The sequence below is a fragment of the Silene latifolia genome, chromosome X (genome assembly GCF_048544455.1).
Source record: "Silene latifolia isolate original U9 population chromosome X, ASM4854445v1, whole genome shotgun sequence".
In the NCBI taxonomy this organism is placed as follows: Eukaryota; Viridiplantae; Streptophyta; class Magnoliopsida; order Caryophyllales; family Caryophyllaceae; genus Silene; species Silene latifolia.
In genome coordinates this window covers 62,088,838-62,160,926 of record NC_133537.1, presented here as the reverse complement: position 1 = coordinate 62,160,926, position 72,089 = coordinate 62,088,838, and the positions used below count along the sequence as shown (strand labels likewise).

The window sequence follows — 72,089 nt, the reverse complement described above, 5'->3', positions numbered from 1 at the left end:
TAGACACGAGGCGGAATTGGAATGGTGGACTGAAGTTTTCGAAAATAGAAATTTTCAAAAAGATTCATTTGCCGCTTAAACGGACGGCTTCCGAAGATAGAAATCTCCGCAAGTCGATCAGTTGAAAGGGTTGTCTTAATTTTATTTGCAAAAGACGGTTTGATTTTGAATCGGCTCGGAAAACAGTGCATTGTTTCCCAAGACGGTTTTTGAAATTCGAAATTGTATGTTTTGAAAATCGAGTTTGAAATGTTTGAAGAGGTCTCGGGGTCGGTGTATGGTCCTCGGGATCTCGAAAGTGTCTCGAGAAAAGGGTGTGTGCTTTTCTCGGGTTTTGAAAGAGCCATTGTCGGCGCGAAACGGGTTAAAATCCGTGTCTAGACGCGGCGATTATAACGGCGTGAAAAGGTGTTTTGAAATGGTTATACAAAACAGGGTTTGAAAATCGTCATTACGACGGCCTAGAAAGGCGTGTTGAAATGGTTATACAAAACCGGGTTTGAAAATCGTCATTACGACGACCTAGAAAGGCGTGTTGAAATGGTTATACAAAACCGGGTTTGAAAATCGTCATTACGACGGCCTAGAAAGGCGTGCAACGGTCGGCGAAAGACCGAGGTTTGAAATGGACATTATAACGGCGCGAAAAGGGTGATTTTGAAAATGACACGGAAGGACTTATGATCAAGTAGCACATAAGCACTCACAGTTTCATTATATTATGCATTATGCTGACACGGGTTTTGGCTTAAAAGGGTGGGTTACACACCAAGCAATCAAATCCCGATTTGCGAGAGGGATACCAATCCAAACAAAATATGTAAGGAGGGTGCCCTAGCCTCGTGCTCGAAAGTGATGAAAGCTCTTTGACGAAACAGAAATATGTAACGTCAATGGTATGCTTGACTCAATCGGGATTCAAAACGTGGGGATGAGAAAACTCACGCCGACGAGACGAGCCAATTGGTCGAAAATGGTTAGGTTGTGGGCTCGGACAAGGAACCCGACCGTGACCGTAATATCAATTAATGCATTCCAACCAAGACCTCGTTCGAGTCTCACCATCTAGGGATCACAAAGACGTAAGTGTCCTAGTTATCCACAGTGGAGTCGCCAATCTGTGGACACGGCCCACCTGCGAGCCCACTTCGATCTGTGGACCCACAACGGTCTTTTTGAAAGCCACGCTCGGCGGCGTAAAAAAGCTTTCGACCGGATCGGTTTAGATCGGTCGGTTTCGTCTCGGTAAGGGTCTTGAAACGATTAGAGATGTTCGGAGTCGCCACCAAGCATTTGTGGGATGCCTAGAACCCGTTCGAAATCCACTTTATACCTCGGTCAAATCGAAGCACAAAGCAGCGTTTGACATAGGTACTAAAGATAAGGAAATCGTCCCTCTTTAGCATCCTATCTCTAGAATAACTCTTGTACGCCCTAGATAAGGTCGTCCACTATCCAAAGTTTCTGAGTAAGAGGTGAAGATACGTATTGGGAAGCCCTTTAATCAGACACCCAATCCCGCCCGCTTTTAGAGGCCTCTACTGATCTATCTTGGTTGGTTGAATGCAAAAGTTGATAAAACGGTTTAAATGCATGAATGCGCATCCAATGATTTAAACCTAACATGTGAGAGCTTTCTAAGTCGGTTGATTTAATCCAAGTATCAAGTATAAGATGTCGAGTTGGATTAATGATTGATTTGCATGCAAGACGGAAATTAAACATCCATTTACCGTATTAGGTTTAGGGTGCATAACATGATCCATTTGTCTTAGTAAGGCATTTTACAAATATGGTTTTGAATAGTCATCTGATCCGTGCTATATCCGGGTTAACCGGAGTCGGGATCGTCCTAGACTAATGCTGGAAGGGAACAGGCCCTATACCAGACGGCTATATGAGGCGCGAGCCAGCCGGCGGTGTAAGGGGCCTCTCTCTGGTTTTGAAAATGAGAAATGGAGAACCAGTTTAGGCGCGGGTTAGGACACGGTTTATGTGCCATGTTCTGACCTTTTAGAAAACGTTATAAAACGTATTGAAAATGGGTATTTGAACCCGGTTTGATTTGAAGGGGTCGTTTAGACCGCATTTGTTGATTTGAAGAACTAGACTCGAATAATCATCATTATTTTGATAATATTCGGTGTCGGGTTCGATTTGCCAAACTTTACATGAATAGTTTTGAAAATGATTATGGACTAATTGTCTTAAGTCCATTTGAATGTAATTAGTCGATACTCATCATCGTACCCGGGTTAAAATCCGGCATGGTATGTAGAACCAAGGATGACTTTGTGTTGGGGACTAATATGTTTGTTTGAAAATGTAAAGAAATGAAATAAAAGGCTTTAAAATACCTTTTAAATGTCATTAACCAAATATTATCACCGAAACACGGATTTAACCATCATGGTACGAGGAACCAAGGGTGAAAAATGTTTTATGGTTAAAACAAGTGAAATAAAATAAAAAGGGTTCGAAAATACTTGAAATGGTGAAAACCGATTACAAATATGAAGATGGATTAAAGGGAAATGACGAGAACAAACACGGTTGATCTCTGGTCTGAGCACCCCATTTAGGCGCGGGCCAGTTGGCGACCTAAGGGGCTTCGCCTCGGACCAAAAATCAGTTTTGGCTCGTTTATTCCATGTTTTGGTTCATGTTATGCATGTTTTAGCATGTTATAGTCATGAAACAAATGAAAACATAATAAAAGAGGATTTTTACACCCTCATGCTTACATGTTTGGAACATCCCAGCTATCCCATGTAACTCGACTCATACCTGCTCAACAACTGCTCACCATCCCCGAATGGATCACCACAGTTTTTAAAACAATAAACGGGGTCTGTACTAATCACACAATTTATATAATCCAACAATACAACAAACAACACAACTCAATCGTCACAGATATACTCCAAACTCCATTCCCAACTCCACAATACTGACTACACACTAAAGTGTGTAGCCCTGCCAGAGTGCCCATCGCAACAGGTCACTCCACGCCGCCAGTGGGGGACCGCAGCCGTTCCCACCTAATCCCCGCTCATCTCCGTTGAGCGATAAACCCAAATTCCTTAATGTGCACATCCCTTCTGTGGCGGGTTCCACAGAAGGCGAATAATGGGCGTGAAGCCACTCCCTCAAGTGACTCCACTCCGCCAGGGACGCGCCCCGAAGAACACAGACAGATACAAACAATCACAACTACTAAACAGCAATCAACACCAACAACCGTCACAATACTCGTATGATAACAATCAACAATCGCAAATCACCACCACATATTATGGGACTAATACTGAGTAGGGAAACCCTACCGAAAGCAACACATCGACGATCTCAACAAATTGTTATCAAAAGGCCTCTTCTACGAATCCTCCTCCTAACATACAATCATACAATTACTACCAAGCAAGAAATACAACAAAACCCCCAAATCCCCAAATTAGTGTTTAACTAACTTTAACGAAATACCATAAAAACAGTACATAGATCTTACCCTCGACGCAAGGATTACAAAGGTATAAAGAAAGACGAATTCCGACCTTCCAAGCTCCGGGATTTGCCAATAATGCGATTGATGCGAAGAACGTAGATTGTTTTCTCTTTTGAAAGTAATTAGGTTTGTAAAGTGTATTAAGAAAGTGACGGAAGAGTTTATATATTAAATCGCATTATTAACAAAACCCGACAAATCATCCCCCAGAAACCTACTACTCGATCGAGTAGCTGACATACTCGATCGAGTGCCGCCTACTCGATCGAGTATCGAGGTTACTCGATCGAGTACCCAACAGGTCAGAAACTGTTTTAAATCGCAAAACACCCTTACTCGACAGAGTAAGGCACACTCGATAGAGTACCCAGTGGCTCATAAAACCGTAGTATTACAGTCTGGGCTGATGCATTGCCACTGACCAGAGCTTAGTCGTCACGATCAATAAAATACATTAATATATCCAACTAGCAAGTGGTTAAGTTGGAGTCGATTCATGAGCGGTGTGCTTTGGGTTCTAAGTCCATCTATGTGAATTTATGCAAGTGTCACAATTATTAGTTTGGGTTTTAAACTAAGCTAATGAAATTAAACAACAAAAACGAAGATGTAAACAATTGATTAAAAGTAGTAGGGTGTCATGGGTTCATATGAGTGATCAAAGGTCTCTACACATGTAAGTCTAAATTGAGTCAAGGTTATAGTTGGACTATGGGCCGAGGATCTCGATCTTACGGTCCTAGCTAGGTTGAGTCGGGTTAGCTCTCGCGTACACCCGTTCTACCCATCAACATAGTTCATGGTCTAGCAACTCCCAAGGCTCTCGATCTTATAGAAGTGTTAAATAGATAGAGAATCATACAAGTTTGTCAAACAAGCATTTCATCAAACACTTAATACGGAGTATGCACTAGTTGAAACCACAACAATTAATCCATTATAAGAGTCATTAAGCATGGATCTACCCTTTAATCATTCCCCTAATCTCCCACTAATCCTAACTAAAAGACTACTCACTAATCATTATGACAACTATGCCAACAACAAACAAAGAATCTAAACTATGCATGATGATATAAAGCAATAACAATGATTAAAGGGAAATAGAAGTATACCAACTTAATATGTAAAGAAGAACATGAACAAAGGTGGATGCTTGCATAAAGATGAAAGCTTGTCACTTAGTCTTCAAATACATATCCAAGAGATCCAAATGTGAACTATTGAATAGTGAATTTAAAGAACAATTATTGAAAGAATAACATAAATTGGGGAAGGATTAAGTTACTCCTAATCTAGAAAGAGATCTAAACTAAGGAGGCTTAAACTACTCTAAGGAGGCTTAGATGTCAGATGATTACAAAGTAGGGAGTAGTTATAGGGGTTACAAGATTAGGGTTAAGTGTAGCTAAGAAGAAATGCGGAATGACGGACTATAGTTGAACTCGAGCGAGTTTAGCTTGTCTTGGACGAGTTCAGAGCATATGCAACAACTCTTCCTTGAATCTTAGGCGAGTTGTTCTTTGTCTCGGGCGAGTTGAGCTCTACTCGGGCTTCAGTTGTAAAAATTGACATCATTTGCTCATCCTAACAGCGAACCCAGTGACTCAAAAGCCTAGATCACTTGATTTTTCGACGCCGTTCCATCTATCATAGTTTCAGAGCCTAAGCAACACTTCTTAGTATGGCTTTTTAGATATTTCCTCTTGTAATGGCTCCCTTCTCATCATCGTTGCCCCATAACTCGTGTGGGTTAGCATCCAAATCATCTCAAATCTTGTTTTATTCATCTAAGGGTCCTTCGTGATATAAACATTGAAGAAATTAAAAATTGGTAAATAATTAAAACACAACTTGAACAACAGTAACAAGACAGAAACGAGATTTAAGGAATTAAGGGTTTGTATTTGGTGTATTTAACTTGAAATCAACAACAAGAAATAAAGCGAATAATTGCAGTAACAAATTAACGATCTTGTGATTTGTTTGTTGAATTTAACATGAGAAACAACAACAAAAACAGCACGAGAGCCTCGAAATGACAGAAGGATATTTAGCCTCGAAATCCTCCTGCAATTTTAGTTAATAACAAAAGGGTTCAGAGCCCAAAGCTCGATCGCGAATGACTTGAAGTATGTTCTCAAATCAAAGGAATTGGTGAACAAAAGTTGATCGGTGTTCTGTGTTGATATTTCAATGTGAATGAGAAACAAAATAGCAATAATAATATGCCCTATAGAGGCTTATAAACCAGCTAGCCCTAGTATCTCTAATGAGATATTATTCTTACTAAATAATACTAAATAATATAAAGATAAATAAACTCCCTAAAACTAAAATAAGGAAATAACGGAATTAGGAAATAACAGAATACAGAAATAAATAATAGCCCTTAACCAACAACTCTTCAACACGACTAAGTCAGCTCCTTACGTGTAACTCAATTTACATCGGTGCTCAAGACTCTGACTCCTTGGACTTGGAAATGCGAGCCCAAGTAAGCAATCATTTGAGAATTAGAAGCAACCAGCTCTTATTCATTCGTTGGCCCAATCATGACCTCCTCGAAATGCTCAAGCGCATCACTTGGCCTTGGCCTCCTCTTCATGCTTGATTGTTAGAATCGTCAATTTAGCTTCTAAATGTTCCTTAAATGCGTGACTTCTGCCACTTTTCCTTTCCTCTAAATGGCATAAAATCTTATAGAATAACCAATAAGAAGCTAAAGACTAGGGCAGAGCACGGATCGAATATCCGATCCAAAGTGCTAGTTCGGATCGGCTATCCATATTAGAAATTCCTGAAGTCAGATATCCATATCCAAATCAAATGTTTCGGATATCCAATGTTTGGATATCTAAATAATCGGATCGGATGTGGATATCCATATTTTGTAATTTACTTTAAAATTAAGTTTGAAACATGATCATATTCATCGTTTTACATGATGATTTTCTTTAATATTTTTACTCCAATATTCTCGACATAAAACTTAAGTACCACTTATGTATTTCTCTAATATTTTAAACTTTAATTAAGTTGTTGTATCAGATAAAATTGTATTTTCTCAAAATTATACTAGAAAACTATTGTTCAGATCGGATCAGATATCCAAATGTTTTAATTCTAATATCCATATCCAAACCAAAGCCAAAAATTTCGGATCCGATATCGATCCAAACTTAACTTTCGAATCAAATATCCAAAATTCGGATCGGGTATCGTATCGGTTTGGATAATCGGATTTTTTGTTCAGCCCTACTAAAGACTATAGAATTTATCTTAATTAGCACAAATAGCATGCAAAATGGGTTCAGTTAAGGGGTTATAGTGCATAAACAATGACCACATCAGCCACCATGCTTCGGGCGGTATCTGGCTTCTGAGTTGGATTAGACGTTCCAGTTGTTATGTCGGGCATCATTGTGAATGGGTCGGGCTAGCACAATAGTGGCCACGCGATGGTTGGACGCAGCTGATCATAATATCCGCCAGCTTCCTGGGCCGGATCCGGTTTCTTGAGGGTTGAATGTTTAGTCTACTACCTTCATCGGCCTTTGGATTCTAGCTCAGCATGGTTCGCTGGTGGGAAAGAATCCGCTCTCTTGGAAGAGACCCATAGCAATTTCGTATTCATCGGTTTTCCCAGAGAGTCTTGTGTTGCTGTGTTTGTGGTTTCCTGTGGCGGCTACGTTGTCTAGGTTGAGGCGCCTTCGGCTCCCTACGGGAGACCTAGAGCATTTGTCATTGATCTGGGGTCTCCGTGGAGACTCCATGTTTCTGCGTCTATGATTTGGTTGACGTAGACCTGTTTTTGCCTTTCATTATGTTTCGAGTTGTAACTTATCTAGTTACATTCTGAGTCGTTTGTAATCTTTCTCATTACGTTTTGAGTCGTTTGTAATATTTTTGGATCTTTGCGCCATTGTACTCCCAACATCTTTATAAATTTTTCCTTTATCAGAAATGATAATGTTTGCTTTGATCTCCAAACCAATCCGTAATAAATGCCACGTTTGCCATGCTTTTCCCTATAAATTGAGATTTTTCTTCTGCAATCTTCGCACCCATTATATTTCTTTCTTCACATTTCGTTTATCCAATCCTCTTATTTAGGCAAGTATGGTTAGTGAAGAAGTCCGGGGAAGTGGTGGCAGTTTCCTTTCAGAGCATGGCTCTAGGCCTTCTAGGTTACCTGCCCCAGCCGTATTCCTTTAGCGGATCAACTTTCTCGGTCTCCTCGCTTCATCTTTCTGCAAATGATAGATCGACGTCAACACGTAATTAGCGGGTTGATCGAATTAAGGGCCACTGATGAAGCAACATATGGCCGCGTTCTTGGTAGAGTTAGGGAGCTAGGCTTTGAGGACGGTACATTTGATCCCCAGCGTGTCTTGGATAGAGTTAGCACGGAACTGGGCGTAAGGAATGATCTTCTCGATCCTCGACTATTTTTCGACAGGGTTAGGAATTCAATGGACCGCGTGGTTGGTCATTCCGAGAGCGTATGCTTCTTTCGCAGGCATAAACTTTCTGAGTCGTCGGTTTCCTAGGCCCCTCCTTGGAATACTCGTGGTGAGAGGTCTTCTTTTCATCAACGACATCCTCAAGGTGCTTCTAATACCAGTGTTGCCCCTAAGGCGAGGATGAGCTTCTCGGTTTATCTCCAAGGCTTTTGTTTGGTCATTGTAATTTCTTCTTACTCGACCTTTTCTTCTTGTAACCGTTTAGGCCAAGCCTTAGTTGTAGGCCGAGCTCCTTATTATGTTTTTTTTCTTTATTTGTAATAATAAACGAGTTTTTCCTTTACTGCGATTCATTTTTCAATGTAATGGTTGACTGATGCGATGATTCTTGTTGTCTTTCAAGATGTTCAACATTAATTGCAAGTATCTGTTGATCTTCTCAAGGAACTATTAATGCGGACGCCACACTTAGATTTTGCAGTTATTATGATCTTTCTCCCCTCCCTCCTTGCCTATAAATAAGTTTATAAGCGAGGGGGGGTCTTCATTTTATCACACCTCATTTCTGGTAACAAATACACTCCCAGATATGTCTAACTCCCAAAATGTCGTTGTCCATGTTGATGCGTGCCGTTTACATGCATTTATTCTATCATTAGCCACACATTTCTATGCATATTATGTAGCGTTTAGCTATTTTTTCTCCCTTGTATTGGCTACTTTGGATTGTGTCGTATTCTATGCAGGATATGGGCCAAAGTACATACAAATAAGCCAAAACCCGTCGTTTAAACTTAAAATCTTGGCCTTGGTAGAAATGAGCTTGGAACCCATCTCCTCGGAATCCGTGATTGCGATAAGAAGTCTAGCTGAAGTAAAGGAAGTGCACCCATTGAAGAATAGTCGATCGATAGCTGTAACTAGTCGATCGACTAAAAGCGGAGATTTGAAGATTGATTTGCTGTTTTGGTCATCGCCTCGTGAGATATTGTTTCTTGTGACGAGTGAAATATTTTTTCTTGTGAGATATGAATGCGAAACATGGGTTTAGTGTAAGTTGTTCATTTGATGTGGATTTGAACTGTGTAGGTGGGTAAGTGTACGATGTCGTGAAGGAGAAAAAGTTATGCCATGAATGAGAATGTGATTGGTTTAAGTATTTGATTCAGGAGCATTAGAAGATAATGAGTTATTGATAAGTCGAGATTTCAAAGATGATTAAAGGGTTTAAGATTGATTCAAGACAAGCAAACGTGGTAATTTGGGAAGAAAGCAATCAGAACCGAAGGCAGATCAATGAACACTCAACATGACTGTTCAATACACTTCAACGTTGTCCACGTGTTTACTTGGCTTCCACTGTAGAGATGTCGAGACTTCTACCATAAGGAGTCATATCCTAGTTTAATCAGATTTAGGTAATAAGTACTTTGAGTATAAATAGGATTATCTTATTTTCCTAAGTCGAGTCAGTGTAATACTTTCCTAATTTATTTAGGAAATCTTAGTTTCCTAATTTTAAATAGAGTAGTTGTTATTTCCTAATTAGTTTTGGAAAGGTTATTATTATTTTTATGAGTCTTTAGTCTGCTATATTTGTATAAATGGGAGACCTTGTATTCAGTTTTAATCAATCAATGAGAGAGTTAATTCAAGTTTTATACTTGTGTATTCTTTATAATTTGTGAGTTATAAGTTCGATTATTTCGTTTGTGCGAGAGGGAGATAATACCCATTTATCCTTGCGAGATTGAGTATTAGTTGGTTCTTATTTCGAATTTCTTGTGAGGAAGGAGGGCTAGACACTTCATATCTTTTATTTTCTATTTTATTTGAAACAAAATACAACACAAAAACACGTTAATTCAGCTGCAATTTTACTTATCTTAAGCCAAACATAAAATCCACCTAGTTTTACATCAATTTGGCACCAGAGCTTGGTTAAAGTATACTTTTTAGTATATTTGTCTTGGGAATTTCATAATCACGGGTTTGAAGAAAACCTATCATGAATTGAAGGCATTAAAGGAATATCAACGCGAATTGTTATGGGAGGGACATAACAAGGAGAATTTACCATCTTTCATCCAAATACGAAAAGTGAGAACGTAGATATAATCAATCTTGTGAAACAAAGAAACAAGAGACAAATATTGAGTCCTTTAATGTCGTTCACGAAGAACAAGAAGTGAAACATGTAGAAGACATGGGGAAGATAATACTTGATCTTGTCAAAACGAGTAGTCTAGAAGACTGCGAGATACAAGACTTCAAGATTCAGAATGATGAACCAAAAGAAGAAGACAAGATTAACATCTATATAGCTGATCCATTAAGTGATTATGATCAAACAGAAGATGTAATTGATGATGAACTATTTTCTTTTGAGGATGAATCTCATATAGAAGATGTATCGTTATTTGGTCCTAAGTACCATCTATTTTTTGATGAAGAATTTGAAGAAGATTTTAATGAAGTTGATGCTGATGAGGAGACTTTGGATTCTAACAAGATCAAAGATCCAACGAATTTTTATATAGTTGATCCGCAGAAAGAGGAGCAAGGTATAACTCACAAAGAATTATCTTATCAATGGGATGCGGTTGTTATATCCGTTTCTAGCAAAGAAAATTCTCAAACACGGTTGTTATCTGAGAATAACTACAAATATCCGATTGAGTCTTATATAAATGAGAAGTTATATGGTGGTAGTACTGCTTTCTTGTTAAATTTAATTCTTATGGAAGCTAATAATAATATTGGTGGAGGGAATGTCGAACTTTCAAACTTAGTGCATGGAGGGTGGCGGGGTGGAAGGCACAATGAACAAAGGTTGAAAGGTCAATGGCACATGCACATGCAAGAAGGATTTTGTTTATAAAGCTTGCTACAATTGGAAATCAAACAAGATGGATTAACTAGAAATCTAAAACAAAGATGATGAGTTAAAAGATGATTCAACAATGTGTTCAAGATCATCTTTATTTTTTGTATTCAATTTTGCAAGTAGGTTACAGATATTTGTTTTTTATCCGGGTGGTTTCAAAGATCTCCAAATTTTGAGGGCAAATTTTTTTCAAAGAAAGGGAGAATGATGCAGGAGCATTAGGAGATAATGGGTTATTGATAAGTCGAGATTTCAAAGATGATTAAAGGGTTTAAGATTGATTCGAGACAAGCAAACATGGTAATTTGAGAACATATCAGTCAGAACCGAAGGCAGATCAATGAACATGCACCAAAACTGTTCAATATACTCGAGCATTGTTCACGTGTTTACTTGACATCGAAGGCAGAGATGTCGAGATTTATACAATAATAAGGAGTCATATCCTAGTTTAATTGTATTTAGGTAATAAATAGTTTGAGTCCAAACAGGATTATCTTATTTTCCTAAGTCGAGTCGGTGTAATACTTTCCTAGTTTATTTAGGAAAGCTTAATTTCCTAATTCAAAATAGAGTACTTGTTATTTCCTAATTAGTTTAGAAAATTTTATTATTTTTATGAGTCTTTAGTCGGCTATATTTGTATCAATAGGAGTCTTTGTATTCAATTTTTATCAATCAATGAGAGAGTTAATTTAAGTTTTATACGTGTGTGTTCTTTATAACTTGTGAGTTATAAGTTAGATTATTTTGTTCTTGCGAGAGGGAGATAATACCTATTCATCCTTGCGAGGTTGAGTGTTAGTTGGTTCTTGTTTTGAATTTCTTGCGAGGAAGGAGGGCTAGACACTTCATAACTTTTATTTTCCTTTTTATTTGATACAAAATACAACACAAAAACATGTTAATTCCGCTGCAATTTTACTTATCTTAAGCCAAACATAAAATCCACCTAGCTTTACATCAGTTTTGAATGATTTGCTAGAGATTAAATTGGGTTTGATTAAGCAGTGATGTAAGTATTGTGAATAAGGAATATTGAATGGAAACGGTTGTGTACGAGCATTTGTTGACAACTTAGAGTGGAGGAATCGAGAGGTAAGGAAAAGTAATATAACTGTTGGAGCCTGTGTCCTCCACAATTAGTGTGATAACATTTATAAATCTCTTATAGGTTCACAAGGGTATACTTAGTATTTTATCAGTTGATTAACGATTACTTAATAACGGTTGGCTTGCTAGAAAGTTTGACGTTATTATCATACTGATGGCGGTGATCAACTGGTCCCTAAAAGTCACACCTAAAGGATGTGTTTGAGAGATGTGATTATAGAAATGTAATCACATTGATGCCTTATATGACTAAAAGGTTAGTTCATGTATTTGACTAAACAGTTAGTCAATGTGTTGATGAGACGATTATTTAATACAATTAAATAATTTTAGCTGAGCCGAATTAACTGTCAATTCGTAAATTGAATATAATATGTTATATTTAATTGTTGTATATAATGTTAGCTTAAACGAATTAAGATGTTAATTCGTAATTAAACATAAACGGTTATATTTAATAAGCAAATTATAAATATGCGATATTTATAGTTAATGTATACATTATACAATATTGTCATAATAAATGTTGACGGGATGGTATTGATAAATCGACTGCAAGCTGTTATAAGTGGACTTATTAATACATGTCGATATATATGACAATTGATAAATAATACACATAATATACAATTAAACAACAACCAAAAATAAGAAGATTATATCCTCATTTTTGGTGGTTGGTGATTTCGGTCAAACCGAATAAGAGAAAAAAAAGAAAGAAAAATCTTCCTAATTTTTCTCCTCTATTTTTCGGTTATATGATGAGGATTTGGGGGATCATTCTCTCATTCCTTTTTGACCTAATATTCTCTCATCAAACAAAAACACAAAACCCTAAATTAATTAGTAAATTTGGGGATCTCATTCTAGCAATTTGAGGGGCATTTCTCGGAGCATCTTGGGTGCAACGATTAGGCGAATGACATTTTGATTTTGTTCTTAGGCCATTTTTGCTAGGACCAAAGGTTGTTTCTTAATCTCTACTATTTTGTTTATGCAATTTCATTTATGACTAGTATTCATAATCATAATTTCGTTATAATCCTTATAATCGTAAAGGAAGTATAACGAATTTCCTACAAGTGGTATCAGAGCCAAGGCCACGAAATTATTTTTGATGATTTTCATAATTGAATTCAAACAAAATTTAAAGAGAAAAAAAAATTCAATTCGGCAGAAATTTTTTTTTAGCCGTGAACTTTTTTTATTTTGCCGATTTGTTTTTTGTTTTTTTTGATGATTTGTTCCATTTTGATTTATCATATTATTTTTTTAATAGGTTAAGATGATAATATGATAATTTGTAGATGTTTTGATTTAATAAGAATTAAATTAAAATGTAAATGGAAATCGTCTTGTTTGATGATGTTAAATTTGTTTTTGCTATATAGTTTTTGGCATATGTGGTTTTAAATCGTTGTTTAGAATCATGTTTCATTAATTTATATGTTCATGATTATGCCAATCTTGTTCTTATAGCAACATTAAACAATTTGTTCATCTTATTTTTTTTTTGATATAAGGAGCTATTTTTTTTTTTTTTTTTTCAGCCGAGAGCTTTACAAGAAAAAAAAACTGAGTTTTTTTGTTTTTAGGGCATAATGCCGAAAAAGAAAAAAAAAAAACAGTTTTTGGGTTTATTTTGCCATTATGCCGAGAGTTGGAAAAAGAATTTTTTTTTCCTTGTTTTTCCTGTTTTGCCGAGACCAAAAAGAAAAAATAAGAGGATTTTTTTTTTTTTTTTTTTTGGTTTTTGTTTGTTTTGTTTTGGCCAATATTGATTATACATTAAATTAATAATGTATGATTAATTGTTGTGAAGAAGTTCACAATTTTTAGATACCTAATTATTTTAAAGAAGTTTAAAATGATGTTGGATTAATTCATATTACAAGATTAATATGTATTAAGATTAAAATTATTGTGAGTAATTGAGGAATTGTCACATAATTTGATCAATTAAATAGGTGGTTTGGATAAATTACTCTACATAATTAAGGAATTATGTCTTGAATGTTTAATTTATTAGTTGATGCTTTTTCATTTAGTTGAATGTTTTGTTGAATGGTTTTATTTACGTATTTTTGCAATCGGTTGTAATTTGTAATACCTAGTGTGGCCTTAGTTAATTATGTTTTCGTAATGATGGAAACATAATTTTAATGTAATTTGAGATCTCGTATCTCCGTTTGGTTTTCTTTTATATTATGGTTTTGAAATTAGAATGTAAATAGGTTTATTATGTAATTTTTAAATTGTAATTTTGAGAAGACTAAAGATGGAGATTGGATTGCTCACTCCCGCTACATGGACCAAGATGGAACATCAAGACAAGCTTCTCGGGTCCAAGGATGGATTCCAAAGTTGTATTTATGTTCTTTTTGGTAGATAGGCCACACTAGGACTTTATTTTGTTTTACGTTTTACCATTCTTATTGCTTTTCACTCACATGATAGTTAGTGCATCATATTCCACCTAAACCAAACCACCTACTAAAATGCATGAAAATTGACTCATATATATTGAATGTTAGTTTTCATAGACATACAAATGTCACACAATTATAAGCCATCATCTTAGTTTATTCATTCTCGCATGCTAGATATTAGTTCACTTAAAATGAATTAAATAAAGTTGATGGGATCTTCCTCTAAAACTGAAATTTAGATTAGTCTTAATAGGCCAAACATCTATGAATCCCTTCTTCGTCGGTAGGCATATAGGACCTTACTCTCCATATGACCCCATCTACGTTGGGTAAGTAGTTTGTGTTGACTTAGTTTACCTCAACATTATAATCCGAAGAGTCTCTCGTGATTATGATGGACTATAGATAGAATTTACAGAAATTTATCAACCAAGAATTCTAAAAGTAGAATTAGCCAAAAGGTTGGCTTATCAATTTACAGATAATTGAGTCGTGGGATCATTTATATAATTTTTGAGGGAGGTCAATTGTATAAATGCTTGAGTTTTCGCGTTATAACAGTATTGCATTAGACTTAAATCATAACGATGAGAATACTTATTATATTTTTCTTCTTTTCGCAGTGTAGAATACGTTTTATTTTGATAATACTGTTACTACAAATGGCTGAAAATAACGAAATCCCAATGCCAAGTGCCACACTTGGACGCGAGTCCTGGCTAAAAGCTTTTATGGACCACATGAATCAGTTCACACGTCTGAAAAATGACGGGTCCAACTTTGCGGACTGGGAGGCATCATTGCGGAATGCTGCCATTGCTGACGGTAAGCTAGAGTACTTAACTGAGCCAATACCGGTAAACCCAGGCCCCAATGCAGGAGTTAACGAGTCTCTTGCTTATAGTGACTTCGTCATGGAAGCGGGTGCGATAAAGAACGTACTCATTTTTGCAATGGAAACCAATTTGCAAAGACGGTTCATTGCCCAAGGTGCAAACAAGATTGTCACCACGCTCACTAACGAGTTCTCAAAAGCACCGAGAATCGTTACTTATGAGCATACCTGTCGCTTCTTTGATGCGAAACTCCAGAAGGGACAACCGGTAAGCCCACACATTCTTAACATGATTGAGAATGTCGAGAAATTGGAGGCACTTGATTGCAAAATCAGTGAGAGCATAGTGATTGACCGTAGGCTTCATTCACTTCATGATGGTTTTGCCCTCTTCAGGGCAAATTACTACATGAATGACATGAAGAAAAGTCCTCATGAGCTACACTCACTTCTCGTACAGACCGAGAAGGATATGAAATTGAGTGGGAGCATGAAGCAAGATGTTCTCATGATTTCCAACAAGAATAAGGGTAAGGGCAAAGCTCCCGGCAACCTAACTGTAGGAATGCCAAAGTTTAAGAAGCCGGAAAACGGTAAGAGTGGGCCTGGTGAGACTAGTGGCTCACAAGGCAAGACAAAGAGCAAGAGCGGTGACATTGAGTGCCACCATTGTCACAAGACTGGACATTAGAGGAGGAACTGTCCCGTGTACCGTGAGGACATAAAAGCAGGACGCGTCACTCCTGTTGGTATGTCATCTTATATTCATATAATTGAGATTAACCATGCAAGTTTCGGAACTTGGGTACTTGATACTGGTTGTGGTTCTCATCTGTGTAATCATTTGCAGGGCCTAAGAAACATCAAACCCCTCGCAAAGGGTGATGTGGACCTGAGAGTTGGGAATGGAGCACGAGTTGCTGCAGTCTCAATGGGAACATATGTAATCCAACTCCCTAGTGGTTTTGAGTTATATTTATATAACTGTTACTATGTACCCAGTTTATCTAAGAACATTATTTCTGTTTCCGTACTTGATAAAGATAGCTTTTCATTTTCAATAAAGGATAATAGCTGTATTTTCTCTTTTAATGAAATGGTTTATGGCAAAGCAGTTTCCATGAATGAAATTTACATCTTAGATCAGACCTCGGATATATTACACGTGAATAATAAGAAATTAAAGGTTGGTGACAAAGATCAAACCTATCTATGGCATTGTCGAATGGGACACATAAATGAAAAACGTGTAAAAAAACTCGTCGAGAATGGGACTATTCCCGCATTCGATTTTTCTACATTTGGCACGTGTGAATCATGTCTCATTGGCAAAATGACTCGAATTTCCTTCAAAGGTGTTGGAATACGCGCGAGTTACCTCTTAGGACTCATACATACTGATGTATGTGGACCTATGTCAATTACCGCTAGAGATGGCTATAGATATTTTATCACTTTCACGGACGATTTGAGTAGATACGGATATGTCTACTTAATGAAGCATAAAAGTGAATCCTTTGAGAAATTCAAGGAATACCAGAATAAGGTTTAGAACCAACTGGGAAGAAAGGTTAAAGCACTCCGTTCAGATTGGGGTGGCGAATATCTTTCAAATGAGTTTGATCAACACCTTAAAGACTGTGGAATCGTTTTACAGTTAACTCCACCTGGAACACCTCAATTAAATGATGTGTCCGAACGGAGAAATCGAACATTACTTGATATGGTTCGATCCATGATGAGTCACACGGTAGTACCCGATTCATTATGGGGTTTTGCTCTTTTGTCAGCTGCTCTTATGCTTAACCGAAGTCCGACTAAAGCTGTCGAAAAGACTCCATATGAAATGTGGAGGGGAACGGTCCCCAACTTGTCCTTTATTCGGGTTTGGGGCTGCGAGGCTTATGTCAAGTGGAGACACGAAGATAAGCTCGGCCCGCGATCGGTCAAGACATACTTTATTGGTTATCCAAAAGGAATGTTTGGTCATTACTTCTACTCGCCTACCGAACATCGAGTTTTTTTTGCGGCTAGTGCGACGTTCTTAGAGAAAGAATTTCTCGAGAACAAGTCAAGTAATAGAACCTTCGAGCTGTTGGAGATTCCAGAACCAACAACCAAGGAACAGATGGAGGAAGTTGTTCCTTCAACTGATGATACGGTTAATATTCCTCAAGAACCTAGGAGGTCGGGTAGAGTCTCTAATCCTCCAGACATATACATTGGTATGGTCGAGGAGAATGACGTTTTGCTCCTAGAGAGTAATGAACCCGCTACCTATAAAGGTGCCATGACCTGTTCCGACTCAAAGCTATGGCTTGAAACCATGCAATCCGAGATGGACTTTATGTATGAGAATAACGTATGGGATCTTGTTGATTTACCTAATAAGGTAAAAACTCTACAGTGCAAATGGCTTTACAAAATAAAGCGTTCTGTAGACGGGCAACCAGATTGTTCGAAGAGGCGCAACAACTGCTGCGTCTTTTCTCCAGCTTGTTCGTCCTCAGCTGAAATTAGGAAACAACGAATAGTATAAATAGAGACCTCGGTTCAGCTTCTATTCTCACAATTCTTTCTTCCTTAACTTCGTCTATTATATAAAACCTCCTATATCTTCTCAAAATTTCCAAAGAAAATGGATGCCTTTGAAAATCGCATTAAGGAGTGGACGAATGAATTTACAAATGTGGAGAAACACGACATGGGTGCTTTCAATTTAGGATCCATCATAAGTTTGAAGCTAGTGAAGGTAATTAACCCCTTTTTGGATGCTTGTCTTGAATATTGGGATCCGAATTTTCATGTATTTGCCTTTCCGGGAGGCGAAATTTGTCCCTTTCCTGAAGAAATTGCTGCGGTTGGAGGATGGGATGCAGAAAGTGTTCCGGCTATACCTCTTAGCTCTCAAGGATATAAAAACAAATTCAGGGACTTGTTGGGATTGACCAAGGCTGAGGTAGACCGTCTTGTGACCTCAAATGGTGTCCGTATGTTCGAATTTGTTGATCGATTCATAAACAGGGATGACCCTACTATTTCTTATGTGGTGAGGCGCCGAACTTATGGATTTTGCCTTCTTTATTGCTACATCTTGCGAGGGCATGTGGACAAATAGATAAGGGGTGACCCGGGATTTGTAGGCATAGTGGAGCAAATGGAACTGCGCAGGAGCACTGCATGCTTAGTTCTAGGAGAGACCGTTCTAGGATTGGACAATAGGAAGGCGAACCACGAGCATCCTTATCTTGGGAGTCTTATTATCTTACAGTAAGAACTCGTTTCCTTGTCTTATTCGGCCGTTATTTTTTTCCGGCCGGTTTCTGATACTCACTCCCGTTCCCTTTGTTTCGTAGATCTGGCTGATGGAAAGGCTGGGGTTGATCGTGCCTCTAGTTGACGTGACAGGATATCGCTCCCGATCAATTGCGATGAGAATGAGGCTATATATGGTGGACTTCATTCGAGTATGCGATTATTGGGAAAATAAACTGAAGAGTGAAGGTAGGCCCTTAATCAAGTGGATAGTGCCATGGTGGCATCTTAGGTTAGTGACTGGAGTATCATCCTTGGATCCGACACGGTCAATTCGCGTTTCCGGTTTGGAATTCATGGTCCATACCTTTCCGGAGAGATTGATGAGGCAAGTGGGCTTAAGACAGAAAATTCCGAAGCTAGACACCGTCCCTCAAACTGCCTTGGCGCATACTTCGGAGTCTAGTCGAGAGTGGGCTATTCGTTGGGCCTAAAGGAACATGTGGTTCATACCTGTCCTGGTTGGCTCGTTATGGGTATCTGACTCATATCTGCAGTGGAGGAAAGATAACACCCACGAGGAGCGTGAAAAACTAAGGAAGCGCGAGCCCGTAGACTATAAGATCTGTGAAGTGGCGAAGGAGAACCAAAAATACTTAACTGAGGAGGAAGAAGAAGCCGGATATCGGGTCGTCCGTCTGTTGAAGAAACCAAAGAATGCTCCTGTCGAGAAGATGTTGGTGGATCAAAATTGGAATGCTAGACCACGAGAACGGCCATTAGTGATTAGATCGGAAATAACGCAAGAGCGTCGCTCGTGGTCGAGACAAGAAATATGACAAGGGTGACAAAGGCAAGGAGAAAATGGAAGAGTAGCCTTAGTCATTTTTAAATAGTATTATTTATTATTATTTTGAGTTATAATAAACGGCGGGGTTTTTAGAATCCTAGCCTAGCATTTTAATTTTCAGCATTTTAAAATTAGGGTTTTTCTACATGGTAACCCTATGTTTTTTCAAATTCTACATGGTAACCCTACTTTTCAGAGAACACACATGGTAACCCTCAACTCTATTAATACGCATTGCCGTGACCCTTAACGTTTTTTCCGTCGGTTTTGTCCGTTAAGTATGTGACGTGGCCAATTTAATTTTGAAATTTTCTACAAGGTAACCCAATATTTTTTAAAATTTTACAAGTTAACCCTACTTTTTCTACAAATCACGTGTGCATAAAAATATAATCCCTTAATCTCACTTTTTTTCACAATTTTACTCGATTACTCCCAAATTGTCATATCCACCTTTATTACCCTTTAATTAACCGAGTTTTTAAAGAAAAATCTAATAAGAACTTTGTTTGATATCAAAAAAATCCCAATAAGATATTCTAAATTCCTAGTAAAAGTACTCTAGTCCGAATATTATAATAATCAATCCCAAATTTAATTCATAGAGTTAATCTAATTAATAAACTTTTGTTTTCAACACCTCATCAAATACGACAAAATTGAAAATGTTTTAAACACAATAATAACTAACTTCAATTATTCGAGAAATTGACACAATAAATTGACACAATAAAGTTGGGTAAAATTAAGGAGTAGAGACTCATTTGTAAACATTGGACTTAATAGTAGATTTCTCTATTAATTATTGAACCAGGTTTTTGGAAATTTATGGTAATGATACTTTAAAGAGATGATATTAAGAGTTGACATTTTTTGGAGTAATCGAGTGAAAAATTTACTAAGAATGATAAATTTATGAACTAAGGGAGTATTTTTAAGAGTGTTTCTCTTGTAAAAAAAATGGATAGGGTTATTGTGTAAGATTTAAAAAAACAGAGGGTTACCTTGTAGAAAATCTCAAAATTCAATTGCCACGTCAAATACTTAACGGACAAAATTGACGGAAAAAAGTTAAGGGTCACGGCAATGCGTATTAACAAAGTTGAAGGTTACCATGTATGTATTTGGCGTATTACTATTATAATGAGTAATAGATTTATTAGTTAAGAAACTGTCATAAATTTCTTTATTTATTCTTATCGAATTTTAAATGCAACATACAAATGTCCTTCTATTCACATTTTGAAATGACGGGTTGTATCCTGTGAAAGATTGCCTACGTATTCATTAGAAAAAAATGATATCAAACCCTGTACGTAGTTCGAAAAAATGTAAAAGAATAAATGTTCGAAGCAAGAGCTTGTAATGAACTTAGAAAAATAAGCATGCTCTTTACTTACTCCTAAGAAAGTGCAATTCAATTTATTTGATGATATGCGGATGTCAAAAATGTCAAAACGCAAGAGCGAAATGTCATAAGCTTTCTAGCGGGATAAGGCCGGCTTTATTTCGTGTCGCAAGAGCGGCACGTGTGTTACGCGAGGCAAGTTTTATCCTATTTCTAAGGGTAGTACCGTTTCAATTGGTCTAGGTTAGTCGGATTGGAAAACTCATTCCCGTCTAGGTCTGTGATCTTAACTCACCCCCTGAAAGTATGGACTTGACCAAGAATGGTCCTGCCCAATTGGGTTTAAATTTTCCTCGAGGATCGACAGGTAAGAGAGCTCTGACTGACTTGAGTACTAAATCCCCTTCCTTGATATTCCTGGGCTTGACCCATTTATTAAAGGCTCATTTGATACGCGCCTGGTATGTCTGCATATTATGTAATGCGCGTAGCCTATGTTCGTCCAAGAGGACGAGTTCGTCATACCTATCTCTATTCCATTCAGCCTCTGGAATTTGTCTTTCGAGTAGAATGCATAGAGATGGTATCTCTAGCTCTACTGGTTGTACAGCTTCTATGCCGTAAGTTAAATAGAAAGAACTAGCCCCAGTAGGCGTCCTAACTGACGTGCGATTTCCCCACAAGGCAAAGGGTATTTTGCTAGGCCAATCGCGATAACTGTCGATCATTTTCTTGAGGATTTTAACGACATTTTTGTTAGCTGCCTCTACCGCGCCATTAGTTTGAGGTCTATATGGCGAGGAATGGTGGCTAGCAATTATGCAGTTTCGGCTTGGAAATGTGATGCATTGTCATTGATAATCTCATGTGGGCAACCATATCGACTGACGAGATTGGTTTGTATGAACGTTGCCACAAGTTTAGCTGTAAGGCTACTGTAAGATGCTGCCTTGACCCATTTAGTAAAATAGTCGATAGCTACTAAGATGAAACAATGGCCTCCTGTTCCAGCTGGAGTGATTTTCCCGATGATGTCTATTCCCCAAGCAGAAAATGGCCAAAGAGATGTCATGGTATATAGCATTGAGGGAGGAATATGTTGCACATTCTCGAAGATCTGGCAGTTATGACAATGTAAGTACCACTCATATATAAACAAGTAGCTATTCAGCAATTGCATAATCTGACATGGTTCTTATAAGAACCGTTGTAATTATATTATTAATATCTTCCAATTTCCATTTATTTTTAGAGGTGTTTATATACTAACATGGTGCTTATGAGAACTGTTGTCATTATATTATTAATACTCCTTATCTTTCAATTTCCATTTATTATTAGAGTTGTTTATATTATTAATACTCCTTATCTTTCAATTCCCATTTCCATTTATTATGTTTATTTTGATTGTTTAATTTTTGATTGAATATTTATATGTTATTGTAATTAATGTAACCTAAATCATTATTATTGTTTCATTCATTTATCTATTCGCAAGTTATTTAAAATCTATGTTAATAAGCATTTTGGTCGGACTCACTTGGAGATTTAGTTTTCGGTTACTTGTCGTTAAGAGCAACTAGACCAATACAATATTTATAACTTCACAAACAACTCTACTATTAGTAAAGAGGCAAGTAAAGGTCGGATCCCAAGGGACGGGTATTGATGTAGGATTTTCGATTGCAAGTAGCGGTGTCTAGGGGTGTCACGATTTGGGGTTGAGATGAGAAGATCACTAAACTAAATAGCAATAAAAGTAAACAAGCAAGATAATTAAAATGAGATGTAAACAATTGGTTAAAAGCACTAGGGTGACATGGGGTCATAGGGAATTCATGGGAATTGATCATACAAACATATTCTCAAATTATAAGCAAGAAATTATTGTTGTGATGGATCGAGTTGGTTTATATCTTACAATCCTAGGAAGGTTTAGGTCCCGGAGCCGAATCGATTAGATTGTACAACACCTACAAGTCGACTTAATCCTCCCTACTCAACTATATGCATGGTCTCATGAGACTCGAGTTGGTTTATGTCTTACAAGTCTCATTGAAAAGGTAAGTGATAAGTAAAAAATGCAAGGATTTATAGGCTCGCATTTCATCAAACATAACATGAGCATAAGTTGAGATCACAACAAGCAAGCAAATAAACTATGAAAACATATTAAATTAAGCATGAATCATTCCCCATGTTGGTTTCCCCTAATTACCCATTAACCCTAGTTAAGGAAACTACTCACTCATTATCAACTTTAACATGTTAACAAGGTTGTCAATCATATTAACAAAGCAAAACATGATGAATAAATGAAGATGATTAACAATAATTAAAAAGGGATTAAGAGAATTATACCTACTAATGATTCCAAAATAAAGCAAAGAATAATAGAAGTACTTGATGATTGATTGGAAGGTTGTGAATCTCCCAATAATAACTCAAATAATCTTCAATTACCCAAAATAAAAGATGAACAAAAGAGAAATTAAGGAAATGAGATTTGTATTAATATTTGATTAGAAGTTGATTACAAGATTAAGAAGATATTAGAATGATATAAACTACACTAAGGATTGATAAGAAGAACATGATTCATCTAATTAGACTAATGGGGTACTTATAGTGGGGATTAGGTACACAAATTAGGGTTTACTAAGGGCTTAAATGACGATTAAGTCCTTGAGGAATCGCTCCTCTCAGAAAACATGTGAGTCTCCTTTTTGCCGGTCTTTTATAAATATGCGCATCTTTCATGGAGGGAAGAAAAGGTCGTGTGGGCCTGTAAGGGAATCCGGGCGTCCAAGGTGTCGGGGCGGGCGGATTTCTGTGTCTCTGGACGGGCGTCTTGATGGCTGGACGAGCGGATTGTGGCATGGTTGGACGGGCGTCTTGATGGCAAAGACGCTCGGATTCCTTCAGTCTTGGACAGGCGTCTTGCCTAGTTGGACGGGCGGATTGTGTTCCAGCCTTCTTTTCTTCTTTTCTTCTTCTAATAATCCTCCGGGATTTAGTGGGGGATGCAAGGATTTCTTCATCATTGCCCATCTACAATAATGTGTACAAAGGCCTTCTAGTTTTGTCTTCTCTTTGATGCTTGGTCATTAGATTCGATCAAGTTAGCTCTATTTTCCCATGAAAATACAAGGTTTGCACTCCTCTCCACCAAGGAAACAAAACCTTAAAGAATATGCAAAACAAAGGACTAAAGATAGTAAATGACCCAAATATGCACTAAAAAGCATAGGAACGAGGCAAATTCGGGGACTAAATATGCTCAAATAATGGTCACATCAAATATCCCCAAACCGAACGTTTGCTCGTCCCGAGTAAAGAGGTGACAAAAACTAGGACCGTTATTTAAACAAACCTAATAGCATAGCCGATATGAGACAATTAGCGGGTCTCACTCCGCCCCTTCAACTCACAACAAGACAACCATGAGGTAGGATGCCTTCTTGCAAGGCAAGGTGGGTCTTGCCAAAATGGCGACACATCCAATCATTAAAGCACACAAAATCAAGTAATGGATGCATCTACAAAAGAATAGCCATTTTCCTCATCTAAGTGGCGGAAATTATCTAAAGGGGAAGCAATTCAAGGGTACACACTCCTTCATAGATGCAATTTCTTCAAACTACTAAGCCTAGAAGGATACCAATAAATCACCTCCAAGTTGTGTCAAGCTAGGGTACCTTTGTCCTCAATCGTTAAATGCTCTTGTCAAGAATAGGCTCCCTATGGTGTTAGAAACACTGGAGGATCGCGGAATTCCCTCTCTTGCCTAGACAAGAAGAAGGGCCGTCCCCTCTCTACCATGCACAAAAGTGGATACGATGGATAAAGGGATCGAAAGTATTTGAGTTTCATTTTGGGTGTTTGCTTTGTTGTTGTTTTTCCCCCCAATTTCTTGTGGCATATAACATTTGAGAAAAATTTCTTGCCATTTCTTTTGATGTTTGGCATTTCAATACTTGACAACTTTTCAACTTTTCTTTGCATTTTTCTTTTGAACATTTTCAAAGGCACACTAATTAGTAACGAGGGTGCCTTATATTTGAAGCATAGGAGTTTTCACTTTTGTTACTCCTCTTTTCTTTTGATGCATTTTGCAAACTTTTTATTTTCTTTTCTTTTCTTGAACTCAAATTTGAACAATTTCTTTTTGTGCCCATTCCCTTTGATGATAAAATGTATGGTAGAACATGGATGAATGATGGTTGCATGGTTTCAAGGGTCACCTTGGAATAAACGGTAGCCAAGGAGTTATCACACCACAAGGTACTCTTGACTAGGCCTTAATCCATGGGTCAAAGGATACTAGCATGACACATCCTAGGGTGTTTTACAAGTATTCTAACAAGCAAAGTCTTAAGAAGAAAAAATATCTGCTAGGGCCTATATACACTTGTCAACCTTCCCAAGTTGACGGTTTCACAAAATCTTTCTAACATGCAACTATATGCCATGATGCAACTAACATTTATACAACCTAATGCATATGCTTCTACCAACTAGTATGCCAAATAATCTAAATGCAAGTCCTAAATTCACATTGTTTATACCGCATCAATCAAAATAAAGCCACATAGTCATTAACATAAAGAGGAAAAAGGATATTGGAAAGATCATACCATGCGGTCTTCAATATCCTCATGTCTCGGATGTGGCGTAGTCGATCAATGTGAACAAGGATGAACAAACACAATATATACAAAACAATATATACAAGACTACACTACAAAAAAAAATGAACATGTTTTTGATTTTTTTCAATTTTTCAATTTTTTTGGATTTTTCGGAAATTTCAATTTTTTTGGATTTTTGAATAAAAGTCAAGTTAGAATTTCCCATCCCCACACTAGTATGGGCATTATCTTCAATGGCCCATACGATAGGAAATTATGCAAGCATGATGCATGATTTCTAAACTAAATGCAAGCTATACTAAGCTACACTACATGATGCATGGGTTTTTGTTATGGAGGAGAGCGTAATTTAGATTACCTCCCGATGTGTATGCATGGAATTCCCCAAAACAAAATAGACATTATTTCTAACGTCTTGAATTTTGGGGTAGTTCATGCACATAGAATGCAATGCATGAAACTACAAATTGTCATTTTGGATTTTACATGTTGGGAACAATAAAAAGAACACCTTAATGAAGCCAAGGTGTTAGTCCTCCATGTTGCTAGGACTCCTCAATCAAATGATCAAAATACAATAAAGAAAACAAAAGAAGTAGACAAACCATAAGAGGGGTGAAAGAATGTAGGAGCCTCCAATGTTTACTAATCCTCCATCATATCATCATTATCATCATCTTCCTCCATAGAAGTGGAATCATCTCCACTCCCACTTTCACTTCCTTGCTCTTCCTCACTTTCTTCTTCTTCCTCTTCTTGAGCTTCTTCTTCTTGAACATTCTCTTGAACCTCTTCTTGTTCTTCACCTTCTTCATCAACACCCTCGTCAACATTCTCCTCTCCACCCGGTCTTCTACCACTAGAGGTGCTAGGAAAGAAAACTTCCCTATCCGCCCAACTTGGCAAAGGACATGATGGATCAAGAAGTCCTTGCCTAGCTAGATGTAGGAGGGGCGGATATTGGGCCTTGTAAGCATCCACTCTATCATTGTAAGCTTGCTTGTGCATTTCCTTCATGAGTAGAGTCAAGTAATCATTTCCTATCTCGACATCCTTGGGTTTGAACCCGTGATACTCAAATGGGTAGGGTGGTGTGACAATGGAGGAGAAGGGCTCGTCAATCTTGCCTCTTTGTTGTTGAATAATGTACTCGGTCTCCTCGGAGAGTGGAAGAAGGTAGTTTGGTCGGTGAACACTTAATCGACAAATCTTTGAAGGCAAAGTGAAGGATCTAGCTTCATTGGTCAACCACCCATATTTGGTGTCAAGAGGAGCATGCTTGACCCACTTAAACTTGTGAATCATGGTGTCCATATCAATGAGATGACCTCCTTTAACCGCCACATAAGTTTTGTCTTTGTTGAAATTTGGGTTAAAGTACTTGGCCAAAAAGGTAACTAGTCCTTCGTTCACAATAAAAGTGGTGCCCTCTTTACCACAATCGACATTAAGCTATCGTTCAACCAAAAGTCTTAGAGCATTGTATGGCTTAGTATATTCCCTTCCTATATTCAAGGCCGACTCAAGAAGAACAAAATCGAGCTTGGTAAGATGATTAGTGCTATTTCTTGCTATCAAAGTATTCCCAATGACCTTATGCCACACTCTAATGCCCGGATGGTGGACTAATAGAGCACGACAATCATGAAAGCGCACAAATTTCTTTCCGGAAATTGCCTCCCAAAGAGGACCGGGGTCATACTTTTCGGGGATCTTTTCATAGTACGGGGTATAACTAAGGCCTAAAATCTTACTCAATTCACCAAAAGTGATGCGTCTATTGACATTTGCAAGAAGAAACTCGATGTGGGTTCTAGTTTCCACCCTTGTAACATTCAAGGAACTCAAAAATTCCAATGTGAGGGAGGGGTATGTCAATTCTTTCATGGTAAACAATTTACCCAATCCCATAGCCTCAAAGAAGGTTTTTGTTTATTCAAGAACACCCAACTTTGTCAAAGCATCTTCACAAATAAATTTTGTAGGCATAATGGTCTTCTTAGCAAAGAGAACAAATTTATCCCTATGAGAGTCGGAAGTGAAAATTACCTCCGGATAATTAGATAATTGCTCAATGAGCGGAGTTGTTGATGTTGTAGCTTCCATAGGGGGACCTTGTTGAACCTCCAATCTTGCCTCATGAACTACCAATGCCTTTGACAATTGTTTTGCTTGAAGAGTTTGTTGCCTTTTTGAAAGTGTCTTCTTTGGGGGTGCCTTGTTGCCTCCTTTAGATCTTGCCATTGTTGATTACACTAAAGAGAGATTGAAATCTTCAATTTTTAGTTATGCCCAAATCGATTTAAGATGAAAGAATGTTGCTTTGTATCTTAAAAATCGACTCAAAGGTTGAAGATTTTGGTGTTTGAATCAATTGTTGTTGCAAAAGGAGTGATTAATTTTTGTTGTGAGGAAGTTTGGATTTGATTTTGTTGAATTTGGTTGAGGAAATTTGGTTTTGTTGATGTAGAGGATGACGGTTTTTGGGGTTTTTGGGTTTTGGGTAATGTTTGAATGTAGAAGAAATGAAAATGAATGAGGGAATAAGGGTTTAAAAGACCCGTTAATTTTGAAATAGCAGCAGGGGACGAGCGGATTCAGAACTAGGACGCTCGAATTCTGCACGTTTTGCTTCAGAAAATGACGCTACAGGACGAGCGTCTTTCAAGAAAGACGAGCGGATTCTTCAATGTGAGACGAGCGGATTCTTTGGAAGATGCTCGGATTCTGTTATAGGGTGATTCCTTAAAATTCAACAGCAGAAAGACGAGCGTCTTTGCTGTAAAACGAGCGTCTTGTATCAGACGAGCGGATTCTTAATTGGGACGCTCGGATTCTGCGACAGACCATTTTCTTGAATTCCACAGCTCTGCCAGATGGGCGTGTGGTGATATTGGACGCTCGGATTCCTCAGGACGAGCGGATTCTTTCATGAGACGCTCGGATTCCTCCTTGTCCACACGGATTCAGGTCCATCAGTGGGTACTGCATAACCCGTAACATTTTCATTCTTCAATTCTCGTGTTCTTCATTGTAGGGGCACTACAAAGGCATGATTAGCCAAGGTAATTGCTATCCCCACACTAAGTCAAAGCACTAAACATCAATAAAATCATAAGTCCCTCCCTCACTTCTCTAAAAAATGATGAATATCTTGATTAAGGCACAAAAATATAAATCCAAAAATGACAAAGATGCAATGTAAAAATTGAAATGCAAGTTAGGGAGTTAGAATATTTACAAATGGTGGTTTAGGGAGGACTCCACCAAACTCTCATCCAATGTGAGATGTCAAGGGGGCATGTTCAAGGTGTTGTTGATGTTACTCAAGACCTTGAAGAAGTAGTCGAAAGCTTGTTCATTGTCATGATAGAGGTCCTCAATAGGTCTTTTCACTTGTTGTTCTCCATAATGGTCTTGGTTCATAGAATTACCAATGTAGGGATTAAATATCCCTTCGAACGCATCATCCCAAAGACCGCAAACTTCGTCTACTTGATCATTAAAAATCTCTTGAGTTGATAGAGACAACTCTCTTTCTTTCTTGTTTTGGCCAATGAGGCCATCCTCTTCAATTGTCATAGGTGAGCTTTTCAAGCTCTCTTTGTTGTTATTCTCTTTGCTCTTTGAATGGAGCATCATCAACCTTCTTTTTCCATTGGAAGTCCGACTTCTTCTTATCATCCTTCCGGCTATAGTGATCCACCATAAAGCATGGTTCATGCAAACGGGGAGCTCTCATGGTCTCATCAAGATTGAAAGTTATGCTCTCGTCTCCCACTTCTAGAGTAAGCTCTCCGTGCTTCACATATATCACCGCACCCACGGTGTTCAATAAAGGTCTACCTAGAATGATCGGAATATTGGAGTCTTCTTCCATGTCAACGATGACAAAGTCCACCGGGATGAAAAATTTCCCAACTCTCACGGGAAGATCTTCCCATATCTCTAACGGTGTCTTCGTCGATCTATCGGCCATTTGGAGTGTGATGTTGGTACATTTAAGCTCTTCCATCCCTAGCCTTTTACTAACCAAATACGGCATAACACTCACGCTTGCTCCTAGATCACACAAAGTCTTGTTGATCGTGGTGTCGCCAACGGTACACGGTATTAAGAAGCTTCCCGGGTCTTTAAGTTTCGGAGGTGAACTCTCTTGAAGGATTGCACTACTCACCTTAGTGAAGGCGATAGTTTCAAGCTTCCGGATCGACTTCTTTTTCGTAAGGATGTCCTTCACGTACTTTGCATAGGCCGGCACGTGATTGATTAATTCCGTGAAAGGAATCGAGACTTCTAAATTCTTCACAGTTTCCATAAATTTTCCAAGTTGGTCATCAAACTTGGGCTTAGCTTGACGACTTGGGAATGGGAGTGTAATCACGATGGGCTGTTTCTCCTTGGCCTTCTCTTCACTTTTCTTTGAAATTTCTTCTTTTGTTAGTTCTCCTTCCTTAGAGTTTTGCACAATTTCTTCATTGTCACTAGCTTCCACAACTTCATCCTCAACTTGCTTCTTTGGTCCTTCATACCTCGTACCACTCCTCAAGTGAATGGCACTAACCGTTTCATGTCTTGGGGGATTACCTTGAGGTGGTAATTGCCTCTTTTACCTTTGAGAGTTTGAAGATGCTAGTTGGGTTAATTGAGTTTCCAACATTTTTGTGTGGGCTAGGATGTTGTTGATGGTGATGTCCTTTGCTTGGCTATCTTTTTGCATTTGAGTGAAAAATTCTTGTTGATTCTTTTGCATTTGGAGGACCGCTTTTTTAACATCAAAACCTTGGTCATTTTGTTGATTGTATGGAGTTTGATTTTGGTAACCTTGGTTTTGGTTGAAAAAGGGTCTTTGATTTTGGTTTCTCATGGGAGGTGGGGTGTATGTTGGTTGAGGGTTTTGAACATTTTGGCTTTTGTATGAGAGATTTGGGTGGAATTTGGTGTTTTCATTGTAATAATTGGAATAAGGGGTACCACTCTTGTATGATTGAAAAGCATTCACTTGTTCATTTGTCCCCCTACATTCACTTTGGTCATGTCCCAAAGTTCCACAATTCTCACATATCCCACTTGGGATTGATGAAGATGCTACCATGGCATTAACATGATGCTTTGGTGATTTTGAGGCTTCTTCAAGTTTAGCCATAGCCTTTTCAAACTTCAAGTTAATGGTATCAATATGAGCACTAAGTTGAGCACCCAATTGAGTAATAGAGTACACTTCATGCTTTCCTCCTCTAGTAGCCTTGCGAGGTCTACTATATTGTGAATTATGGACCGCCATTTCCTCAATCTTGTTCCAAGTTTGATTATCGTCAACTTTGGTGAACATACCATTTGATCCCATGTTGAGAATGTTTCTTGAGTCTTCATAAAGACCATTCCAAAATTGTTGTACCAAGAACCACTCGCTAAGTCCATGATGAGGACATGAGCGACAAATTCCTTTGAATCGCTCCCAAGCTTCATACAAAGATTCTTCATCCCTTTGCTTAAAACCCGTAATTTGAGCTCTTAGCATGTTAGTCTTTTCCGGAGGGTGAATTTTTTGTAGAAAGCTAGAGCTAACTTCTTCCAAGAGTCAATTCCAAGAGTAGCCTTATCAAGGCTTTTCAACCATTGTTTTGCGGTGCCGATTAGAGAAAAAGGAAATAAGACCCATTGAATTTGGTCTTGAGTCACACCGGTTTGTGAAATCGCATCGCAATAGTCACAAAAAGTCTCCATGTGAGAGTGAGGGTCTTCACTAGGCATTCCCCCAAATTGGCTTCTTTCGACTAATTGGATAAATGCGGATTTTGCAATGAAATTTCCGGTTAAGTGTTGTGGTGTGGGAGTACCATTGGGTAGGTTCTCCTCGGTTGGTACGGAATGTGATGAAAATTTAGGCATTGTGGGTTGATTTTGTGTTGGATTTTGTGTTGGGTTCTCCTCACCTTCCCTTGAAAAAGGGTTGATGAACTCAATAGTGTATTTGGTTGAATATCTACAACCTCACCAATACCTCTCAAAGTACCTCTAGCAAGTCTTCTATTGGTTGTCAAAGTCCTTTCAATTTCGTGATCAATGGGTAACAAGTTACCTTGTGATCTTCTAGACATGCAAAATATCAAACAACTCGAAAACAATTAGAACAAATCTTGAGGAGTTTTACTTTCCCAAGGCAAAGAAAGACACAACTAATAACAATCTAAGAAAATCAAATCAAGTTAACACCGTCCCCGGCAATAGCGCCATTTTTGGTCGGACTCACTTGGAGATTTAGTTTTTGGTTACTTGTCGTTAAGAGCACCTAGACCAAAACAATATTTATAACTTCACAAACAACTCTACTATTAGCAAAGAGGCAAGTAAAGGTCGGATCCCAAGGGACGGGTATTGATGTAGGATTTTCTATTGCAAGTAGCGGTGTCTAGGGGTGTCACGATTTGGGGTTGAGATGAGAAGATCACTAAACTAAATAGCAATAAAAGTAAATAAGCAAGATGATTAAAATGAGATGTAAACAATTGGTTAAAAGCACTAGGGTGTCATGGGGTCATAGGGGATTCATGGGAATTGATCATATAAACATATTCTCAAATTATAAGCAAGCAATTATTATTGTGATGGATCGAGTTGGTTTATATCTTATAATCCTAGGAAGGTTTGGGTCCCGGAGCCGGATCGATTAGATTGTACAACACCTACAAGTCGACTTAATCCTCCCTACTCAACTATTTGCATGGTCTAATGAGACTCGAGTTGGTTTATGTCTTACAAGTCTCATTGAAAAGGTAAGTGATGGGTAAAAAATATAAGGATTCATAGGCTCGCATTTCATCAAACATAACATGTGCATAAGTTGAGATCACAACAAGCAAGCAAAAAAACTATGAAAACATATTAAATTAAGCATGAATCATTCCCATGTTGGTTTCCCCTAATTACCCATTAACCCTAGTTAAGGAAACTACTCACTCATTATCAACTTTAACATGTTAACAAGGTTGTCAATCATATTAACAAAGCAAAACATGATGAATAAATGAAGATGATTAACAATAATTAAAAAGGGATTAAGAGAATTATACCTACTAATGATTCCAAAATAAAGCAAAGAATAATAGAAGTACTTGATGATTGATTGGAAGGTTGTCATCTCCCAATAATAACCCAAATAATCTTCAATTACCCAAAATAAAAGATGAACAAAAGAGAAATTAAGGAAATGAGATTTGTATTAAGATTTGATTAGAAGTTGATTACAAGATTAAGAAGAGATTAGAATGATATTAACTACACTAAGGATTGATAAGAAGAACATAATTCATCTAATTAGACTAATGGGGTATTTATAGTGGGGATTAGGTACACAAATTAGGGTTTACTAAGGGCTTAAATGACGATTAAGTCCTTGAGGAATCGCTCCTCTCAGAAAACATGCGAGTCTCCTTTTTGCCGGTCTTTCATAAATATGCGCATCTTTCATGGAGGGAAGAAAAGGTCGTGTGGGCCTGTAAGGGAATCCGGGCGTCCAAGGTGTCGGGACGGGCGGATTTCTGTGTCTCTGGACGGGCGTCTTGATGGCTGGACGAGCGGATTGTGGCATGGTTTGACGGGCGTCTTAATGGCAAAGACGCTCGCATTCCTCCAGTCTTGGACGGGCGTCTTGCCTTGTTGGACATGCGGATTGTGTTCCAGCCTTCTTTTCTTCTTTTCTTCTTCCAATAATCCTCCGGGATTTAGTCGGGGATGCAAGGATTTCTTCATCATTGCCCATCTACAATAATATGTACAAAGGCCTTCTAGTCTTGTCTTCTCTTTGATGCTTGGTCATTAGATTCGATCAATTTAGCTCTATTTTGCCATGAAAATGCAAGGTTTGCACTCCTCTCCTACCAAGGAAACAAAAACTCAAAGAATATGCAAAACAAAGGACTAAAGATAGTAAATGACCCAAATATGCACTAAAAAGCATAGGAACGAGGCTAATTCGGGGACTAAATATGCTCAAATAATGGTCACATCACATTTGTATGTAATTAAGAGAAGAACTATATATTAAAACGAGTATATCATACGATGACAAAAAAAAACAGTACAACAAGGAAAAAATAAAAGAGAAACACAATAGGAGTTTGACTAGGGGGTGGATAATTAGGATAAACTTGATTATAAATCAAGCTTACTACATCGGCATCAAGACGGTGATCAAAATGAGGCACTTCTCCGTCTTCCCATGATTTCGGTACAATAATAAAACTGTACCAAAAAAACCTTCTCAGCAGATGAGCGTCCTCAGCAGTGGCAACCCATAAGTAAGGCCCAACATATACATAACGATCTTTAGGGTCGTCGGGATAAAAGTCACGTTTGCCCCTTTGATGGTCACGTGATGCATACCTTGCATCGAGTTGTTTTGCTTGTCGAAAATCGTCAAGACCATCCCTTCGAAACTCGATCAGAGCATATCTAAGAAACCCATGACTCGAAATCCAAGCCGGGTGGATTGCCCTAACATTTGAAAACCCATTCTCAATAAGGATTTCCCTCAACGAAGCAAGTCTCTTAGAAGCTGGCTTCCCAGCACCATCCCGTGTGACTGGGAGATTGTGAATTATGCACGTAATCGGATTCATATAACAGGTTACCGATTTCTGAGGAGGTGCGACTGCGGATGATAAAGACGACGACATTTTAATTATGATATGTATGTATATGTATTTATATTATTTAAAAAGTGAAGTAGATAGGTTAGTAATAATAAAGTGATTCTTATTATTACTGTAAATGTGATGCTATTTATAGTATAAAGCTATAATTAATTAGATTAATTTCATCCATACGTTACATTCAAACTCGTATTAATTGTGCATGCATGCATGAGGTGAATAGTGGTCAAACAACCAATAATAATAGGGCATGCATTGGTAAAATCACAAACTTTTCAGTTTTCACAGTGGATCTGTGTTTACGACGGTTTTAAGAAAAACTGTTGTTTATTGGTGTGATATGACAACGGCTTTAAAATAACCTTTATTGATATATGTAATATGCATGATAACGGCTTAACAAATAACCGTTATCATTTTATGTTATACATATGGTCAAACAATCAATACTGCAACTTTGAATCAGAAAAAGTAAAAATTACAGGGCATGCATTAGTCAAATCACAAACACTGGAAAATCACAAATAATTAAATTGATAATATGATGACATTGTTTGATAATTTAGTTTAAAACGGGTTTTGTCTAACCGTTGTGTTTTTACTCATTGGAAAACGGTTTTTTGGATAACCGTTGTTAGATTATATGTTTAACACGGTACAGTGAACCGATTCTTATTTAACTTGTACCGTTTCCACTTTCCAATCTTAACTTGTTAAGTTTCCAATTCTTGTCTTATTATACCGGTTCCAGTTCTTATCTTATTACGCCGGTTCCAATTCTTATTATCTTATTGTACCGTTACATATATATACATATATATATACACATATATATATATACACACACACATATATATATATATATATATATAGTGATAAGTTCTTCTAAGTCCTTAATATCTTTTGAGTCCCTAAGTCTTTATTAGGGCCCTTGGATTAGAAGAATGGAGAGTGGAGATTTGCCTAGTTTAAGCCCATTATAGGCGTGAAAAAAAAAAGGAAATAGGGTGAGCAGGAAAGAGAATGGCTGTGTCAGTACAACTTGCTATTACCCACTGTGCACACACAAACACATGCATAATCACTCAACAACCTTCCTCAACACATTTCTTAGACATACTCCACCAAAACACAATTTGAAAAAAAAAATACTCATCAAACTGGCGAAAATTGAGAGCGAATCCTACTTTCTTCATTTCCCATCTTCCTTTATCAGCTTCCTTGATCATCTTCCATTATTATCCTTGAGCATCTTCCATTATTATCCTCGAAGCTGAGAGACAAACAACAAGACCAACGTCCAACGTAAAAAATGACGGATTTGCAAATGGTTCCATTTGGCCATGGTAATGATTGGATTGTTTATTTTTTATTTTCTTCATGTTAGTTTATATATAATATTGTTTTTAGTCCTTAATATCTAATATTGTTATGAAAACATTAGGTTAGATATTAACAGTTCTTTAAATATGACGAGGAAGTGTTTTTGAAGCTTGTTTTTTATGATGTAAAATCTGTTAAACTTCTCCATGATGGAAGTTAAACTCTGTGAATAATAAGTTCAACATCATAGTGTCAGGCTTGAAATTTATAACAGTGAATTCGATGAAATTGTAATCTTAACTGCAAAAGGTGTGAATGTAAGCCACCAAAGTATTATTGTAATTAGTATGGTAGAATTGAATTTCAAAAGTGTAATATTTGTATCTTAAATTAAAATTGTCAATATCGTAAGTATAACTTATAAAACTGTAATTGTATGTGATAAAAGTATAATTTTAACAGCTAAAAGTGTTATTGTAAGAGACGAAATATGTCAGTGTTCAAACTGTAATTGTAATAATTACAAGTATAATTGTAACATACAAAAGTGTAATTATAACAACCAAATGGTTTATTGTAACAGAAAAGCTGCAACTTTATAAACTATAATTGTAATAATAAAAAGTATATTTCTAACAGATTGGACTGTAATTTTAACAGGCAAAAGTGTGATTGCAAAAGACAATTTCTATAAGTTTTCAAACTGTTATTCTAATAGAAACAAGTATAATTGTAAGAAAGAAAAGTGTAATTTTAACAACCAAAGGGTTGATTGTAATGAAAAAGTTTGCAACTTTATAAACTATAATTGTAATAATAAAAAGTATAATTCTAACAGATTGGACTGTAATTTTAACAGGCAAAAGTGTGATTGCAAAAGACAATTTCGACGAGTTTTCAAAATGTAATTCTAATAGAAACAAGTATAATTGTAAGAAAGAAAAGTGTAATTTTAACAACCAAAGGGTTGATTGTAATGTAAAAAACTGGAACTTTATAAACTATAATTGTAATAGTAGAAAGTATAATTCTAACAGGCAAAAGTGTAATTATAACTACGAAAAGTCTAATTTTAAGAAATATATAATTTGAACAAATATATGGGTTACTTTAAGTTGTTATGAAAACAATTGATAATTATTACGCTATTGTCAGATAATATTGAGCACAATGGAAAACAAAAGCCGAACGAAGAAGAATTTTGCAAAGATGTTGAAGCTAAGTTCACCTCGTATGTTGGTCAGGAATTCCTGGAAATAGAGGAAGCAGTGACATTTTATAGAATTTATGTTGTTGCTTGTGGTTTTGATGTGCGTAAGTACACAACTAAGAGATGGCGTGGAGGCGAGATCAAATCTAAACTGTTGGTTTGCAACCGGGAGGGGTTCAAACAGAAGGGACAATTGGAGTGTAGTGGCGGCCAGGACTCAGGTAGGAGACACAAAGTCAGGCGTGTTGGTTGCAAAGCGAGGATGAGGCTGTTCTTGATGAAGGGGGAATTACGAATTGACAGATTCCACAGTGGGCACAACCATGAACTCGTATCCGCCAGAGATAGAGAGTTCCAAAAGTTGGCATGCAACATAACAGACTATCACAAAATGATAATCCTTTATAATTCAAGGCTGAGTTGATTGGAATTACACTTTTCTTGATTAAAATTACACTTTATTTTGTTAGAATTACACTTTTGTCATCTAAAATTACACTTTTTTAGTCTACAATTACATTTTCTATTGTTAAAACAACAATTTTCTTTTTTTGAACTGATATATTTGTATCTGTTTTAATTATGTTTTTGATGAATGATATCTCAGTAAATCTAAAAGATTGTCATTAATCAACAAATGAAGATAGGAGCTACGAAGACGTACAAAATTCTGAAGGAACATGTTAATGGGTTTGAAAACATCGGTGCTAGTTTGAATTCTTTTAAGAACTTTCACGGGGATGTGAAATGCTACATTCATGAACGAGACGGTCGGATGTTCGTGGACCACTTTAAGGAATTGGTCACATTACTAGACCAGGGTTCTTCTTTGACTATGATGTTGATTCTGACGGTAGCCTTAGTAAAGCTATATGGGCGGACGGGATCGCTAGAAGGAACTACTCGGTTTTGGGGATGCGGTGTCATTCGATCCGACGTATTCCACCAATAAGTATGACATGTCATTCACACCTTTCACGGGGGTTGATAATCATAAACGGTCAGTCACTTTCTGTGGAGCGCTTGTTGCTCATGAAGATGCAGACTCGTTTAAATGGGTGTTCACCCGTTTCCTGGGTGCGATGGGTGGCAAAGAGCCTAAGTACATTATCACCGATCAGGATGCTGGTATTCTTAAAGCGGTGCCATTGGTGTTCAAGACAATACGCCACCGCTATTGTATGTGGCATATCATGAACAAGGTTCCAAGCAAGTATGGAATGGCGAGAGATGATTATTCAGTGTTTCTAAAGAAATTGAATGCCATAATCTGGGATGAAGACATTGAACCGGCAGAGTTCGATGCAAAATGGGAAGAAATTGGCAGGGAACACAATGTTAATAACATTGACTGGTTCCAAGAAATGTTCGCTAAAAGGAGGCAGTGGGTTATGGTTCATTGTAGGGACCTAGATATGGGAGGTGTTATGAGGACAACCCAAAGATCAGAGAGCGAAAATAGTTTTTTTAAGAGATTTGAGAGTAAGTCAGGAACATTAGTTGAGTTTACGATGCGTTTTGACAATTGCGATGGACCAAAGAAAGACACACACGAAAGCAGTTGACAATCGTAATGACACGTTTCCCTGAAATATCAACTCATCTAGCTATTGAAGTGCACGGGCGGAAGTGTACGGTCATAAAGTATTCGAGGAATTTAAAGAAGAGGCCAAGTGGTCAATTGGTACTTGTAAAAGTAGAGGATTCACTGAGTGTGGCTCTTTAGAAGTGACCACTGTAAGAGATGCAAGCAGGGAGAGAAATTATGAGGTCACATACTGCCCAGGTATCATTCTCAGAGCATTTGTTTACTAAAATTATACTTTTATCCGTTAAAATTATACTTTTGTTGATTAGATTTACACCTAGGGTTGTTAGAATTATACGTTGGGTTGTTAAAATAATACGTTGGGTTGCTACAGTTATACTTTAATCAGTTAGAATAACACTTTTATTGATTAGTATTACACTTTGGGTAGTTAAAATTACAAATTGATTAAAGTTATACTTTTATCCGTTAGAATCACAATTTTATTGTTTAAAATGCTACTTTTTGTGTTTCACTACAGTCACACTTTCGTCTGACTGATTTAACTAACCTATTACTTTATAATGTTGAACTAGATACACTGAAAGCCACTTGTAGCTGCAGAATGCTTGAGAGGAAAGGCATCATTTGCCGGCATGTCATATGGATTTACTCATCAAACGGAGTGAAGATTATTCCAGAAGAATGTATTGTTAAAAGATGGTGTAAAGATGCAAGGTTGTCTAAAATGTTCGATAGTAATGGTGAAGCAACTGAGGACATTGATATAATAGATGGAAAACAGATTGCGATGTCGGTAATGTGGTCGGAGATTCATCGAGGCAGTTGGGTTGCTCATGGGCAAATTGAAGAATGATGTCGAGAACTTCTCGTGTCTAATTAGACAGTTTAAGGAGAAACTCTCACCATTAGGATCACCATTGAATAAACGTCAACAGTTGGAGAAAATTCTTGGATGTTCTCCTACTGAGGAGATAACCATTTTGCCGCCCAAGAAATCCAAGAACAAAGGGAGCGGAAAGAGAATGTTGTCGAAGAAGGAAAAAGCAGTTGCTTTGGCAAGGAAGCCAAAACGTATGTGTAAAAACTGCAAGCGATTAGCTAACCATGACAAAAGGAACTGCCCTAACCCATTCGCAGAGCACCCGCCAGACTCGCAATCGTCAGAAACCTCGTCGGAAGAAGAAGAAGATGGAGAAGACGAAGAAGAAGGAGAAGAAGACGAAGAAGATGAAGAAGCAGCCATCTTAGAATAATCAACTTAAGACGTAATAAGTAGTGCAATTTTTTGGGATGTCTACACAAAATACGAGGTACAACATGATGTTTCGTATTGTGTTTAGACATCAAACTGCCAGGAAGACAACTGGTCGCCGTTGGTATTACAATGTATTTTGATGAAGTTATTTAGTTAGAATTACATTTTTCTATTTTAAAGTTACACTTTTGTTATTTACAGTAACACTTTTTTGCCTTAGAATGACACTTTTCTCTGCTGCAATTAGACAATTTGTTAGTTAAAATCACACTTTATTCAGTTAGAATTACAATTTTCTCTACTAAAACTACACTTTTGTAAGTGTAAATATGTTCTTCAAAGTATGCAATTTTAAGTTAAAAAATGTAACGCTTGACTATCATGACAAATTATGTTCTTCAAAGTACACAGTTATTACTGCAACATCTTTCAGATAGGTAAAACAACATTACTATCTTTTCATAAATAAAACTACTAAAATGACACTTTTGTCTTTTAAAATTACATTTATATTTTATGTAATGTAAGGTAAATCTGTCACTGATATGGCCTGTTAGAATTACACTTCTTAAGGTTACAATTACAATTTTGTGTATTACAGTCACACTTTCTTCTGACTGATTTAGCTAACATATTACTCTATATTGTTGAAGTAGATACATTTCAAGACAGTTGTGGCTGCGTCTTGCTTGAGAGGAAAAGACATTCTTTTATAGAATGTCGTAAGATTATTTACACAAAAAATAACTGTCTACATTAAGTTTGCTAACAGCTGCAAATAGTACAAAATATGAAATAAGTGTTTACATAGCCAAGGGAATATTCCAACAAAAACAGAACTACTAAATTAAGGTTGTTATTTTTTCACATTGGGACGGGGCTGTCTACGCTTCTGTTGTAATACCTTCCACAGTTTGTCCTTCGTGCTAACAAAAGCTTTGACCTTCTCGAGCACACCTTCGCGCAAAATGTTCATGTCTGCGCGAACGAGGTAGCTACCAGCTGGATCACCAAATAGCGCCGTGATTTCTTCTTCTCGAGATCTTCATGCTGAAAAGGAAGACCCTCGTATAAGAGCATCGCCATCATGGTGAACAGACCCGACTCTGGTTGGTTGAGAGTTGGTGACATCCCGCTGAAAGGTATCTGGCGCAACACATAATTAGGAATTTCCCGTGCCCTAGTGTTCTTCTTTTCCTTATCCCGTGATTCTAAATAATCACTCACTGCGCTAGACTGCAAATGTACATAATTACCCTATAAAAACTGATTGAACAAAAAAGATAGCATTCGGAAGAAAGCGATCGAAAATAACTTACAATTAAACGCGCTGCTTTGCCAAACTGCGACTTCTTCAAGTTAGAATGCCTTTGCCCGTCCAGCAAGTCGACTGTATTTGATTTGTGATTGATACAAACGCATGCAAAATGGTCGTTAATGCAGAACGGGACAAATAGCAAGTCTGTTTTCAAGTTAACGGTGCGGTCGCTGTCGACGATGAAGGTGTCCCAGATCTGGTACAGGTCGTCATAGTTGCTGTCTGATTGTGTGCCTGGTTGCTCAAACGTCCCGAGCATACGCAACAGTAAATCCTTGAAAAGGCAATAGTGAACATGATTACTGTGTTTACATTGTCACCCAAAATTACACTATTGTCCCTTAAAATTACACTTCAGACGGTTAGAATGACACTTTTGTGGATTAAAAGAACTAAAGTGAAACATTCACATTAAAACGCTGTAACTAAGAAAAGTGACATTCTAAGCAACAAAGGTGTAATACAAGTGGACATAAATATTATGCAATGATAAATGGAATTACCATGTGACGTATACCAAAGAATGACATCCTCATTTGGTCGCCATATTCCTCCTTCTCCAAATGGTTCATCAAAATCGACCAGCACTCGATCACATCTAACGACATCAGGTTTTCAGGCATCAAGGACATAATGTCTTTTCTCCGAAGCATTGCGTGACGGGTGTACCAGACCAGCTGTTCACTGCACTCCGTAATATTAAAGAAGTCGTTAATTAAAGTTAAATAAATGTCATCAACAATTTGAGTATCCTTGAATAAAGAAGGCGTTAATTAAGCCAGCGTGACAGACCGTTCATCATAAGTGTGGTCATCTAACAAGCAATAGTCGGCTACATGCTTCCTCCTGTTTTTAATATCCTTGATTAACGCCTGATTGCCCCGGAGCATCTTCGACACCACATTTGTGTTCAGACCACCTCTACCACAGTCGAGAGAGCAGCCCAACCCGTCCCCCTTTCCACGGGGATGGCTCTTGACGGCTGATAGCGCTTGACCAGATGGAATGCGCATGGCAACCGGCGTCACCTCCAGAACGGGCTTTTCAAATTCAGTTACGCGAGCACGTTTTGTGGACTCCGGCCCTATGTCATCATCTGTTTTCCTCTTAACAGCATTCAACTTTCTTGTCAACGGATGTCCAGCAGTCGTTTTGAAAAAACCAACCCTGGTCAGGATATCTTCTCTGATACTGTTAATGTCACAGAGGACGAGTGTTGCAGCAATCTCAGCACGGTACAAACTCATAGCATCCTCTTTCCCGAGGTCACATTGAAAAGGGCTTCCGCGGTAGAACATCATATGTAGCATCATGAAAACACCACAGTCATTTCTCGAATACCCTTGACCTTGCCAGCTGAACTCAATGTTGACAATCTTGAACCCGCTGACCTTTGCCCCCTTAGACAGCCCTTTAGACACCAAATACTTCCCCATTATATTTGCCTGGACACAAAAAACTTAGTTGAGTTAACGTAGTACGACCCACTACAATTCGTTGACTTTTAAGATATCAGCAAAAGAAAAGTGTGATTGTAGCAGCACAAAGTGTTATTTTAACTAACATAAGTGTGATTGTAGCAGAGGAAAGTGTAATTCTAACAAAATAAAGGGTCAAAAGTGGGATTTGTAGCAGAATAAAGTGTTATTTTAGCTTACAAAAGTGTAATTCTAACAAAATACAGTGTTATTTTAACAGACTACATTGTAATTTTTGCAAAGAAAAGTGTGATTTTAGCTGAGAAAAGTGTAATTCTAACAAGATAAAGTGTTATTTTAACATACTACATTGTAATTTTAGCAAAGAAAAGTGTAATTCTAACAAAAGGGTAATCAAAAGTGGGATTTCTCCAACCAAAAATGGATAAACTGTAATTTTAACAAAGAAAGAGTAATTGTAGATATCGGCCACTTACGGAAATACGCGCTATCCCTCCGTAAGGGAGCGTTTCTATTGGGTCATCGTACTTGCGGTTGTCGAGGTAGTCAATCTGCTCGGTGAGAAAGTTGATGCACACGCAGCTGTAGTGATCACCGTCGCCGGATAAAACGGGGAGAAAGATCTGCACCATGTGTTGCTAAGATCAGAACAATTAAAACTTAAAAACCATTAGACAAGATTACATGTTTTGTTACCTACCATGTCCGTATCAAGCTGGAATGGTGCACGACACATTTCACCCATGAATCCCGACCACCAAAAATGTCTTCGTCTTTGTTCAACACTTTCCCAAGCTTTTGAGCGTCCCAAATCATAATTGCAGGGGACTGTAATTTGAAAAGTGTTAAATGCGTGAACAGATAATTAAAAGAGCTATTTTATAAAAATAAAGTGAAACTTTAACCAAAAAAAAGTGTTAGAATAAACTCGGAAGGGAGATGTTAAAAGTATAATTTAAACAATCAAAAGTGTAATTCTAACGGCAAAAAGTATCATTTTAACGGACAAATGTGCAATTTTAACATACAAAACCAACGTTTTAACTTGAAAAAGTATAATTCTAACGGACAAATGTGTAATTTTAACACACAAAGGTAACATTTTAACTTACAGTGTGACTTAGTCCAAAGAAAGAACGGGATATGTCCGAAGGTTTCATGATGTGGTTGAGTAGCAAGCACCAACCATCAATAACACTGGTCATGATTTGCTCCCCAGGGTTCAAAGTTGCAATATCTTCCGGGTAATGAAATACCACTCGCTTTGAATTGGACCAATTGTTCCCTACAACGAAAAAATGAAATTAGCCAACAAATATATATATAATTAGCAATGTTAAGAGGCTCTTGTAAAGAATAATACACTTACAACTCGTTAAACACGTCGATCGATTGAACGCATAGTCAATCACATATTTCCCGTCATCCTTTGAACATTGGCACTAGGAGCTCCTGACTGAATGCTAGGTTTTTCGTCGCAAAGCACAAATCAGGATTAGGTGCCCCACAATCAAGAGAACACCCAAGGTTCTCATTGACGTGATCCATGCATGGTAAGGGCTCACTCGAGTGAAGTAAAAAAGGATGGTAGCTCGATCACCGTGAGGGACGTGCGGGACCGGGATAGGAATGTCAACGTTCTCGCCTCGGAAGAACGTCACCGATACCTCTCTTCTCTCGACGGTCCCTTCCGAAGACTTCCCGGAAACATCCTCAACTGCCGCATCTGTAATAAAAATAGTGTTATTTCATCATCGTAAGTAAGTGTAATCGTAAGTGAGAGAAGAAAGTATAATTCAAAGAGACAAAATTATAATTCAAACAAAATTGAGTGTTATTTTATCACAAATAAGTGTAATTTTAACTACAAATAGTCTAATTCTAGAAGACAAAAGTGTAATTGTAAGCTACAAAAGTATATTTTTAACTTAAAAAAGTGTAGTTTTTAGTAGAGAAAATTGTAATTCTAACTGAATAAAGTGTGATTTTATCTAACAAATTGTCTAATTGCAGAGAGAAAAGTGTCATTCTAAGGCAAAAAGTGTTCTTTGTAAATAACAAAAGTGTAACTTTAAGATAGAAAAATGTAATTCTAACTAAATAACTTCATCCACGGCATTACCTCCGTGATCCTTCATCAGACCCATCCACTACCTTCTCTACCGTCCGAGAACTTATATCCAAATTTGGCTCCTCATTATTCCAACCCTCCTCATTTACAATCAGCACAGATATTGGGTGCTCCTCGAACAGTAGCGTTTACTTCCGCAGAAGAATATACGATGTGCTTGTCCATTCTACGTCCATAAATTCCTTTGCCTGCAACGCATATACATATTCAGTCGCTCGTTTTCCTTTAACACCCGCTCGTCAGTGGTTTCGCCTCCGCCGTTTCCTGCACCCTCTTGATAATGTTGTTCTAGTGCTGCGCTCTGCATCGCATATCTCAGCAGTAGAGAACATCAACTGAGTGGCAGGGGGGGAACTTCTGAGTTCTGAACTTCCGCCAAAGCATTATCCGCCTTCTCAGTCTCCCCGGCATCAGGCCCTCTAAATTCCAAAGATTTAGAGTCCACTTGTACAGCATCGTGTAGTGTTGCAGAAACCACAATTGAACTTGAACATTGGAGACTAGGTTCAGCATTACCCTTCCCAATCTTGTCATCATCCTTTTCCGCCTCGGCGTTCAGAGCTTCACTCACATACACACCCGCTCCCGTAGCGTCGGAGGCCACATTCACCAATTCTCTTACGTCTCCAATTCCTTGGTCTTCTCTGTCCGACCTTTCAGCTCGGCGATGCCGCTTTCAATAATCTCCGCACCGAAATCGCGGTTGAGTGACGGGTGGAACAGCGTCGGTGGGCCCATCGTCCTCATTTTTTTGGTCCGCTATCTCATTATCCCGGCCACATGCCCGTCGAGATCCATCGTCCTCTCTTCTACGGCCTCATTTTTTTTGTCGCTATCTCATTATCCCCGGCCACATGCACGTCCGGATCCATCGTCTCTCTTCTTCCTTTGCAGCGGCATTCGCATAGAACTTCTTCTCAGCCTCATCAAGCTCTTCTTTTGAATATATACCTTCCAGAACTTCCCGGTCAAATTTTGGTGGTTCTTTAACAGCCACCTGCTTTCCATCTGCCTTCCTCCTTCTGTATATAACGGAAATCTCACGAGTACTACCAACATCCACGTCGGTGTCCTTACTGTACTCGTCTCTGTGACCAGTGTCCGTAAATTCAGCGGAGCCGTAATATTGCACGGCCTCCATTATCTGTTGTGTAGACACCTCCAGTGCTTTCTCACTAGCCGCATCATCCGAAACAATTGACGCGCCACCGGCCTTCACGGTCTCTACCAAGATCTGCAATCACCTCTTTCTCATTATCGGATCCATCATCCTCCATATCATCACCGTCCTCCTCATCGCCAACATTATCAACATCCTCGTCATCTCCCTCGTCCTCATCGCCATTGTCCTCCTCTTCATCATCGTCACCAACATGCTTTTTCGTACCCGTCGTCATCTACCTCATCATTAAATCTTGATCACCTGGACTTTGTTGCGAACAGTGCTGATTTCACGAACGATTTATTCGTTCACCATCTCCCGCATTTCCACAAAGATAATCCTTCATCCTTTGGCTTTGAAAGAATGATTGCGTGCATTGTGTAGCGACAGGGTCACTAGGATGGTTCATCCCTCCTGTTAACCTTTTGAGCGTCATGGCTGCATCTGCATACCATGAATAGAAGACAGTAGCATTCCTTTGCATCTTCAAGTAAAGCTCATGCACATCCTACATTAAAATACAGATAATTGGACAATTGTTCAGTCAAAAGTGTTCATTAAAAAGTATAATTTTAACCTTAACAACTGTAATTCTAAGGTCCAAAAGTATAATTCCAACGGACGAAAGTGTAATTGTATGCTACAACAGTAAAATATTAACTTTAAAAAGTATTATTTTAACGGACAAAAGTGTAATTGTAACATACAAAAGTATAATTTTAACTGTAAAAAGTATAATTTTAACTGACAACCTTGTATAATTTTAACTTTAAAAAGTATTTTTTTAACGGACAAAAGTGTAATTGTAACATACAAAAGTATAATATTAATTTTAAAAAGTATTATTTTAACGGACAAAAGTGTAATTGTAACATACTACACTATAATTTTAACTTTAAAAAGTATAATTTTTACTGACAACCTTGTAATTTAAGCAATTACTGATTAATATCGCAATTACAATTGTAGTGTAATTGTAGTGAAAGAAAAAGTATCTTTAAAACATTAAAATAGCACTTACATCTACAAAACCGAGCTTTCAACTCCTCGTCATCATCAACACCAGAAGGGAGTTCAATCTCGATGAACTTCTTCCTGTCTGAAGTTGAAGTCACTTGTAATGCCGTATCCCTAACCACATTTCCAATGGCCAACACTTGGCTGTTATCAGGCACCCCACCAATGCTTAACAGTTCTTTTTGTAGGCACCGAGGATACTTAACCACGGACCAAGTTAGCCGACCCAAACGGCTCTTGTCAAGCTCACCATGTAGTCTGTCAAAAAGCGTCTGCCGGTCCCAGTGCTTAATGAGGGGCAGGGTGTGGCGACAACTCTCACCACGGAAATCGAAACGTTGAAAGTACGTAATCATTAAGAAGGGGATACACCCCAGTCTCATTTATTTTCACCAAGATGTCTGCCGCACCTTCACCAAATTTTCCAAAGACATAAGAACACCAATCGTCTTTGCGTAATCGAGTCCACATCTTCAACACTCTCAAAAGCTTGAAGTCAACCCCACCGTATGACGTTGGAGTTAGGAATGATGACATTGCGAGCGAACAAACGACTGCGAGTGCGGACCTCCTTTTTGTATTTTTTTTTTTTTAAAATATCTTGGAAGACAATTCCTAAATTAATGCCTTCATTAACCCCTTTTATGTTGTACGCTTTTCGCCATTTATCTTTCAATTGCTTGTTCTCCGGCGCTTGAGAATCCTTTTGGCGGCCCGTAGGTACTAGATCAAGAGTTTTAGGACCAAGTGGTAACATAAAACAGTCATACACGTCATGCTTGGTGACCATGAACTCCTTATCCTTGGCCCGAAAAATATACGATTCATCACTGAATGCTTTCAGAAAATCTTTAACGTACCCCATCGGATATGTTTTGAGCTTAAGCTCCAGAATACCACCGAAACCAATCCTCCGTACCGCATCTCGCTGTGCATCATTGAGCTTTTCAAGGAGCTCAACCAGCTGCTTCGGCCGGCACTTGACAGCCACCTTTGCTATTTTCTTCGTGTTCGGTTTTATTTGGTTTGGTGGTTTTGGCAACAACAAGCTCCTTACTCGACTTAACAGGCACCTTTGCTTTTTTGGACTTGCCTGATTTACCCTCATTTCCACCTGACATCTGTTAACATTACTCAAAATTCATTGTTAAATACAAAAAAAATTTAAGACAAAAAGAAAATTTAAAATTGTAGCAGCATAAAGTGTAATTATAGCAGCCACAAGTGTAATTCTAATAAAATAAATGGTTATTTTAACAGGGAACAGAAAACTATCAGCAAAAGAAAAGTGTGATTGTAGCAGCACAAAGTGTTATTTTAACTAACAAAAGTGTAATAGTAGCAGAGGAAAGTGTAATTCTAACAAAATAAAGGGTTATTTTAACAGGCAACAGTGACATTTTAACAGGAAAAAGTTTGATTTTAGCTGTCAAAAGTCTAATTGTAGCAGCATAAAGTTTAACTATAGCAGCCACAAGTGTAATTCTAATAAAATAAATGGTTATTTTAACAGGGAACAGAAAACTATCAGCAAAAGAAAAGTGTGATTGTAGCAGCACAAAGTGTTATTTTAACTAACAAAAGTGTAATAGTAGCAGAGGAAAGTGTAATTCTAACAAAATAAAGGGTTATTTTAACAGAAAAACAGTGACATTTTAACAGAAAAAGTTTGATTTTAGTCATCAAAGTCTAATTGTAGCAAAGATAAAGTGTAACTATAGCAAAACACAAGTGTAATTCTAATAAAATAAATGGTTATTTTAACAGGAAATGTAAAACTATCAAAGAAAAAGAAAAGTGTGATTGTAGCACCACAAAGTGTTATTTTAACTAACATAAGTGTAATTGTAGCAGAGGAAAGTGTAATTCTAACAAAATAAAGGGTTATTTTAACAGTGAAAGCATGTGACATTTTAACAGAAAAAAGTGTGATTTTAGGCGACAAAAGTCTAATTGTAGCAAAGATAAAGTGTTATTTTAGCAACAAAAGTGTGATTCTAACAAAGGGTCAAAAGTGGGATTTGTAGCAGAATAAAGTGTTATTTTAGCTTACAAAATTGTAATTCTAACAAAATACAGTGTTATTTTAACAGACTACATTGTAATTTTAGCAAAGAAAAGTGTGATTTGAGCTGAGAAAAGTGTAATTCTAACAAGATAAATTGTGTTATTTTAGCAAAGAAAAGTGTGATTGCAAAGAAAAAGTGTTATTTTAGCATCAAAAGTGTAATTCTAACAAAAGGGTAATCAAAAGTGGGATTTCTCCAACAAAAGTAGGATTTCTCCAAAAAATATGACTAATCTTAATGAATATGAACATATATACTCAAAACGTTGATCAAATAGAACAAGACATCAACAATGAAGAAACCAAAAAAAGTGATCAAATAGAAGAAACCAAAAACAGTGATCAAATAGAACAAGACATCAACAATGGTGACAAAGTAATCTGTGATCAAATACGATCAATAGCATAACAATGTCCAATAAATTAAAAAAAACGTCTAAATAAATGAACAGAACAAATAATAAAATCGAAAAACCCAGAAAAAAATCATAAAACTATAAAAACCCCCAAAAAAATTACCTTCTGAAGTGATTGAATGGACGACAATGGCAGTTTGCAAGTGAGCAAAGAAAATGGAGAAAAAACGATAATAAGGTAGCAAAAAACGATAAATTTGGGGGATTTTTAGAGCGATTTAAATCTTGAAATGAATGTGGTTTAATTTGGGGCAAATGTTTTGGGGGAAAATTAATTTTGAATAATTAAGAGATGGAAAGTGGGGGGAAGTTTTTAGGACGTGTGTGTGTGTGTGATGTTTTGATTGACAACTGCTTTGCATGCATGCTAATACCCACCCTATGAGTGGTAGGAGGAGAGAGGTAATTATTTTAGCCATTAGAATAATATTATTAGTTGCTTTTTACTTTTAATCTAAGCCATTCAATAACATGATCTAAGGGATGACAATAGAACTCATGGACTCAAGTGTAAGACATGGACTTAGATGATCTTATTACTATATATATATATATATATATATATATATATATATATATATATATATATATATATATATATATATATATGTGTGTGTGTGTGTGTGTGTGTGTGTGTGTATATATATGTATATATATATATATATATATATATATATGTATATATATATATACTTATATATATATATATATATATAATTACAGGGCATGCATTATTCTAATGGCTATTTTAATTACTTCTCTCATCTACCTCTCATAGGTTATGAGCATGCATGCAGGTTGTCAATCAAACATCATACACGTCCCATTGCCTTCCCCCCATTTCTCATTTCACTCAATTATTCAAAAATAAATTTCCCCCAAATTATTTCCCCCAAATTAAACCCCAATAATATCAACCGTCTAAGAAAGAAACTGCTCTCAAAATCTCCCAACTCTATCGCTTTTTTGTTACCTTATTATCGGTTTCTTCTACATTTTTTCACTCACTTGCAACCTGCCATTTTCGTCCATTCAGATTACTTTTTGTAGGTTATAAAGGTAATTGTTTTTTTGGTTTTTAGAGGTTTATGATTTTTTCTCTTCATTTATTTTGATTAGGCGACTTTTTTTAATTTATTAGGCATTGTTATGTAATTGCCATTCTCCATTGTTGTTGTACTATTCTATTTGATCACTGTATTAGCTTACTTCATTTTGATTACCCAGTTATTTTTAGCACATTTAAGACATTTACTTATCTATTTTAGCACATACATTCAGTGTGTTATGTTGTACTATTCCATTGAAGCACATGAATTCAGATTTTTAAACTCTTCATGTTAATTGAGATTACCCGGAAATTTTAGCACTTTTTGATTGTTATGTTCATATTCATTCAGATTACCCAGAGATTTTTGAAAAATCACACTTTTGTTGCTTACAATTACTCTTTGTCTGTTAACACTACAGTTTTGTCGCTCAAAATCACTTTTTTGTCGAAATTACACTTTTGTTGATTAAAATTACACTTTTGTCTGTTCAAATTACACTTTTATCCGTTAAAATTATACTTTTATCTGTTAAAATTATACTTTTGTATCTGTTAAAATTACACTTTAGTTGCTTAAAATTACACTTGTATCTGTTAAAATTATACCTTGTTGCTTAAAATTACACTTTTGTAATTTTTTGTCAAAATTACACTTTTGTTGATTAAAATTACACTTTTGTCTATTAAAATTATACTTTTGTCCGTCAAAATTACACTTTTGTCTGTTAAAATTATACTTGTGTATCTGTTAAAACTACACTTTTGTTGATTAAAGTTACACTTTTGTTGATTAAAATTACACTTTTGTCTGTTAAAATTATACTTTTGTCCGTTAAAATTACACTTTTGTCTGTTAAAATTATACTTTTGTATCTGTTAAAATTACACTTTAGTTGCTTAAAATTACACTTGTATCTGTTAAAATTACACTTTTTTTGCTTAGAATTACACTTTTGTCTGTTGAAATTACACTTTTTTGAGTTAGAATTACACTTTTGTCTGTTAAAATTACACTTTTGTCTATTAAAATTACACTTTATGCTGCTACAATTACACTTTTTTTGTTAAAATTACACTTTTGTCTGTTAAAATTTCACTTTATTTTTTGTGTTGTGTAAGGTCTATCTGTCACATTGTTAATTAATTTTTGTTTCTTCAGCAGATCTCAGATCATGATGAGGCTAAAGCAGCCAAGATCAAAAAAGCAAAGGTGTCTGTCAAGTGCCGACCGAAGCAGCTTGTTGAGCTGGTTGAAAACCTTAATGATGCCCAGCGAAATGCGGTACGGAGGATTGGTTTTGGCGGTATTTTGGAGCTTAAGCTCAAATCATATCCAATGGGTCATTTTAAAGATTTTCTCAAAGCATTCAGCGACGAGTCGTATATTTTTCAGGCCTCTAAAGATAAAGAGTTCATGGTCACGGAGCATGACGTATATGACTGTTTTATGTTACCACTTGGTCCTAAAACAGTCGATCTAGTACCTACGGGCCGCCAAAAGGATTCTCAAGCGCCGGAGAACAAGCAATTGAAAGACAAATGGTGGAAAGCATACAACATAAAAGGGGTTAACGAAGGGGTAAATTTAGGAATTGTCTTCAAAGATATCTTAAAAAAAAAATACAAAAACGGAGGTCCTCAATTCTGCAGGCTGTTTGTTCTGCTCACCGTGTCATCATTCTTATTTCCAACTTCATACAGCGGGATTGACTTCAAGATTTTGAGAGCCGTTGAAGATGTGAAGGCTATTACGCAGTACGATTGGTGTAGTTATGTCCTGAAAAATTTGGTTAAGGCCGCAGCAGCTATTGGTGAAAATAAACAGACCCTGCTCGGTTGTATCCCTTTCTTAATGATTACGTATTTTCAACGTTTCGATTTCCGTGGTAAGAGCTGTCGCCACGGCCTCCCTCTCATTAAGCACTGGGATCGGAAGACGCTTTCTGAAAGATTACATGGTGAGCTTGACAAGAACTGTTTGGGTCGGCAAACTTGGTCCTTGGTCAAGTATCCTCGGTGCCTTCAAAAGGAAGTGTTAAGCATTGGTGGTGTGCCTAATGATAACAAAGTGTTGGTCATTAGCAATGTGGTTACTGTTGCGGCAATACAACTGGCTTCAACTTCAGACAGGAATAAATTCATCGAGATTGAACTCCCATCTGGTGTTGAAGATGACGAGGAGTTGAAAGCTCGGGCTGTAGATGTAAGTGTTATTTGTTCATTTGTCAAATATAATTTAACATGATTTAAAGTTACTCTTTCTTTCATTACAATTGCATTATTTGTGGTTAAAGTTACACTTTTCTTCACTATAATTACGCTTTTTTCTAATTCTCGTAATTACACTATTTTGCACTAGAATTGCACTTTTGTTAGTTACAGATACACTTTTTTGTTACTATATGTCTATAGTTAAAGTTACACCAACTTATCTTTAGCTTTTTTGTTCTTTTTTTTGAGTGTAGGATGTCAATGAGCTTTATTTGAAGCTGCAAAAGAATGCTACCGTCTTCTATTCATGGTATGTAGAGGCAGCGATGACGCTCAAAAGGTTAACAGGAGATCTGAACTATTCTAGTGACCCTATAGCTACACAATGCACGCAATCATTCTTTCAAAGCCAAAGGATGAAGGATTATGCTGTGGAAATGCAAGAGATAGCTGAACGAATAAATGATTCCGTGAAATCAGCGCCTTTGCTGCAACAAAGTTCAGGTGTTCAGAATCAGAATGAGGAGGTAGATGATGAGGGATACGTGGAGGAGGGTGGTGATGATGATGAAGAGTAAGAGGATGGTGATGAGGATGAGGGAGAGGAGGAGGATGGTGATGATGTGGAGGATGAGGAGGATAGTGAGTTTGTGAAGGATGATGGATACAAGCATGAGAAAGAGGTTAATGTAGATGTTGGTAGAGACTTCGAAGGCGGGGTAGCCGCCTAACATGATTGTGATGAACTAGCCAGTGATAAAGCACGTGAGGTGTCTACAAAATAGATTGTGGAGGCGGTGCAATTTTATAACACGGCTGAATTTAAGGAAGTTAGTAACAGAGAGGATGACAGTAACGACACCAATGTGGACTTTGTTAATGCTCGGGAAATTTTCGTCAGTTATAAAAGGAGGAGGGTAGTGGAGAAGGAGGCGGTCGTTGGCGAACAGCTTACATTTGACCGTGAAACTCTTGAAGATTATTATTAAAAGAAGAGGTTGATAATGCCGAGAAGAAGTTCTATGCGATGGTTGCTGCTGCAAAGAAACAAGAGCTGACTATGGAACTTAGGGAGGTGGCTGTTGTTGAGGAACCTCAGATAGCTGATAAGAAAATTGAGGAGGATAAGCCCACCGACGCTGATCCAACTGTAACTCAGTTCCTATTTTCGACTGCTGAGATTAGTGAAGCAGAGCGCCGAGCTGATCCGCCGGCTGGAGAAGCTCAGGGAAGTGGAGAGGTACCAGAATATTCGAAAATGTCCGTTGATGCTACGGGAACGGTTGTCCATATGATTGAAGTTGTGAATGCCGAGTTGGACAAGGATAATGACCAGAGTGGGAAGTGTACTGCGAAATTAGACGATGATGTACAAGTGGAGACTAAATCTCCAGAATTTATAGGGCCCGATGATGGGGCGTCTGAAAAGGCGGAAAATGTGTTGGTGGAAGCTCAGAACAAAGAATTTGCCCCTCTGTCACTCAGTTCCTTTTTTCGTCTGCTGAGCTTAGTGAAGTAGAGCGTGCAGCCGAACAGGTCTTAGCAGAAACTCAAAATTCTCTAGAGGTACCTGAAAATGGCGCATGCACCATGACTAATGAGCGGTCGTTAAAGGTTAACGAGGTGCCGAAAGGTGTATATGTGTTGCAGGCAAAGGATTTTATGGACGTAGAATGGATAAGTACCGTCTATTCTAGTGCGGAAGTAAACGCGCTGTTCCAGGAGGCCCCAACATCTGTGCATGCTAAAAAACAGCCAGGGTGGAAGAATGTTGAGCCAAATCTAGATGCAAGTTCTCAGAAAGTGGTGGAGAAGGTGGTGGATGGGGCGGCACTGAAGGATCACCCAGGTAATCCATTGACCTTTAGAGTTTTGAAGTGCCATGGATGAAGTTATATTTTCTTCCACTAAAATTACTATTTTTGTCGTTAAAATTACACTTTTTATAGTTAAAGTTACACATTATTGAAATTACACTTTTGGTTGCTATAATTACACTTTTAACTATTGCAGTTACACTTATTTTCTAATGATGAAATTACACTTTTTTTTTTAAACCATGAATTTACACTTTTGATTGTTACGTTTTTTGTTGGCTTTAACAAAAGTTATAATCATTCAATTTAGCGTTTCAATTTTGGAACCCTGTTTGAAAATAATACCCTACGCGAACAAAAGTGTGGCCGGCTGCCGACGGTTTCCTTTATTGTTACAGATGCGGTGGTGGAGGATGGGGTCGTGAAGTCTTTGGAAAGTACAAGCACAATCTATTCTGCTACAGAACTACATGAGGCGTGCGATGGGGTTGTTGTAAATAAGAAAGGGACTATCGATCATGGAGAGGTAACATCTGCTGTATTACTAGAGGCAAAGAAGGCTGATATTCCTATCCCGGCAACGTACGTCCCTCGCAGTGATCTTAGCTACCATCCATTTTTACTTCACTCGAGCGAGCCATTACCATGCATGAACCTTGGGTGTTCTATTGATTGTGGGGCACCTGCTCTTGAAGTCCTGATCAGTGCTTTGCTACGAGAAACCTAGCATTCAGTCAGGAGCTCCTTGCGCCAATGTTTAGTGACAGGAAATACTTGATTGACTATGCGTTCAATCAGTCAGACGCGTTTTCCCAGTTGTAAGTGTATTGTTTTTTACAAGGGGCCGTTATCATTCCTAATTATATATATTTTGTTGACTAAGTAAATGTCTTTGTTGTAAGGAACGATTGGTCCACTTTAGCGAGTTTTATTTCATTACCCGGGAAGATATTGTAACTTTGAACCCTGGGGAGCAAATCATGACTAGTGTTATTGATGGTTGGTGCTTGCTACTCCACCACATCATGAAACCTTCGGACATATCCCGTTGTTTCTTTGGCCTAAGTCACACTGTAAGTGATTCTTGATTTTGTCTAAGATCACTATGAGTCCAGTAATAGCGATGCCAACCAGTAGTTGCTGATATTACACGATTGTCTGTTAGAATTACACTTTTGTCTATTAAAATTACACTTTGGTCTGTTAAAAGTACACTTTTTAAAGTTAAAATTACACTTTTTAAAGTTAAAATCACACTTTTGTCTGTTAAAATTACACTTTTTAAAGTTAAAATTACACTTTTGTCTGTGAAAATGTCACTTTTGTCTATTAAAATTACACTTTTTAAAGTTCAAATTACACTTTTGTCTGTTAAAATTACACTATTGTCTGTTAAAATTACACTTTTAAAGTTAAAATTACACTTATGTGTTAAAATTACACTTTTGAAATTACACTTGTGTGTTAAAATTACACTGTTGTCTGTTAAAATTACACTTTTTTTGGTTAAAGTTACACTTTATTTTAATAAAATAATTTTTAATTTTCTGATTACGCATTTTACACTTTTCAAATTAAAGGACCCCGCAAGGGCTATTTGGAAGGCCCAAAAGCTCGGGAAAGTATTGAACAAAGATGAAGACATTTTTTTGTGGCTGGGATGCTTGGGCTGAAACCTGTCGTACACCATTCCAGCTTGACACGGACATGGTATGTAACAAAACATATAATCTATAGCATTTTCTTAAGAATTACTTTTATTGATCTAAGCGACACGCGATGCAGATCTTTCTGCCTGTGTTATCTGGTGACGGTGATCATTACAGTTGCGCCTGCATAAACTTTATAACCGAGCAGATTGACTACCTTGACAACCGCAAATACGAAGACCCATTAGAAACGCTGCCTTACGGAGGGATAGCACGTATTTCGGTAAGTATGCGAACTCCAAAATTCCGCCAATATCTATGGGTCATATTACTTTAACACACTAACGTGTATTCACGTTCAGGCAAATATAATGGGGAAGTATTTGGTGTCGAAAGGGCTGTCTAAGGGTTCAAAGGTCAGCGGGCTTAAGATCGTAAACATTGAGTTCAGTTGGCAAGGTAAAGGGTATTCGAGAAATGACTGTGGTGTTTTCATGATGCTACATATGTTGTTTTACCGCGGAAAGCCTTTTCAATGTGACCTCGGGAAAGAGGAGGCTATGAGTTTGTACCGTGCTGAGATTGCTACAACCCTCGTCCTCTGTGACCTTAACAGTTACAGAGAAGACATCTTGCACCGGGTTGGTAATTTCAAAGACACAGCTGGACATCCGTTGACAAGAAAGTTGAACGTTGGTAAGAGGAAAACAGATGGTGACATAGGACTGAACGCCACAAAACGTGCCCGCGTTCCTGAATCTGAAGAGCCTATGATGAATGCGACACTTGTTTCCATGCGCATTCCGTCTGGTAAAGCCCTCTCCTCTGTTAAGAGCCAGCCTCGTGGAAAGGGGGACGGGTTGGGCTGCTCTCTCGACTGTGGTAGAGGTGGTTTCAATACACATGTGGTGTCAAAGATGCTCCGGAGCAACCAAGCGTTAATCAAGGATATTAAATAACGGAGAAAGCACGTTGCCGACTATTGCTTGTTAGATGACCATAATTTTGAGGAATGGTCGGTTAATCTGAATTAATAATACTCATACTCACGTTAGTTTCACATTGAGTGTATTTTAATTAACGAGCTTTTAATATTATGGAGTGCAGTGAGCAACTGGTTTGGTACACCCGGCACGCAACGCTGCGGATAGCTGACATTATGTCCTTGGCCCCTGAAAACCATATGTCGTTGAATGTCATTGAGTGCTGGTCGATATTGATGAACCATTTGGAAAAGGAGGAATATGGCGACCATGCAAGGATGTCATTCTTCGGTATACGTCACATGGTACTGCCATTAACCATTGCATAATAGTTATATCCACTTCTATTACACCTTTGTTAGTTAGAATGACACTTTTCTTTGTTGCAGTTATACTATGTGAATGTTTCACTTTAGTTCTTTTAAGCAACAAAAGTGTCATTTTTACGGACAGAAGTGTAATTTTAAGGAACAACAGTATAATTTTAGCTGACAAAGTATCCACATTAATCATGTTCACTATTGCCTTTAAAAGGACATACTGTTGGGATTGCTTGGAACGTTTGAACAACCAGGCACACAATCAGACAGCACCTATGATAAGTTGTATCAAATCTGGGACACCTTCATCGTGGACAGTGAGAAAACCGTCAACTTGAAAACAGACTTACTCTTTGTCCCATTCTGCATTGACGACCATTTCGCATGCATATGTATCAATCACAAATCAAATTCAGTCGACCTTTTGGACCAGCAGCGACATTCTGATTTGCAAAAGTCGTTGTTTGGAAAAGCATCGCGTTTAATTGTAAGTTATCGTCCAGTCCCTTCTCCCAAATATCTTTTTTTTCTCAATCAGTTTTTTGAGTTAATTTTGTACATATGTAGGCAAGTGCAGTCAGTGATTATTTGGAATCACGGGATAAGGAAAAGGTGAACACTAGAGCACGGGAAGTTCCTAATTATGCGTTACGCCAGATACCTTTTAGCGGGAACTCACCTACTCTCAACAAACCAGAGTCGGGGTTGTTCACCATGATGACAATGCTCTTATATGAGGGTGTTCCTTTTCAGTATGGCGACCTCGAGAAGAAGACATCAAGGCGCTATTTGGTGACCCAGCTAATAGTTACCCTCGTTGTAGCAGACATGAACGTCTTACGTGAAGGTGTCCTCGAGAAGATCAAAGCTTTTGTTAGCAACAAGGAAAAATTGTGGAAGGAATACAACTGAAGCGTAAAGTGCCCCGTGTCATTGTAAAAAAATAACAATCCTAAGCTAGTGGTTAACTTTTTGTGGGAATATTGCCTTGCCTATGTAAACATCTATTTCATACTTGGTATCATTATCACTAGACAGTTAGTTTTTGTGTAAACAATGTTAGCAGAACCTTATTTGTAGCTTTCAACATTTTGTAAGACAAGGTGTTTTACAAAAAAATATTTATGTTGCTAACAGAGGTGCAATAATATTTATGTTGTTTTCCAAAGCTATGTCATAAGGCTTTACTATAGATGAAGTGTAACTTTAATCGCATAATCTGTAATTATAATGAGATAAAGTGTAATTCTGATAATACAATTCTACCCTAAACAGATTGTACTTGGATAAAGTGTAACTGTAAAAGAGATAATTTTAATTCTAACCCTAGATAACTGTAATTCTAAGAAGATAAATTGTAATAATAGTGAAGAGTGAGCAATTTCCGGGACTGATGTTACACTTTATAATTGTTTCTTCCAAGAGAAAATATTTCAACAAAATACATTGTAATACCAACGGCTATCAGTTGACTTCCTGGCAGTTTGATGTCTAAAAACAATACGAAACATCAAGTTATACCTCGTATTTTGTGTAGACATCACTGAGAATGATAAATGATACATCCCAAAATAATTATACTGATTATTAGGTATTATAGTGATTATTCTAAGATGTCAACTTCTTCCTCTTCTACTTCTTCTTCTTCTTCTTCCGACGATGACTCTGACGATGGCGACAATGGTGGGTGCTTTGCGAAAGGATTAGGGCTGTTCCTTTTGTCATGGTTAGCTAATCGCTTGCAATTATTACACATGCGTTTTGGCTTCCTTGCCAAGGCAACTGCTTTTGCCTTCATCGACAACATTCTCTTTCCACTTCCCTTGTTTTTTGATTGCTTCGGCGGCAAAATGGTTATCTCCTGACTAGCGAAACAGCCAAGAATTTTATCCAACTGTTGTTGTTTATTCAATGGTGATCCTAAGGGTGACAGTTTCTCCTTAAACTGTCTAATTAGACTAGAAAAGTTGTTGACATCATCCTTCAATTTGCCCATGAGCATACCAACTATCTGATGAATCTCTGACCACATTACTGACATCGCAATCTATTTTCCATCTATTATATCAACGTCCTCAGTTGCTTCCCCATTACAATCGAACATTTTAGACCTCATTGCATCTTTACACCATCTATTAACAATACATTGTTCTGGAATAATCTTCACTCCGTTCGATGAGTAAATCCATATGACATGCCAACAAAGAATGCCTTTCCTTTCAAGCATTCTGCAGCTACAAGCTGCTTTCAATGTATCTTGATCATCAATATAGAGTAATATGTTAGTTAAATCAGTCAGAAAAAAGTGTGACTCTAAGAAACTAAAGTGTAATTCTAACCGGCATAAGTGTAACTCTGTGAAATGTAATTCTAATAAAGATAATGGTAATTATAATGAAACATTGTGTAATTCCAATTCCTGGACAATGATACCTGGGCAGTATGTGATCTCATAATTTCTGTCCCTGTTTGCATCTCTTACAGTGGTCACCTCTAAAGAGTCACACTCAGAAAAACCTCTGCTTTTACAAGTATCGATTGAGTACTTGACCTCTTCTTGAAATTCCTCGAACACTCTATGACTGTACACTTGCGTCCCATGCACCTCGATAGCCAGATGCGTTGATATTTTAGGGAAAGTGTGTCTGTTACCGTTGTCAAGCTTTTTCTGTGTGTGTCTTTGCTGGTCCATCGCGCTGTCAAAACGCAACGAAAACTCAACTAACGTTCCCGACTTGCTCTCAAATCTCTTAAAAAACTATTTTCGCTCTCTGATCTTTGGGTTGTCCTCATAACAACCCCCATATCTAAGTCCCTACAATGTGCCATAACCCACTGCTTCCTTTTAGCGTACATTTCTTTAAACCAGTCAATGTTATTAACCATGTGTTCTCTGCCAATTTCTTCCCATTTTGCATCGAAATCTGCCGCTTCAATGTCTTCATCCCATATTATGACATTCAATGACTTTACAAAGACAGAAGAATCTTCTCTCGTCACTCCATACTTGCTTGGCACTTTGTTCATGATATGCCACATACAATATCGGTGGCGCGCTGTCTTGAACACGGAGGGTACCGCTTTAAGAATACCAGGATCCTGATCGGTAATAATATACTTAGGCTCTTTCCCACCCATCGCAGCCAAAACACGGGTGAAAACTCATTTAAACGAGTCTGCGTCTTCATGAGCAACCAGCGCTCCACAGAAAGTGACTGATCGTTTATGGTGATCTACCCCGGTGAAAGGTGTGAAGGCCATGTCATACTTATTGCTGGAATACGTCGGATCGAACGACACTACATCACCAAAAACTGAGTAGTTCCTTCTAGCGATTTCGTTGGCCTATATAACTTTACTAAGGCTACCGTCAGAATCAATATCATAGTCAAAGAAGAACCCTGGCCTATTAACAACCAATTCCTTAAAGTGGTCCACGAACATCTGACCATCCCGTTCATGAATGTAGCATTTCACATCTCTGTGAAAGTTCTTAAAATCATTTAAGCTAGCTCCAATGTTTTCAAACCCATTAACATGCTCCTTCAGAATTTTGTAAGTCTTCGTTGCTCCTATCTTTAGCTGTTAATTAATGACAATCTTTTAGATTTATTTGAAAGTGTAACTTTAACGGCTCATATAGTAATTGTAATAAACAAAAGTGTAATTCTAACGACTCAAAGAAAGTGTAATTCTAACCAACAAAACTGTAAGTTTAGGAAGGCAAAGGCTAACTTCAGCAAACCTAGAATACTCACCCTTGAATTATAAAGGATTATCATTTTGTGATAGTCTGTTATGTTGCATGCCAACTTCTGAAACTCTCTATCTTTGGCTGATACGAGTTCATGGTTGTGCCCACTGTGGAATCTGTCAATTAATAATTCCCCATTCCTCATAAACATCCTAACCCTCGCTTTGCACCCAACGCGCCTGACTTTGTGACTCCTACCTGACTCCTGGCGGCCACCCAATTGTCCCTTATGTTTGAACCCCTCTCGGTTGCAAACCAACAGTTTAGATTTTATTTCCCCGCCATGGCATCCCTTAGTCGTGTACTTCCGCACATCAAAACCACAAGCAACAGCATAAATCCTATCAAATGTCACAGCCTCCTCTATTTCCAGAAATTTCTGACCAACATAGGGGGTGAACTTTTCTTCAACGTCCCTGCAAAATTCTTCCTCGTTCGGCTTTCATTTTCTATTGTGCTCAATATTATCTGTCAATAGTACAATGATTATCAATTGTATTCAAAACATATTAAAGTAACCCATGTATTTGTTAAAATCATAGCTTCGTAAGAATTACACATTCGATTTTTAAAATTACACTTTTGTCTGTTAGAATTATACTTTTTACTATTAGAATTACAGTTTACAAACTTACAGCTTTTGTTTGTTAAAATTACACTTTTTGTTGTTAAAATTACACTTTAGGTTGTTAAAGTTACACTTTTGTCTGTTAGAATTATACTTTTTACTATAAAAATTACAGTTTAAAAACTTACAGCTTTGTGTGGACAGTGGTTGCTTGCTTTGTGAACAGGCTGCTGAGAGTCATGAGCACCTATTTTTTGGGTGTTCATATAGCAGGTTGTGCTTGCAGTTGGTTTCTGATTGGACTGGTGTGTCTATTCCATGGCATACCCCAGTTCAATGGTGGCTCGGGTGCTGAAATCGTCCCCTTCTGAAGAAACATATTATTGGTGCAGCAATTGGAATTCTTATGTACTTGATCTGGCGTGAACGTAATTGTTGTCTTCATGATAGGCTCATGAGATCACCCAAGAGGATTTTAGTGCAGCTTAAGTATGTTCTAAGTGCTAGAATTGAATGTAATGTGAGTATGAAACTGAAAAGCAAGTATCCAGACCTAGTTAGGGGTTTCATGTCCTTACTGGGTTCTTGGATGGCTAATATGTACTGATTGTTTGGTATTAATTTAATTACATGTTTCACCAAAAAAAAAAAAAAACTTACAGCTTTTGTCTTTTAAAATTACACTTTTGGTTGTTAAAATTGCACTTTTGTCTGTTAGAATTAAACTTTTTACTATTAGAATTACAGTTTAAAAACTTACAGCTTTTGTCTGTTATAATTACACTTTTAGTTGTTAAAATTACACTTTTGTCTGTTACAATTACAAATTTTACAATTACAGTTTCAAATATTACACTTTTGAATTTCAAAATTACAATTACAGTTTCAAGAATTATACTTTGTATGATTACAATTACAATTATACTTTCTACCATAACAATTACAATTATACTTTTTTTGCTTAAGATTACACCTTTGGTAGTTAAAATTACACTTTCGACCATTATAATTACAGTTTTTACTTTCATGGCTCATATTACACTTCATAGTGCATTATTACAGTTACCCTTTATTACAATTACAGTTTTGTTATTCCTGAAATTACTCTTTCGACCGTCAATATTACACTTTTGAATGTTACAGTTACACTTTATTCTGTTTACGCAGTCTTTTAACTGTCACGTTGCAAATACTATATTGACTCGTACAAATAAGAAACTGAAATATGAAACAACTAAAAACAAATGTGACGTTATCTACCAAATAAATAATTCCAACGTCGATAAGTTTAACTTCAACTTGACAGAGTTGATGTTGAACTCAATAATGCTGGAGTTCATGTTGAAAGAGTGGATTTACAGTTTTCAGATAATAAAAATCCAGCTTAAAAAATAACCTAAATTACAGTTCCTTCTCATATTTAAGCTACTGTTGATATTTAAACTAATTTTTTTATAAAAAAAAATATAACCTAACGTTGAATGAAGCAAATAAATAAACAATCCAAAAATTACCATCGACAAATAGAATCATTTGCAAATCAGTCATTTTTTATGTTGGAATATGCTCTTGTTCTTTCGCTATAATAATGGAAGATGATAAAGGAAGGAAGTATGATTTTTATTTGCAGGAGTTTTATTTGCTCAAAATTATCGCCAGTAAGGATGAATATCCATGATGAGTTTTTTTCAAATTGTGTTTTTGGTGGAGTTTGTTTAGAATTGTGTTGAGGAAGGTGGTTGAATAATTCTGCATGTTAATGTGTGTGCACAGTGGATAATAGAAAATTATACTGACACACACACCCTCTCTCCTCCTCAACCTATTTCCTTTTTTTTGGGACGCCTATATTGCCTTTACAGCAGGCAAATCTCCACTGTCCATTTACCTAATCCAAAAGCTCTAGTAAAGACTTAAGGACTCAAAAGATATAAAGGACTTAGGAGAACTTTACTCTATTTATATGTGTGTGTGTGTGTGTGTGTAAATACAAGTTTTCCATTCTTTTTTTATTATTATAAGTAGAAAGTTAGTCTCTCTCACTTTAAAAAAAAAGCTAATCTTCCATTAATTTTCCACATCGATTATGTCTCGTCAAGTTCATCAAATTATAGTGGTTCATATTATTCATCCACTGATGATGATGATGATGATGAAGCATCATATGAACCTCTTGCAGGATCCCCAAGTAGAATTATGCACGTTAAACCCTTTACGTGCATCATTCACATTCTCCCATACACAGAGGACGGATATGGAAAGGCTATACTCTCGTATAGCCTTGACTGGTAATAGGTTTGATTCGGTTAGCCGGATTGAATTTGGTTCAAACTATCTACCCGGATAATGATGTGCATGATGGCTTCGGGCGGTGCACCCGAGGAGTGGGAATGCTTTCGTCAGGCTCACAAATTTGAGCTTGCATTCTATAACAATGACTCTTCGAGACTTTGGTTTGATCACGATGATCAGCGGATCGGCCCATATTTATGGGTTGCGAATCAATCCGGCCGTCTCTTACTACTTTCGATTCTGCACCGCCAAGGTCGCAGTGCCGAGCAGGGGACAGTGTCATTGGAATGGGAAAACGACTCTGTAGATTGGGCTGAAGGTGAAAGAGACATACATGGTTATATTGTCTCTGAATTCCAGAGGATGGGGTAACAAAAAACATACTCCCTTCATTCAACAACACACTACAAATTTTCTTTTTCACGTTTGTCAACGCTTGTTTTACGCGATAAATATCTTTAGCTACATATTTGCAAAAATTATAAAGTTAGATATTTTTAATTTACTCCTAAAGATCTAAGTCATTATAATATTTTATTTGGTGGATTGTCTTTGAGTTCAAGGAATACCGTACTCTCGGAGGACACAAGAATTTTTCTGATCATATTGTCTCTGAATTCCAGAGGATGGGGTAACAAAAATCGTTACAAAAAAACATAAATAATTAAACTTTAATTCAAAGAACCACCATAATCCAAATACAACTTATAATGTCAGATAATAAGTAAAGACTAAATTATTAGAATCTGATGAAGTATTAGGATACTTATCATGAATTTCGGTATAGAGCAAGTCGTAGATCGGCCCTTCATTATCACTGGGCAGCGCAGGTGCAATGTCCTCTTTCTTCGATGACATAGGGTGGACATGGGCCCACGGGGGCGCTTGGGAGGAGAAAAAGCGTTTGCATTTGTGGAGTCGCCACCAATTTATTGTGGAAAATTGGAAACCGTTCGAATACTTCATGCCATGTCAAGACACAAAGTAGTGACATGAACACCAAGAACTCGTTACCCTTAGCATTCTATGTCTAGAATGACTCTCGTGGATGCCAATGAACACGGATGTTCACATAGATCTGGAGTAAGGGGTGAGGGTACGTATTAGGAAGCTCTTTTGATCGAACACCTAATCCCGCCCGCCTCGATAGCGGCCTCTACTAATGATTAGGGAAATTGTCTATACTTTATATATTGTCGATTATATGTGCATGCAATGCAACATCCAAGTTTTGATCCTAGCATGTGAAGAATTAACTAAGTCGGTGAACAATTAATTAGCAAACAATTAGGTCGAAGTAAGGACTTAAGCTCAATTACATGTGAAGGCATACAAATGGTACAAGAAAAGAAATACAATGATAAATACAATAATGAAAATTACAATAATTACATCGGATTCAATGATTTATGTCGAAAATACTTTCAAAATGGATAATTTGGGAAAGAAAAGAATAAAGGAATAAACAACCAGGAATTAGGCGATAATACGATTAATAGTTAATTAAATACGTAAACTAATTAAACTAGGTCAAAGCAGAACGGAAGTTCAGAGACAGAAGTCAACCTGGAACAGCGCAGCTGAAGTCGCCCTGAAGAGGCGCGAGAATTGTTTGCGTCTGTTCCAAGGCTGAGTTCTGGTTGTGAAGCCGGAACTGCAAATCGTTAATATTCTTGGGTGAATTTAATGATTAATTATGATATTCGACTAGGATGAAAGTGATTAATAGGTTAGTTACATGCGAATGAGTCATATAAGCGATAAAATATGGATGAAACGAATGCGGATGAATTAATTACATGAATGAAAGATTGATCAGTGACATCGGTTAACTAAATAGGGTAAATATGACGAACTAATGACGAATTAATGACAGATACGACAATAGACAGGTGGAAATATACCAAAGATCGAATTCCAGAGACGCAATATGAATGAATCGAATCTCTACAACCCGGATTGATTTTAATGACGAAAACCCGCAAATATTGGTTATAAGGGATTTAAGTCGGGAATTAATGATGAATTATATGTATTAATGATGATGGACAATGTACATGTGAAATTATTATGCTATTATGTCAAGAAATTGAAGAACAAACGAAAACAAACAAAAAACAACGAATTGGCAGAGGACGAAGGAAGAAGAAAGGAAGCAGGAACTGCGGCAGCCTCACGAAGAGGCGCAGCAGGTGCTGCGTCCCTTCGAAGAGACGCAGCAGTTGCTGCGTCCTTTCTTGATGGTTGTTCTCTGATAATCCGTAAAAAGGGATTTAAACAAAGGGTTTTATAAATCGGTTTTAGAAGTATTCTCGACATAAATCTTACATTAATGATACAAAAAGTAAATAACAACAATAAAAATAGGGATTTACACCCTCAGACTTACATGTTTGACGAAACGAGATGAACTAAGTTAACGTTTTAGTGATGCTCGACTCGAATGTAACGAAAGTGCCCTCGTAAGAGGAAAACGATTAAGATTTATTAAGTTGATTATGGTGGAGTTGGTCAAATTGGTCGGTCATGCAAACGAGGCTGGTACTCAGAAGGATCCGAGCTTACGTGGTCGAATGTTCAAGCATGTAGAAGCCAAAAAGTAAGAACATGGTCTAGAATGCAAAGGGAGAAGAGAAGGGCGGACACTCGCATGAGAAATATGAGGAGCGAAGGCTCCTATTTATACTAATCACGTGAAGGAATTAGGGTTTTCGGAGAAACTTTGGAAGTGAATCTCGAAAAGATATGAAAAGATACGAAAAATACGCAGAAAAGGACCTCGGAAGAGGCGCAGCAGCACGCTGCGTCCCTTGGAAGAGGCGCAAAGCACTGCGTATCTGTTCCCGTGTGGTTTCCTCCTGCGGAAGAAAGATTTCCGTGCTTAATTTATAGAATAACGGATTAATCTTATATTCCTTAATATTTTGTGTGAATATTACGGGAAATCCTTTACCAAAGATTAAAAGATTGTGAAATATGGAATAGAAATATCCGGAACATTCCAGAACATTCTAACTCGGGTTTTAGCGGTTATCAGAAAATGGAGACGGTTTTAGGCCCGGACTCCAAATGTACTCTAATTACTGTCAAAACGACCGTATCGGCGCGTAGATGATAATTAAGAGGTAGACATAAGTATTTGAGCAATCACTTGACGATAAACTTACGAACTGTCACAAATCGTTCCGCGTACCAAACATGCGGCCCAATCATCACTGGGTGGTTTGCGGGAGGTGCAGAAATGAGGTATCTACAGAGCCCCCACTTTGACTGAGGCTTGGACAAGGCGAAAGTCAAAGTATAGCCATCAGGTCAATCGAAGATTACAACCTGACGACTATGGCGACGCGAGGCGGCTCAAGGGGTCTGAGCCAAGGACCTGTCGTCGGGAACATTTTAGATTCTGTCGACTATCGGGGAGGGTCGTTTAAAGTCCATTAGACTACGTAAGGAAACTCGCCAGCCATAAGAAGAGACCATACCTGAGACTTTTTTCTCGAGATGCTTCCGGAGGTGCATAGGAGCTAAAGGTAAGCGTAGGAGCTAAGGGATAAGCGTAAGAGCTAAAGGATAAGCGTAAGAGCTAAAGGATAAGACCTAAAAGATAAGTAAGGATTGTGCTAGGGTGTGGGATCCCAAAGGAATGCATCAATGGGAAGGAGGCCCAAATATAATTTCAACCTGAGGGGTAACTAAGGCTTGAGTGTAAGAACTCTATCGGTCTGGGAACCTCTGGAGAACGACACCTTTATCGCATTCCGCGGGAAAACAAGAAATATCGTGAGTAGCAGGACACGGGCGGGAACTGCTGGGAGAAATCTGCTTGGGTCGTCTTCAAACAAACTTTAGAAGAACTCGAGAAGGACGATTGTATGTCGTGAACTCTCGCTGGGGGAACCTTATCGGGAACTTATCTCCATGTCTCGAGAGGGATCGTCTATCCGCTTACTCTCGCTGGGGAAATATAATGAAGGCGTGTCAAAACACCTGTCAGGGAATACTTGCTCGTTGTGACAAGCAAAGTCTTGGAAGTGATAAATAATGTATGATAGTCTGCAGTTGGCTTAGAAATGCGGGTCTGTGCGAAGAATAATCATCAAACGGACCAAAAAAGATAAATGGCGTCGGGGAAGAGGCGCACCAAAGATGGGCCCACAAATAACGAACTCATAACGAATTTTTGAAAATTCGTATGAAGGGAAGCTAAGGAAGAGGCGCAGCACCTGCTGCGTCTGTTCCTGAGGGTGTCTTTTCCTGCGTAAAAACGCGATGAAACAGGGATTCATTTCATTTGTTTCGAAACACAAATCCTCAATTTCTCTCTCAAATTTCAACCATTTCCGCCAAAATTTGATCCAAAAGCTTGCATTCGCCATGACTAATCGTGGCATGTATATCATTCTTGCATTAATCTTCTATAATGGACGAATTGGATCGACAAAATTTAGGGTTTTCAACCCTAAAATGTCGAAAATTTGGGGCTTTTCCCCCAAATGAAAATGATCTTGCCTTGTAAAATTGACCTTGTAAATGGCTAATTGGTAGTATAAGGATCATAACAATGTATTTGTTTCGAACTATCGTTGAGTTTTGGGCATTTGAGTGAAATTGAGACGGCTTCACAGCTAAACCGTAAATTGCTTCGAAAATGGCCTTAGGATTGCCCATTTGCGATAAAACTTGTTATTTGGAATCCTTGGATGATGGGTAAACTTCCTACCATCTCGGAATTTTGGTTTGTGACGGCGTTTTCAGGACACTTTTCCAAGGCATAATCGCCGTTATAACGAAATGCTGCCGAAATTTCGACTTGAACCCATGACTAGGCTTCAACTTAGGCTTGACTTAACCCAAATTACCACATGAGTGATCGGGTTTGTGGGAATATGGCCAAATATGGCGAGAAAAGAGCAACCTCGGGGCTTCTAAAGCTCGAAAATCCTCTAATCAAGGCTTGTCGTCACTTGACGCGGCCTAAAATTACTTTTAATCTTGCAGGTGACGAGGCTTCTACTTCTGGGAGAGGTCCCATGGACGTAGACACAGCCATTGATGCTTCTCGTGCTCTCGAGAAGGCTTTTTCTGCGGTTATGGCAGCTGGTGAGGTTGCTGAGGACGAGATCCTCGAGGAGGAGGAGAAGGAGGCCCCGAGGCGGGCCAACGTTGGGCGAGCCGGTCGTCAGCTGAGGGGAGCACCTGCGTGGGCTGAGACCTCGGACAGCAGGCACTTACTTTGGGTCGTGGAGGGTCACCTGTCCTATAGGACGGTGAAGAGCGTGGTAATCTTGAATTCATTACTCATCACTCACCTTCTTTCATTTCATTTGCTCATCTCTTTTTCAATTTCATTCAAACTAAAGATAGCTTTTGTTTCAAATCACAATAGGAAGCCGGGAACATCAGATCGTTCTCGGGCTACACGACGGCGATGGAATGCTACGAGAGGCTGTCGGCGGAGGAGCGGGCCATGATCGAGCGGGGCGCATTTGGTGCCCCGGTGCAGGCTTGGAGGGATATCGCGAGGAGGAAGCTGCGGGCTAACCTCAGCCTGGTTCGCGCTTTCTTGGACCGATTCTGGGATACGACTTCCACTTTGCACATGCCTTTTGGTGAGGTGGGAGTCACGTTGGAGGACTACGGCATGATCTCTGGTCTGCTGTGTGGGACCGAGTAGGTGGAGTGGCCAGAGACTGCCATGAGGGTAGACTCGGCCGAGGCTAGGAGGTTGATCGGCTGGAACTTAGCGCCGAAGGCTGTTACAGTGCCTGGTTTGGTGCCTAGTTCTTATGTCCGAGACTACTTTGCGGGGAAGACCCCGGCGCGGGTGGTGATTGACGCAAGAGAGACGGCTCCTCCTCCCTGTACAACTGAGCAGAGGGCCCGTTTGTGGCTTTGGTGGTTTCTGTCTTCGATCTACCTCGGAGACAAGGGAGAGAGGTTGTCGACGAAGCTCCTTCCCTTCCTTTCTGACCTGAGCTCCCTAGGACGTTGGGACTGGGTCACTGCTGGTTTTGCGGTCCTCATCCACTTCATGAGGGCCATGGTTCTTCCGGAGTTGATGGAGAAGGGGACTTCTCCTGCTGTTGTCGGCCCTGGACTACTGTTGGAGGTATGAACCTTCATTTGGACTAATAATCACTTCTTTTCTTTATCGAATTACGAAAGATCGGTATTGACTATCTTGCTTCACAGGCGTGGGTGTACTCCTACTTTCCGAGCCTCTCGCTCAAGAGGACGGAGCCGCTGGAGAAAGCCTATCCCGTCGTGAGGGATTAGGTGATGTGTCTCACGAGGAGCAATCGTTCCTCTCACGGTGTCTACCGGCGGGACGTGAACGCTCTTCAGCTGGACAGCGTGAGTATCTCACTTATATTCGTTTTGCTTCTTTATTACTTTTTACCGATCATCAGAATGATTTCTTGCTTGTCTTTTCCCAGTGGGTGCCCAGGCCTTGGGCGGAGTACGCTGGCACTCCTCCTTTTGTGGCTGAGGTCCTTCGACCTAGGAGCTCGAGCCGTTTGCTGCTGAGGACATCGATGGATCCTGTGTGGTACTTGGGCGAGCGCTTGGCTCGTCAGTGCTCTCGGGATGTCTTGACGGTTCCCATCGATCCTCCTAGGACGATGTTCAGGGAGCCTTCTGAGGCTGAGAGGGAGGCTGACTTGGCTGGCGTTGGTGGTGACGCCCTCCTTCTTTCTGGTGAGGACTACTCGGCGTTCCTCTACGGGAGGTTGGCGTACTGGCCGGTTGTGGTAAGTGTTTACCCTCCTTATGACCATTTCGAAAGCATATGAATGATCATCGATTTAATGGCAATCATTTGTCTTTGCAGGAGGTTGAGGCGGCGGGCATCGAGCCCCCAGAGTACCCCGAGACCCTTGAGTACACTGACGCGAGCGGGAGGCCGACGATCTCCGAGCTGCGTGACTTTGACGTGGCTGTGACGGATGCTGGCTTGGACGATTGGCAGCATCTGATTCGGAGGGTGAGCCTCTAATTTGTATGATTTTTTGTGTAAGAACACGCTTGATTGAACTTATCTAATGTTTGAGAACCTCTTTTTGAAAATGCAGGTTGCGCCGTCCCGGTTTGTGGCGTTATGGAGGGTGGCCAACTGGTTACGAGCTACTGCCGTCAAGGTACTTGTCGGCGGTCGAGGTCGTCAGGTATGAACCTTTCGTCTACCCCATTTTCTAGTTTTCTAACTTTTCTTATGATTGCTTGAAGTGATTGACATGAGCCAATTGTGTTGTTTGCAGAGGGAGCGTGAGCTGGAGCGAGAGCTGGCCCAGTCTCGGGAGGAGACAGCTCGTTTGCTGAGGGAGCTCGAGGTCCGCGACGCCGAGGTTGCTGCTGTCGAGGCGAGAGTTGCGGAGTTAGGCGGCGACCGACAGTAGTTTTGTTTTGTTGTTGTTTGTTTGTTGACTGTATCTTGCACATTTGTATATTTTAGGACCTACTTTTGGACATTTTGAATTTTGCTTGGGGCTCGAGCCCCCAGTTTGGTGTACATATCCCTTTTTTGGTTGTATATACGACGGCTTGAGTGCCTTTGCTGCTGGGTTGCTTTGTTTGTACCTGCAGGTTAGTTTTGAACAGGTTTGGTAGATGACGGTTTATGCCGTCATGCTACCGAAATTTACATAGAAATCATATAGAGTATGTATTTGTACATATGGCCTAAATTAGCGCAAAACAATGACTCGAAAACGCAAAAAATGCAAAAATGCAAAAAAATTGCCGGAAATGACCGGACGGTAAGGAGGGTTACCCCCAAAAAAATGAAAAAAATAGAAATCTATAAATTGGAAATGGAGAGTGAAATGATTCCTTGAAAAGAAAATGTAAAAAAGTGTATGAGTGTGCTAAAATGATGAAAATGTCGATATCGTCTCGAAATGCGCATCCGCGAAATTAGGAAACACGAAATATGGTAATTTTGACGTATTTACCAAAATAATAACCCGTATGAATAGGAAATTATTCTCTAAGGAATTTAGGAAAGATCCAACGCGGAAAATCACAGAAACGTTGCTGAGGAAGAGGCGCAGCAGGAGCTGCGTCCCTTTGAAGAGGCGCAAAGAGGCCCAGTCTTCTGTTCCCAGGTGTATCCGTCCTGGCGGATTTTAGGAAACAGATTTTAGTTTAAATAGAGACGTCGATAGAGGTTTTATTCACACAATTCTTCCGTCTCTTCCTTCGTCTTATTACATAAAATTCTCAAAACAATCCTTCATCATGAACACTTTAGAGGTTCGCCTAAAAGAGTAGACCAACGAGTTTTCCCACGTGAAGAAACACGACATGGGTGCTTATAATCTTGGATCATTGTTGAGTTTGAAGCTTATCAAGGTGGTCAAACCATTCTTGGATGCTTGTCTTGACTATTGGGACCCGAATTATCACGTTTTTGCTTTCCCTGGAGGTGACATTTGCCCATTTCCGGAAGAAATTGCTGCGATCGGTGGGTGGGGCCCAGAACACTTGCCTGCTATTCCTTCTACTTCACAAGGGTATAAGAACAAATTTAGAGACTTGCTTGGGTTGACAAGAATTAAG

General features: G+C 38.2%; 2 protein-coding genes and 1 non-coding gene across 3 annotated transcripts; 1 reads left to right on the top strand and 2 right to left on the bottom strand.

Annotated features, from left to right (window-relative positions):
• Nucleotides 1–30,754: 30,754 nt before the first annotated feature.
• LOC141625808 (small nucleolar RNA R71) lies at nt 30,755–30,861 on the top strand. The gene has a single exon (XR_012535561.1). It is a non-coding gene; the product is annotated as a small nucleolar RNA R71 (small nucleolar RNA).
• A 9,181-nt stretch (nt 30,862–40,042) lies between these two features.
• Nucleotides 40,043–41,330, bottom strand: LOC141621416 (uncharacterized). The gene is made up of 3 exons (XM_074437944.1): nt 41,156–41,330; nt 40,654–40,926; nt 40,043–40,570 (listed from the first exon to the last, which is right to left on the bottom strand). The coding sequence occupies exons 1-3, from the start codon at nt 41,303–41,305 to the stop codon at nt 40,307–40,309; spliced, it is 687 nt and encodes a 228-aa protein (XP_074294045.1). The 5' UTR covers nt 41,306–41,330; the 3' UTR covers nt 40,043–40,306.
• A 17,633-nt stretch (nt 41,331–58,963) lies between these two features.
• Nucleotides 58,964–59,608, bottom strand: LOC141617464 (protein FAR-RED IMPAIRED RESPONSE 1-like). The gene is made up of 2 exons (XM_074434661.1): nt 59,350–59,608; nt 58,964–59,172 (listed from the first exon to the last, which is right to left on the bottom strand). Exons 1-2 carry the CDS (start codon nt 59,606–59,608, stop codon nt 58,964–58,966), a joined length of 468 nt encoding a protein of 155 aa, XP_074290762.1.
• Between the last annotated feature and the right edge of the window lie 12,481 nt (nt 59,609–72,089).

Excerpts from the sequence above, each read along its gene's own strand:
- LOC141621416 (XM_074437944.1), bottom strand. The coding sequence starts at position 41,305 with ATGCTTCGGAGAAAAGACATTATGTCCTTGATGCCTGAAAACCTGATG. Across the intron at positions 40,927-41,155 it reads TCTTTGGTATACGTCACATG|GATTTACTGTTGCGTATGCT; the intron begins GTAATTCCATTT and ends TGCCTTTTCAAG. Across the intron at positions 40,571-40,653 it reads GCAAAGCAGCGCGTTTAATT|TCTAGCGCAGTGAGTGATTA; the intron begins GTAAGTTATTTT and ends GTACATTTGCAG.
- LOC141617464 (XM_074434661.1), bottom strand. The coding sequence starts at position 59,608 with ATGGACCAGCAAAGACACACACAGAAAAAGCTTGACAACGGTAACAGA. Across the intron at positions 59,173-59,349 it reads TGAGATCACATACTGCCCAG|ATACATTGAAAGCAGCTTGT; the intron begins GTATCATTGTCC and ends TTGATGATCAAG.